General features: G+C 42.4%; 2 protein-coding genes and 4 non-coding genes across 13 annotated transcripts; 5 read left to right on the forward strand and 1 right to left on the reverse strand.

Annotated features, from left to right (window-relative positions):
* Nucleotides 1–15,792: 15,792 nt before the first annotated feature.
* On the forward strand, nt 15,793–22,091 carry EIF4A2 (eukaryotic translation initiation factor 4A2). 3 transcript variants are annotated; one of them, XR_009262074.1, is made up of 12 exons: nt 15,793–15,934; nt 16,737–16,782; nt 16,869–17,001; nt 17,282–17,421; nt 18,220–18,388; nt 18,499–18,608; nt 18,809–18,952; nt 19,253–19,390; nt 19,637–19,726; nt 19,948–20,027; nt 20,465–20,571; nt 21,282–21,421. XR_009262074.1 is itself a non-coding variant. In XM_058730794.1 (11 exons), the coding sequence occupies exons 1-11, from the start codon at nt 15,906–15,908 to the stop codon at nt 21,424–21,426; spliced, it is 1,224 nt and encodes a 407-aa protein (XP_058586777.1). In that variant the 5' UTR covers nt 15,794–15,905; the 3' UTR covers nt 21,427–22,091. The 3 variants fall into 3 exon arrangements, 1 of the variants encoding a protein (XP_058586777.1); XR_009262073.1 differs by having other exon boundaries at nt 20,465–20,575; nt 21,282–21,420; XM_058730794.1 differs by lacking the exon at nt 20,465–20,571 and having other exon boundaries at nt 15,794–15,934; nt 21,282–22,091.
* LOC131513338 (small nucleolar RNA SNORD2) lies at nt 17,112–17,180 on the forward strand. The gene has a single exon (XR_009262554.1). It is a non-coding gene; the product is annotated as a small nucleolar RNA SNORD2 (small nucleolar RNA).
* LOC131513333 (small nucleolar RNA SNORA81) lies at nt 19,002–19,177 on the forward strand. The gene has a single exon (XR_009262549.1). It is a non-coding gene; the product is annotated as a small nucleolar RNA SNORA81 (small nucleolar RNA).
* Nucleotides 19,443–19,574, forward strand: LOC131513305 (small nucleolar RNA SNORA63). The gene has a single exon (XR_009262524.1). It is a non-coding gene; the product is annotated as a small nucleolar RNA SNORA63 (small nucleolar RNA).
* LOC131513315 (small nucleolar RNA SNORA4) lies at nt 19,753–19,892 on the forward strand. Its single transcript, XR_009262532.1, has one exon. It is a non-coding gene; the product is annotated as a small nucleolar RNA SNORA4 (small nucleolar RNA).
* On the reverse strand, nt 21,829–54,734 carry RFC4 (replication factor C subunit 4). Of its 6 annotated transcripts, none has more exons than XM_058730792.1 (12): nt 54,568–54,734; nt 53,517–53,657; nt 36,465–36,601; nt 34,810–34,888; nt 29,932–30,011; nt 27,555–27,674; nt 24,977–25,120; nt 24,665–24,785; nt 23,872–23,997; nt 22,527–22,607; nt 22,329–22,445; nt 21,829–22,237 (listed from the first exon to the last, which is right to left on the reverse strand). In XM_058730792.1, exons 3-12 carry the CDS (start codon nt 36,587–36,589, stop codon nt 22,142–22,144), a joined length of 1,089 nt encoding a protein of 362 aa, XP_058586775.1. In that variant the 5' UTR covers nt 36,590–36,601; nt 53,517–53,657; nt 54,568–54,734; the 3' UTR covers nt 21,829–22,141. The 6 variants fall into 6 exon arrangements, with proteins under 6 accessions (XP_058586775.1, XP_058586774.1, XP_058586771.1 ...); XM_058730791.1 differs by lacking the exon at nt 54,568–54,734 and adding an exon at nt 53,829–54,524; XM_058730788.1 differs by lacking the exon at nt 54,568–54,734 and having other exon boundaries at nt 53,517–53,725.
* Between the last annotated feature and the right edge of the window lie 546 nt (nt 54,735–55,280).

Raw genomic sequence — 55,280 nt, forward strand, 5'->3', positions numbered from 1 at the left:
AATCAGAGTCAGAGGAGGCTGACGGCTGTTGGGAGAAAGGCGGGAAACAGGAATGTACTTGACTTTGAAAGTCGCAGGTCCCAGGGCTCCCATTCAGGTTCCTGAGGACCCTCCAGATAGATCACCATGTAGAATATGGATGGCCTGAGCCTAGGGCTGGTCTTGGGAGGTGGGAGGTCAACCACATGTGCAAAGGAAGGACCTGGGAAGCCACTGTCCTCTGATCTGTACCCCCAGGATGCTGTGAAGGGCCTTTTCATAAAGAGAGGGCCAGGTTCGCTCCTCAGCCTCTGGTTGGTCTCATAAATGGTAGAGAGTAAATACTGCAAATTTATGAGCATCTGGAGACATTGTTGCCATTTTTCTTTAGGCCCCTGTCCCTGAGACCCTGGCCAAATGCTTTTGACCATATGTGGTTCTTCCTCGCTCATTCACATTCAAGGAGATATCGTTCTTGTAGGAAACTCTGGATTTCCTAGTCACTCTAAGGTTTAATTAATGGGCCCATGGGATTTTCTGGTCCTTGGGCTTCTTTTTCCTACTTTACTTCCTAGAAGTTTCTGGTGATTTCAGCCTGATGTGCAACTTGGTCCGTTTTTATTCCTGAGTTTTCTCTGCAGCCACAGGGATCTAATCCAGGGCTGGCAGAGAGCTGGCACTTATTGGGCCCTGTTGCATTTCAGCAGAGTCTGGAGGTGCTCTGGTGCAGAAATGGGCTTGCTCCTCTCTGTTCTGGAGGTTTCTGCCTTTTCAAAGGATTTTCAACTTGTGTTCATGTTTTAGTCTCGCATCCCATGTCCAAAGGAAGCTTCCAATTTCTGAGTCTTTTGGTTGTTCTATGATATAAATGAGTTGTCCATTGGCTTTCCCCACGCCCCATTGAGGACCAAGCTTTCTCTCATCTGCTAATTTTGTCATCATTTCCCCTTTCGCTTTCCAATTTAAGAAGCCTTGTGGGCTGTTGTCTCCACTCCAATTTCCTTGAGGGTTTAATTGTTTTTAGCCAGACTTTTTACCATTATTTTCATTAGCTCTTATCATCTTCCTTGAACCCAAAAGCAAGACTTTAATATATGGAGACAAAAAGTTCTTAAAGGGGCGTATGGGTGTCTCAGTCGGTTAAGCATCCACCTTCAGCTCAGGTCATGGTCTCATGGTTTGAGCCCTGCATTGGGCTCTCTGCTGACAGCTCAGAGCCTGCAGCCTGCTTCTGATTCTGTGTCTCCCTCTCTCTCTCTGCCCCTCCCCTTGGCCTCTCTCTCTCTCAAAAATTAACATTAAAATATTTTTTTTTTAAAGTTCCTCTTAAAGGAGGAGGTCAGGATGGAACAAATGTGGGGCTGTTAATGCCCCTGGGGGCCTAAAGAATCTACCTAGATCCACAAACTGAATTATTCAGAGTTCCCTGGAAAGCTTTGAAACCTCACTTCATGCTTGTTAGCCTAAGGGATTGTCCATGGGAATTCTTATCTCTCTCCACTCAATCAAAGCATTCAGATGCGAGCATTTTGAGATAAATCATTTAATCTCTGTACAATCCAACCCCCCTCCACAGTTTTACCTCTAGGAACCAGGGTCCCTGCAAAGAAGGAAGGTCTCTCAAGTTGGAAAAAGAGGCACCCCAAAAGAAAATTTAGTAATTATGCCTCAATCTGTACCCCTCTGAGAGTCTGTCCCTCAGGGACTCCCAATGTCCCACAAGCATCCTTCTGTCTTATCAGACAGCCTTTGATCTGATTAATCTAAACTCTTACAGAAAGGCACTCCCTGGCTCTACTTAAAAAGAATTTTTTTTAATGTTCATTTATTTTTTAGAGAGATAGACAGAGTGGGAGTGGGTGTAGGGTGAGAGAGAGAGACACAGAATCTGAAGCAGGCTCCAGTCTTTGAGCTGTCAGCACAGAGCCCCATGCAGGGCTTGAACTCACAAACCCCGAAGTCATGACCTGAGCTGATGTCTGCCGCTCAACCGACTGAGCCACCCAGGCACTCTCTACAGAGGATCACTTCCTCTGGATTGTCAGGGAGTTCTGTCTGGAGCGTCTCCTTTGCCTTCTGGAGGCAGTTTGCCGGCTGAGTTTACCGCAGCCCCATCTCCAAGTGCCCAGGTTTTAGGGTGTGTTTAGATGTACGCTTATTAGAATCAACATTTAATTTTACTTGCACAGCCAGCATAAGACAGCTAGACACAGGGATCTGAGGTTTCCTAATCAACTAACACAAGAGACGTCAGGTTATGTAGAAAGATCGGTCATATTAAATCAAGGCTATCAAAATTCAATGCCAATTTAAGTGAATACATTCCATTTTCTACCGCAAACATATCCTGTAGATTAAAGAAACACGGCAAAGTTGTATTTGCTTTGCGATAGTAGGGAGATGAAATGATGAATGAATGAAGGAAACACATGTGAATAGCAGTGGACATCTCAGGAAAATTTTTAGTATTTTTTATTGACCACAAGAGATAGAGCCTTGTAAATTACAATTAAGTAAGTCCTTTTCTCCTCCTATCTGATCCCCTATTCCTGAGATTACCAGATGGTACATACACTTTAATTTTTTTTTTTCACGTTTATTTTATTTTCGAGAAAGTACATGTGTGAGCAGGGGAGGGGCAGAGAGAGAGGGAGAGAATCCCAAGTAGGCCCCATGCTGTCTGCACACAGTCTGATGCAGGGCTCGAACCCACAAACTATGAGATCATGACCTGAGCCAAAATTAAGATCTGGATGCTTAATGGACTGAGCCACCCAGTCGCCTCTATACATATTCTTGATCCCTAGTTTCTTAATTTACTGTGGAGGATAATAAGCCTAGTACTTTGAAAATTTCAAGTACTTGACATAATAGGTTGTGTTCATAATAGGTTGCTTGCCTCAAAGCTTATTTTTTTAAAGTTCTTTTATTTATTTAAGTAATCTCTACACCCTATGTGGGGCTCGAACTCACAGCCCTGAGATCAAGAGTTGCACACTCTTCCGACTGAGCCAGCCAGGAGCCCTGCCCCAAAGTTCATTAAATGACATTAGAACCCCTATAATTTATTTTTATTGAGATCGAGTGTAAGCGTAAAATTTTAAAGTTACTTTTCAAAAGAATTTTAAAGGAAAATAAAAATAAAAGCCTCCAGCAAGGGGACGCTACCCCCTGACTCTTCTCTCCTCAGGGAAGACTAGAAGACCTTCCTAAGGGGTCCCTGGCTGGCTCAGTTGGTGGAGCACGAGGCTCTTGATCTCAGGGTTGTGAGTTTAAGCCCCATGTTGGGTGTAGAGATTACCTAAAGGAAAAAGGAAACCTTCTTAAACAGAAACAGTCTCAGAGAGCACCAGTAAGTTATGTTTCGCCTCAGCCTTTCAACGGGGGTCAGGAAGATAGCAGAATGGCAGTTCTAGGAGGTTTTGGTTTTGTTTTGCTTTTTTTTTTTTTTTTTTTTTTTTTTTTGCCCAAGTTCTATTGATAAAATAGAAAATAGTTTTCACCAAAAACAACTGACAATTAATGTTTATCGGGCTAATCACAGACTTCAGCAGGCTTCTCATTCAGAATTCAGCACTGGAAACCAAGATCTAATTGGCCTCTGCCATAGTCTGGCTGGATTTCGGGAGGCCCCCAGTCTGTTCCAGTGTATCCCCAAGGAGTCAGAATTTTCAGATGGAGTATATTGACATACAGTATTTATTTTGACAGCTATGTCATTACTTTGATCAGCATTAGAAAAATACAACAAATTAAACCTATGATTCACTCAAGTGGAGTAAATACAAGTCAACCTGTAAAAATATCAGGTAAATAATGGTGCTCAGATCGTGCTCAAGCATGGCAACAGTCATGAAGCCTGAAGAATTGAATGGCCGGATTTGTACCAAGGCAACAAGGTCTGTAAACTCCTGCCTCACTTCTATGTCTACTGCACCACGGATTCCGATGTAAAGACTGGATCTAAGGACCACCACCAGCAGCCCGTGCTTCAGATCCAGCCTGCACTTTGGGCAGATTCCCCTTACAGAATTCACAAATAACATTGGCAGAAGTGACAATACCAAAGCAACTAATGGGGCAGCGAACAAGAGGAAATGTTCTGCTGCCCTGAGCTTTGTTTCTTAATGCAGTAGGGTTAGGAAAAACTTCACCTTTTAAATGTCCTTTATTGTTTTTAAGGTATGGCCTGGACTGGAGCGCCTGGGTGGCTCAGTTGGTTAAGCAGCCGACTCGATTTCAGCTCAGGTCATGGTCTCACGGTTGGTGAGTTCAAGCCTGGGTCGGTCTCTGCACTGACAGCACAGAGCCTCCTTGGGATTATCTCTCTCTCCTTCTCTCTCTGCCCCCCCCCTTCCAAACAAATAAATAAACTTAAAAAAAAAAAGTATTATCTGTACCATTAAAAAAGTAAGATTAAGAAATTGCAAGTAGAATTACAATTTGTTTCACACTCCAGACAGTTTTAAAAAGCTCCTTGTTGGGGCCCCTGGGTACTCAGCTGGTTAAGCGTCTGACTTTGGCTCAAGTCATGATCTCATGGTTCATGAGTTTGATCTCCGCTTGGGGCTCTGGAGACTGCTTTGGATTCTGTCTCCCTCTCTCTCTGCCCTTCCCTGCTCTCTCTCTCTCTCTCTCTCTCTCTGTCTCTCAAAAATAAACAAACATTAAAAAAAAAAACGTTTATGTAAATTATCACCACTCCAGGGGATAGAAATTGGCATAGAAGCTGGAGGGAACATGAGGATGTGTCCTTTTTGAATGTGGATAGTTCTCCATACAAGGAGTAATAGACTCTCTAAAAGAAATTAAACAGAATATCAACATTGCAAATCACTGTAGATAAATAGTGTAGAATAGATACTGTTCCTCCGTCTGTGAGTACTACTATTCATTCTTCTAGTTATTCACTCATTCATTCAAAAAATAGTTGAGTGCTTACTATATGTGTAAGGAATTACTGCCAGCAATGAAAAATTCTTCTCCTAATCAGTTCCTTTGACCTACAAATCAAAGAAGCAAAAAAGTCCTTTTGCCATTTTTGGACCAAAATTCACAACTTCTTAGAAGCTCTTCTGGATCACCTCTATTCTATTCTAATGATTTGTTTACTGTCTCCCCTCAATATTTATTGTAAACACTAGTCAACATGTTGATTGGTCATTGTTATAGGCAAAATAATGCCCGCCCCCCCCGCCCCGCCCCGCAAAGATGTCCACATCCTAATGCCCCAAACCAGAGTGATGTGGCCAGAGGCCAAGGAATGTGGGCAGCCTCTAGAGGCTGGAAAAGACAAGAAACAGATTCTTCCCTAGAGTGTCAAGGAGGAGCACAGCTCTGCTGACCTCTTGATTTTAACCTTGTAAGATACATTGCAGTTTTCTGAGCTCTAGAATTAAAAGCTGATGCTTTTTGTTGTGTTTTGTTTTAAGCCATTAAGTTTGCATAATGAGTGACAACAGCAATAGAAACTAATGTAAGCCTCAAAGCATTGGGCTTCATGTTGTGGGAGATGCAAAGATGAAACCCTCCTCTCAAGATGCTTATTTATAGTTTAGAACAGATGAGATGCCTAAGCTAAACTACTAAGCTAGAACATGATGACTATCGTAAAAGAGGTACCACAGAATGGCTATGGGAGTCCAAGGAAGGAAATCGCTTCTTTTTTAGGGTATTTTGGAAGGGCGTGGTGGAAGGAAAGGCTTTTGGGCTGACCCTAAGAGGATGAGTAAATTTTAAGAGATAAAAGGAAAGGGAGCACCTGGGTGGCTCAGTCAGTTAACATCCGACCTTGGCGCAGGTCAGGATCTCGTGGTTTGTGGGTTTGAGCCCCGCGGCAGGCTCCGTGCTGACAGCTCAGAGCCTGGATCCTGCTTCAGATTCTGTATCTCCCTCTCTCCCTGTCCCTCCCCCACTCATGCTCTGTCTCTCTTTCTCTTAAAAATAAAGAAACATTAAAAAAAGAGAGAGAGATAAAAAGGATGGAGAAAGTGGCATAACTCTTACAAATTAAATCACATAATAAATTGTTTAAATCTATTATTAGTCCTTTGATAAAGGAAACACTGCTGTGTTAAAAAACAAAATCAAAAAAAAAAAACAAAAAAACAAACAAACAAACAAAAAAAACAAAACAAAATCATGCCCTAACGCATCTTTTTTTAAAAAGCTGCTTATTGATTCTTGACAGTGAGCATGTGTGAGAGGGGAGGGACAGAGGGTCTGAAACAGGCTGTGGACTCCGTGCTGATGGCAGACAGCCTGACGTGAGGCTCAGACCCACGAACTGCACGATCATGAGCTGGAATGAAGTTGGACGCTTAACCGACTGAACCACCCAGGCGCCCCATAGGTTACACCAGATGTGGTCGGATCTTTGAACCTGACTTCCATCGGTCTTCTAGGGCTGCCATGACAGGATACCGCAGATGGAATGGCTTCAACAACAGAAATTTATTTTCTCACGGTTCAGGAGGCTGGACGCACAAGATCAAAGTGTCCCCAGGTTCGGTTTTTCTCCTGATACCTCTCGCCTGGCCTTGCAGACAGATACCCTCTCACTGTGTGTGCACATGGCCTTTCCTGTGCGCATGCACACCCTTGGTGTCTTCCGCTTCTTAAAAAGCCACCTACAAAGCCACCCGTTCTTTACCAGTTCTTTTGGATTAGAACCCCCACCTTTATGACCTCACTTAAACCTGATCACCTTTTAAAGGCCCTATCTCCTAATCTAGTCACACCAGGGGTTTGGACTCCTTTCTATGAACTTAGGGGAACACAGTTCAGTCCGTATCATACAGAATTATTGTTTTAAAAATTATAGATGTGAGATACACCAATGGTACAAAAAATATAAACCAAACAACAGTATGTCAAGTAGAAAATAAAAAATTTTCTTCTCTCTCATTGCCTCTAGAGGAAATCAGTTTCCTCCTGGAAAAGTCTGATTGAAATAATTATAGCTAAGACACCGGAGAACTTGCTTCCTCTCTCTTTCTCTGCCCAAATGTACTTAAGAAAGGCCATGTGAAGACACAGTGAGGAGGCTGCCCTCTGCCACCCAAGGAGAGAACTCTCACTAGACACAGACCTTGCTGGCACCTTGATCTTGGACTTCTAGACTCTAGAACGGTGAGAAATAAATTTGTTGTCTAAGCCATCAGGCTATGGTGCTTGGTTATGGCAGCCCAAACAGACTAAGATAGCATCGTTCTCTGCATAAAACTATGTGTATATCTATCCATTTTTTAACACAAATAGGATCTTGCTAAACGTAATGTTCTTCAACAAACTTTTTCCGTTTACAACATATATTGACAATCTTTCCATACCGGTACAGGTCTAGTGACCTCATTGTTGTTATTTTCCACTGTCGTTTTATTATTCCAGTATCCAACCTGGAATACCATGATACCTTTAGTGATTATTCTCTTTATTTTTTAGTTTTAATTTTGTTTTGAGGTAATGGTAGATTCACACGTAGTTGCAAGAAATAACACATGTACTCTTTCCTCAGTTTCCTCCGATGGTAAGTAACATCTTGGAAAACTACACAACATTATTACAACCAGGATATTGACAGTGATACAGACAAGGCATGAACACTTCTGTCACCACAAGGATCTCTCTTGTGGCTCTCTCATCGCCACACCCACTTCTCTCCTGCCCCTTCCTTAACCCTGGCAACTACTAACTTGCTCTCCCTTTCTATAATTTTGTCTTTTCGAGAATGTGATATACATGGAATCATACAGTAGGTAACCTTTTACGTTGGGTTTTTTTACTCCGTCTAATAGTCTAGAGATTCATCCAGGTTGTGTGTGTATCAATGAATAGTTCTTCCTTTCTACTACTAAGTAGTATTCCATGGCTAGATGTAGTATAGCTTAACTGTTTACCAATTAAAAGATACCTGAATTGTTTCCAGCTTTTGACTATTGTAAATAAAGTTGCTACGATCATTCATGTACAAGTCTTTGTGTGAACATAAGTCTTCATTTCTCTCTGGTAAATGTCTAGGAGTAACATTTGCTGTGTCATATGATAGTTGCTTCTTTAGTTTTGTAGGAAACTGCCAAATTGTTTTCCAGAGTAGCTGTAGCATTTTACGTTCCCACCAGCAATGTATGAGAGACACGGTTTCTCTGCATCCTTGTCAGATGTTGTCACTGTTTTTATTTTAGCCAATTCTATTAGATGTATAGCGATAAGTCATTGTGGTTTCTATTCGCATTTTTGAAATGGCTAATAATGTTTAACATCTTTGCATGTGCTTATTTGCCATCTATACATCCCCTTCCATGTAATGGCTTTTCGTGTCTATTTCTCATGTTTCAATAGGATTGTTTGATTTTTTTGCTATTGAGTTTTTGAGGTTTTTTAAAATGTTTATTTATTTGGGGGGGGAGGTAGGGAGGAACAGAGAGAGAGAGAGAGGGAGACACAGAATCCGAAGCAGGCTCCAGGCTCTGAGCTGTCAGCACAGAGCCCTATGCGGGACTCGAACCCACGAACCGCAAGATCATGACCTGAATGGAAGTCAGACACTTAACTGACTGAGTCACCTAGGCGCCCTGAGTTTTTGAGTTTTACTATATCTAGACACTAGTACAGTAGGCCCTTGAACAATGCAGGAGTTAGGGGCACTGATCCCCCATGCAGTCAAAAATCCATACATAACTTTTGACTCCCCCCCCCCCCAAAACTTAATTACTAGTGTTGACCAGAAGCCTTACCAATATGGACATAGTCAGTTAACTGGGTGGCTCAGTGGGAAGAACATGTGACTTCTGATCTCAGGGTCATGAGTTTGACCCCCACATTAGGTGTAGAGTTCACTAAAAAAGAAACAAATTTTTAAAAATAGTCAACACATATTTTGTATGTTATATATATAATATACTGTGCTCTTATAGAGTAGGCTAGAAAAAATGTTATTAAGAAAGTCAAATGGTAGCAAAAATGAACTACTGGGACCTCATCAAAATAAAAGGCTTCTGCGCAGCGAAGGAAACAATCAGCAAAGCTAAAAGGCAACCGACAGAATGGGAGAAGATATTTGCAAATGACATATCAGGTAAAGGGTTAGTATCCAAAATCTACAAAGAACTCATCAAACTCTGTGCCTGAAAAACAAATAATCCAGTGAAGAAATGGGCAAAAGACAAGAATAGACACTTCTCCAAAGAAGACATCCAGATGGCCAGCCAACACATGAAAAAATGCTCAACATCACTCATCATCAGGGAAATACAAATCAAAACCACAATGAAATACCACCTCACACCTGTCAGAATGGCTAACATTAACAACTCAGGCAACAACAGATGTTGGCAAGGATGTGGAGAAAGAGGATCTCTTTTGCATGGCTGGTGGCAGTGCAAGCTGGTGCAGCCACTCTGGAAAACAGTATGGAGTTTCCTCAAAAAATTAAAAATAGAACTACCCTACGACCCAGCAATTGCACTACTAGGCATTTATCCACAGGATACAGCTGTGCTGTTTCGAAGGGACACATGCACCCCCATGTTTATAGCAGCACTCCCAACAGTAGCCAAAGTATGGAAGGAGCCCAAATGTCCATCGATGGATGAATGGATAAAGAAGATGTGGTATATATATATACAATGGAGTATTACTCGGCAATCAAAATGAATGAAATCTTGCCATTTGCAACTACGTGGATGGAACTGGAGGGTATTATGCTAAGTGAAATTAATCAGGGAAAGACAAAAATCATATGACTTCACTCATGTGAAGACTTTAAGAGACGAAACAGATGGACCTAAGGGAAGGGAAACAAAAATAATATAAAAACAGGGAGGGGGACAAAACAGAAGAGACTCAAAAATATGGAGAACAAACTGAGGGTTACTGGCGGGGCTGGGGGAGGGGGAGGGGCTAAATGGGGAAGGGGCACTAAGGAATCTACTCCTGAACGTATTGTTGCACTATATGCCAACTAATTTGGATGTACATTTTAAAACCTAAAAAATAAAATTAAAAAAAAAAGAAAGTCAAAATACATTGTATAGAGTGGTACTGCATTTATTGAAAAATATCTGTGTGTAAGTGGATCCAGACAGTTCAAACACGTGTTGCTCAAGGGTCAACCGTACTTTGTCAGATATGTGGTTTCCAAATATTTTCTCCCATGCTGTAGCTTGTCTTTTCATCCCTTTAACAGAGTATTTCAGGGAGCAAAGGGTTTTTTTTCCTTGCATGAGGTCGAGACTGAGCTGCCCGTCTACCGGGCACCGGGGACCAGTAGCTGGGGGGTCGGGCTTCCACCTGGGCCAGGGACGGTCCTTCCTGAACACCTGCCTCCCTGCAGCCCCATCCCGAGTCTGGCTTTGAGTGGGAGCACACGGAGCATGAAATGGAAGAGGTGGGCAGGATGATGGGGCAGAAGACGAAGGAAGAAAAGGAGAGAAGGAAGAAAAAAAGGAGGTGGAGGGGAGAATGTCACCCGAGGAGACCCAGGAACAGATTCTGAAGTTGCCAGAGAAGCTTTGGGTCCCCCCAGGAAGAGAAGCACCAGCTTTTTCTGCAGCTCAAGAAAAAGGAATTTTCCCACGAGGGAGAAACAGGGAGGCCCGGGGAGCAGAGCACCCTGACCACTGCATCAGCTCTGTGTAGGAGCAGAGCTGGACGGTCAGGCCAGAGCTCACCTCCTCAGCCTGGGAAGACACAGCCAGCCGGGCGCCCTCAGGGCAGACGACCGCCAAACAGGTGTTGGGACCCCAAGTACTTACCAGCCAGAGCCGCATGGGCTCAGCGGCTGCTTTTGTAGGGACCCCAGAGCCACGGGCAATTCCGCAGCCCGGGCAGTGCCTATGGGAGTGCTCGTCCCGCACCCGACTCAAGGCCCACGCAGCCCACCCACAGTGCTGGCGAGCAGCTCAGAGCACGTGAGCAGCATGTCCCGCGGGGCGAGGCCGGTCTTGATCCGGCCACCGCCTGATGCCACGCACAGCCGCTTTCAGACCACCCAGACATGGGAGGCAAGAGCAAAAACCCAGGGAACTCACATGTCCGTCTCAAGGTTTCCAGCCAGCCTGCCCTCTTGTCCACCTCTCAGCCTTCTTGTGTCTGCTATATCCACAACGTCCGGGGGTTTTAGTTGTGCTTTGCGGGAGAAATAGGGAAAAGTGTGTCTACTGCATCTTCTTAGAAGAGAAAAGTGGACCTCATTGGTTTTCAATGGCTAAGTAATGTGCATGGCCTACAACTCATTAACCAGTCTCCTTTTGATAGACATTTAGACCGTTCCTAGGTTTTTTGCTATTAAAATAATGACGAAAGGAATAGATGTTCTCCTTCTTTGCGGCGGGGGGCGGGGGAGAACGGGAAATGGGGAGAGGGCAGGGCAGATTCTGGGTTCTTGTGCTATTATACGCAGAGGCTAAAATTCCCAACGGGAATTGTTGGGTCAAGGGACATGTGCATTTTAATTCACCATATTGTCAAAATATCCTCGAAAAATGTTTCACTAAACTCCCACCAACAGAAGAGTATGTGTTTTTCTATTGAGTATTGTCAAATTTTCTAATCTTTGATCACCTGATTGAGAAATGTTCTCTTAAGCTGTTTTTGTGTACTTATTTTCCTTTCTTGGTAGGACTCAAAGTGAGAAGGGTGCCTTTTTCATTTTCTTGTTGTCTGCAAGGACCTGGCCCCAGGCTACATACCATAATAGTTATCTGTTAATAGTTTTAGCACTTCCAATAAAGGATTAGAGCTGGTCATACAGAATTCTGGCCAAGTCTCATGACTTCAAATAACACACAAAACTTCAACAGGCTTTACAAGCAGGTGTTTTTCAAAATGTCTGTAGATGAACCTGAATCAGAATCACTTGGGGGTAATGGGAACTCTAACACCACACATCTCCTGTTATGATGGACTCAAGAGGATGCTTTGCCACCTAGATGTAATATTCTTGCCAAAAAATGGTGACACTGAATCTAGTAAGGAGGGAACAATCAGACACATTCAAAATGTGAGACATTCTAAAACAAAGAAACAAAACCAAACAGGTCTGGAATCTTCAAAAACTGAATGTGCTAGAAGACAGGAAACACAGCCACACTAGATTAATGAGGTCACAAGAAATGCAAGCCAATCCACATACACATATACTATATATATATATACTATATATATATATGTATATATATATAGAATATATATTAGAATTTCTTTTTTTAGGTTCATTTATTTTGAAAGGGAGGCAGTGCGCATTCACGTGTGTGCATGTGCAGGCGTGCAAGAGCGGGGGAGGGGCAGAGAGAGAGAGAGAGAGAGAGAAAGAGAGAGAATATCCAGGCTCCATGCTGTCAGCACAGAGCCTGACTTGGGGCTTGAACTCACGAACCGCGAGATCATAACCTGAGCTGAAATTAAGCGTCAGGTGCTTAACCGACTGAGTCACCCAGGCACCCCTGTGGTAGAATTTCTGATGAGAAAATCCCTTCTCCAAAGGGGGGTACTGTTCTAGATGAAAACAGACTAAAGAGACTGGGTCACTAAATATAATGGTTAACCCTTGATCGATTTCTAGATTTTATTTTTAAGGCTATAAAGTACATTATGGGGACATTTGAGAAATGATGAATATTGATAGCTTTGTAGGTGTTATAGTAATAGCAAACTTGGGGGATACAATATTTCTGTAGTTTTATAGAAGAAGAATATATTTTTAGGATGTAGTGCTGAAGTATTAGGAGTCAAGTGTCACTACTATGCCTAAAACTTCAGAAAGTTCAGAAAAAACTCAAAAGACAACAAATATAGTAAACGGTTAACAGTTGGTAAGTGCGAGAAACATTTGGTGTTCATTACTGTAATCTTGCAACTCTTTAGTTTTCAAGATTTTCAAAATAAAAAGCTGGCCCTACCTCAGATCAGATCTGAATCTTGGTGGGAGGGCAGCACCCATTTGTATCTGCATTTCAAGTAGATCTTCCCATTGATTTTTATGTATACTGCAGTTTTAGATGTACTGATTTGAAGTACAATAATGTGTTTTTATTTTAGTCTTTATGAAGGTAGAGCTAAAAACAACAACAACAACAAACAAAAAAACCCAACCCTCCATATCTTGGTTACACAATAGAATTTAAGGATGTTGGGTTAACAGATTTAAACCCAGTCTTTTTCCACATTCCCTTCTGTGGTCCTCTTAATTTTCTCCATCTCCTTCAACTCTCTTAATCTTTACTTATCTTTATGCACAGTGTTTTCAAAGTTATTGTGAAGATTGTGTCAGTGAGTGCTGCCCTCTAAATTGCTGCAGTGGACACCGCCTATATTCAGGTAGAATCTAGCCTCTTATTTCCTCCAGCAACTGAATAATAAAGAGGTAAGTAGCACCACTGTCCCTATCCAGCTCAAGGCAATTCTTCTTAAACACTTAAATGACCGATGTAGGGACAGCACGTATTATGTGGTGTGTTTACCAAATAATAAATGACATTCACAAGTAATAAACTGGTGAAAGATCCAAAGCATGTGCCTTAACAAACTTACGCATATCAATAGCTTGTCAGGACACTGCTTTAAATGCGTAACTATCACCTAAGATCAACAGATGGACTTGAAATAATGTGGGAACCTCAAAAGAATACCTGGTACTTTCTGTAAGGAGCCATCACCATCAACATAAAGCCTACTGTTTTGAAGGTTCTGTTGTTGTACTGACAAATTCGTACTAACTCCTGGATTTCCTCTGGTCAACAGTGGCTTACAATTGCTAGCTGGATTTAGAATGGTCAGTTGAGGCTACTGAAGAGTATACATGGCCTCACATGATCCGGGGTAGCAAAGAAGCAGGTGCAGTTGACTTTGAGAAGGCTATCTAATTTTAGATCTCAGGTAAGTAGAAAGTTTATCATAACCATAAAAGAATATGCTCTCTGTTGGTATACAAACTTTGTTAATATGTATATTTTGGATCTTTAACTCACTTATTACTTAGTGGTATTTGGTAACCACATGCAAATGTTCCGTAAGCACAGCATTTATTAGAAATACATTGTAACGCTGCAGGCACTGTGGCTTTGGCTTTTGACTGTGGATTTTTACTGGATTTTTGATTGGGATGCTTCCCCCCCCCCCCTTTTTTTTTTACCTTGAAACCTCTTTAGCACTTGTGATCTAAACCAGAATCTAACCTTTATTTATTTTTTTTTTTAAAAGAGATTCTGGAAATCCTCCACAGCATGTAACAGTAGCGCTAAATCTAAAGTAAACACTCAACAATTAGGTGTTAACTGTTGATTGATTTCACCCTGTGATTCATTGGTTTCACCCTAAGGACTCAAGTGAGACTAAATGGTTGGTCATTTTTCTGATTTAGTATTTCCTTGGGTTTCTTATATCCCCGGAGAGTTTTAGTAGGTTTTAGATGAGACAGTAAGGACCTTTGACCCATTCTCAGAAAATGTCTGGCATTACCTCAAATCTGAATTTGATCATTATTACAGGGGGATGGGTAAGGAGCAGCAGCCCTAAACTGGGGCCCAAGTCTACTTTGTCATCTTGGTATTAGCTTTAGTCACAGTTTCTGGCATGCCAGTAATTTTCAAATAAATTTTTTGGAAAAAAATATATTCAGAATTAACTATCATATACAGATAATTAAGAGTCAGTTTTTCTCGTTAGCTGACTTTAGGTGATTGTCTGAATTAATGAGGAAATGTTTCCCTTGACAATATCTTGCAGTGTGGGTAGCATTTTAAAGTTAAATGACTAAATACATTGATTTTTTTTTTTTTTTCAACAGGCCTGGGTTAGGGCCACCGTTGCAAATCTCTGGGGCTTAAAGAATCAAGCAGTTTATTTAAGCAGCAAGGGTTGTACTGCTCTCACTTTCCATTAATTCAACATGCATTAGGTATTAAACAACTAGAGTTCAAAGCCTTTTGAAAAAACAAAAACAAAAAGACCAACATAGACTAGAATCAAAAATCTATCTAGTCCCCAAGGGGCACGGAGCTGTAGCTGCCGGAAGCGTCCATTTACATTCCTGCATCACAGGAAAATTACTCGTTCCTTAGCTGTTAAGCATTTGCAAAAGTTCAGTGATTTTATCGGGCATTCCTCACACGTTAAAATTACTGTTATTTTAAAAAGAGAACGAGAGAAGACCAGAGGCAACATGAGAACAGAGTTGCCTACTCCAGAGACATTTGTAAACGACACTATACAGTTTTTTCCCGCTTGGCACAATGTACTCCGGTGCACCGGGTTTTCTGGGACGAGCTGGGTGGCCGACATCTTCCCTCGCAGTAAGTTTCACACTTTTAAGATCTGAATAGATGTTCAGCGTTCAGCTAGCGGCCAGAAGGCTCTTCACGGTCGAGTTGAACAGCGGCGGGAGGCGGCGGAAGAACCCGAACCCCTCCTCCCCACCCCCCAGGTGCAGAGCGGGACCGTGCCCCAGTCGCGGGCCCCGAGCGCCGGCGGCGGACGGCGAGCTCGGCCCCACTGGCCCGCGGGGAAACGCCGGCTGCCCAGCACGCAACCGCCCCAGGCTTCCGCCTCCCGGTCCCGCTCGGCTCCCCCGGCCGTCTCTGCTTCAGGGACGCGGAAACCCCGTAGGAGCGGGGCGGGCCGGGAGCTTGGTTTGGCCACCCCTTGCTGCAATATTCTTCCGCCGCAAGGCAAAGAGTCCCAACCTTCCCCCAAGGTCCTGGGATTTCCAGCGGCCCTGTAAGATCCAGAAATCACTAAATTTGGATTTTCCCACCCACTTGCTTACGATATTTTCTGAGGTAAGGACCCCAGGATCACAATTTGGTGGATGACCGAAGAGCGACAAGAAAATTCCTCCGCAGAAAACGGGTTCCGGCCACGAGCCTATAAAAAACGGGTGGCGCGGTACCGCTGTCTTTCCAGTCGGGCGCTGAGTGTTTTTTCGGATCATGTCTGGTGGCTCCGCGGATTATAACAGGTATGGCGCTTTCTCGGTGGTGGTAGTTTGTGGTGAAGGTCATATGACGCGAGGGGACAGTGTAATGGACGGCGTGGGGCAGGGAGCTCTGGGTTCATGGGCGTTTCCTTGGGGTGCAGTAACCCCCTGCCCTTCGAGAAGCTTCCATGATGGGTAGGGCCTGGGTTGTGGGGTGACTAGGGTACAAAAACGGAGTGGTGTTGGAGGGTGTCTTCTCTCCTCCCGAAGACGCTTTGAAACCGCGGCCGGTTTCCCTGTCACGGGGCCACGTTTAAAGGGGTGGCGCAGTCCGCAGTCGGTACACTGTAACGGGCCCGAAAGCTTTATTGGCGGCGGATGGCGCGAGTTGTAGTGCTCGACTTTGGGTGGGGTGGGGGGAAGGGTGACAGCGGCGCCCGCTCGCCACCACCACAAGGCGGCTGGGACCGCGCCGGCAACGGGGTCCCTGCGAACCGTTGGCACAGCTCTTGCCAGGCCTCGGCCCGCGTCAATCACCCCGGCTTGCGCAGTGTAAGGGGCGGAGCTCAGCGCGTGGAGCTCTCGCGAGACGGTCTGCCGCCGAGACGGCAGCGCCCGGCGGTCGGGTCTGGGGGGGAAGGGCCGCCGTCCGTGGGGCCTTTCCGGGCGTCCCCTATTCTCGGCTTTCGGACAGGCGCGCACGGGCCCTCTTGTGCTTTAGAGAGTGTACACGTGCAGGGGAGGGTAGCCCGAGGAGGCCGCCTAGAATAGGGCTGTCCCTTGGTGTGCCCCTGAGAAGACGTGGGAAAGGGAAGTTCTCTAACTGCAGTATTCTCGTCGGCAGAGAACATGGAGGCCCAGAGGGAATGGACCCCGATGGTGTCATCGAGGTAAGGAATGTGTGTGGATTTTGAAACGGTGGAAAGGTGAGCCGGTTCATCCCACTTACTCGGTCTTTTTTATATGTAACTTACAGAGCAACTGGAATGAGATTGTTGATAACTTTGACGATATGAATTTAAAGGAGTCTCTTCTTCGGGGCATCTATGCTTACGGTTTTGAGAAGCCTTCAGCTATTCAGCAGAGAGCTATTATTCCTTGTATTAAAGGTAAAAGAACTAGTTAGCACTTGATAGGAATGAATTAACTGTTCTACATAGACCTGGACCATAAAAGGGAAAATAACTTCTGGGGGACTAGCACCTGTTTGTATTCCTTAAAGTGAAATGATGGCAATCATCTTTCGGGACTGACCTGAAATGAAGAGAATGCTCATTGCTGATCACTTGATGATTTGGGCATAATTAATGTTCCAAACGGAATACATGGTGTGAACTAGAAGTGGCGGTTTGATGTGGGATCGGTAAATATGTATCCTACTTTTTTTAGGGTATGATGTGATTGCTCAAGCTCAGTCAGGTACTGGCAAGACAGCCACATTTGCTATTTCCATCCTGCAACAGTTGGAGATTGAGTTCAAGGAGACCCAAGCACTAGTATTGGCCCCCACCAGAGAACTGGCTCAACAGGTATTGATAGTGTAGTTCAAAAAAAACTGCTTGCGTGTTGCATAGGTTTCAGGTTTCACAACTGTGAAGAATTTAAAACTTAGTGTAAATCGGTCCTATTAGAGCCCTCCTTTTAATTGTCCATGCATGCAGGGAGTTGTTGAAAGTTCAACATAGGAACTGGGTGTGCAGGTATGGTTTGCAAGGTTGTGTAAGAGGTTTGAGAAACCAAAGTTTTCTTTCTAGGGTGGACTAGGTCTGTTCCCATTTTGAAGTTTGAATGCAGTTGTGCAACATGAAAACTGCAGTGACATGTTCTTTGACTGTCTCAGTAGTTTGTGATGCATCTGTTGCATGCTATGTTTTCAAAGCTCACTGCTATATTGGCTTTGAAGTAAAACCTTGCTAATAAAACTAGGCTTTATTAAGGTCAAAATGACAAATTCCAGTAGTTGGGGAAAACTTAAGTATCCACATGTTGTCCTAGATGTAATTGCAGAGATCATTCCACTGTTCCACTATTGACCGCTTCCTACACAATGAAAAGCAATGTAGGAAATGATTGAACTCAGATCTTTTAATTAACATAGCTGGTATCTGGGGCAACAAGATTCCAAGTTTGACAAGGCATAAGGAAGACACCTTAAGGGAATTTTATCAGGAAGCTGTTAGATCAGTCTGCATTTTAAGCTTGGAAGTAGTTAAGTGCTGTGCATGCATAGAAGCTATTTGCAGACCAGATATTTGCCATTGTGCTTTGGAATTTTTAGTCCCAGCCTATAATTCTGCTGCATAATAACTAAGGGTATTGGCTTTTAGATCCAAAAGGTAATTCTGGCCCTTGGAGACTATATGGGAGCAACTTGTCATGCCTGCATTGGTGGAACCAATGTTCGGAATGAAATGCAAAAACTGCAGGCTGAAGCACCACACATTGTTGTTGGTACACCAGGAAGAGTGTTTGATATGTTAAACAGAAGATACCTTTGTAAGTATTGTTGATTGAATATAATTTGTTTTTGCTATTACAAATTAAAATTTGCAATCCTATTCTTACCAATCTAGAGCTGATAGTATGTATGGCTTTGTCTTTGTCAGCTCCAAAATGGATCAAAATGTTTGTTTTGGATGAGGCAGATGAAATGTTGAGCCGAGGGTTTAAGGATCAAATCTATGAGATTTTCCAAAAATTAAATACGAGTATTCAGGTGAGCTTTAATTTTACTCCCTCTCCTATAGTAGTTGGGACTTTGGTTAATGCAGGTTGCAGTACAATTGAAATGTTGGTCTTTTCCCTTAAAGCAATTGGTGCAGAACTGTAACACAGTTTCATTGTGAGGCTGGTCTGTTTTTTGAGTATTGTGAAAGTTTGTTATTTGTGCAGTAACATAAGCATGGTCTTTTTAAGGTTGTGTTGCTTTCTGCCACAATGCCAACTGATGTGTTGGAAGTGACCAAAAAATTCATGAGAGATCCAATTCGAATTCTGGTGAAAAAGGAAGAATTGACCCTTGAAGGAATCAAACAGTTTTATATTAATGTTGAAAGAGAGGTAATGTATCTAATTACTAGACATTAAGATGTAGCTTTTTTCTTTTTTAACCTTCTTGTATAAGCACTGTGCTAAAATTACAGAACCTAAGATTGTCTTAGTTTCTGTAGTAATGCTAGCAGAGTACACACAAGAAGAAAAATAACTGCACTAGATTGTAAAGACTGGGGTGGACCTCTTTCTTAATGTCCAGTGTCCTTTGTCTTAAGATTTGGTGCTATATGTATTAGGCCTAACAATGAATTTCTCATGGGAGTTGGAAACTAGATTTTAATAACTGTTAACTTTGAAATATTGTAGGAATGGAAGTTGGATACACTTTGTGACTTGTACGAGACCCTGACGATTACTCAGGCTGTTATTTTTCTTAATACAAGGCGCAAGGTGGACTGGCTCACTGAGAAAATGCATGCCAGGGACTTCACAGTTTCTGCTCTGGTAAGAGGTGTTGTAACCTAGTAGTGATAATTACAGTGTTGTATTTTCATTAAAGCAGGATTTAGACTACAATATAGCTGTTAAGTGCTGTGTTGTCGTTCCCCCTGCTCAAAATAAAGTTGTTTCTTAACTATACCTGTCTGCTATACTCCTGTAGCAGCCAGGGACGCTTGGTCTCATACATGTCAATAAAGTTAAATATTGGTTTGACTGGTGATTCTTGAATTAAGGTTTGTTAATTTGCAGCATGGTGACATGGACCAGAAGGAAAGAGATGTTATCATGAGGGAATTTCGATCAGGGTCAAGCCGCGTTCTGATCACTACTGACTTGTTGGTAAGTCTCTTACTGTTGTGTTTAATCTACCAAAAGTTTGTTTTGGGGGGAAGGTTTTTTAATAACCTTTACCAACTTGGGCTCTTTGGGAGAATAAAGAAAAGACCACACTCCACAGTGGGCTATACCACTTAACATAGTTCACTACTATTTTGTGGCCTACATTACATAGCTGTGTGGGGTTTTTTCTTTGAGTTGAACATTATATTACTGTATTTCAGGCTCGTGGGATTGATGTGCAACAAGTGTCATTGGTTATAAACTATGATCTACCTACCAATCGTGAAAACTATATTCACAGGTGAGTAGGTGGCATCTTGACTGCATTGGGAAAAGGAATTCATGTATGGCTTTTCTACTGACTGATTTATTTGAAAGGTAACTTCAAATCAGGGAAGTAAAAAGACTTAGTAACTTGGTAAGGTGTAACTAAAATTGTACTTGGGAAGATTGGTCATCTTAACAGTGGGAAAACAGTTGTAAATGTTGCCCAAATTGTGGACTTAATACATACAAATCTGGTTGTTTAGATCTGTTGGTGTTAGCTTATTTTTGAGTTTTTAGTGAAGTTTCTGTGTCCATGTGCTTTCTCGATGATTCCTCTGTAGTTGGGATTTTCTTGGTGTTGTCTGGTAGCAATTTGAGCAGTCCCTGGTTTAGTTATAGTGGCTTTATCCCTAAGTAAATTGAACTGTACTTTGTTATATGATGTAAAAAAAGACTTTTTAAAAAATACAGGAGTCGATAGCAGCAGTTGATGACGAGATGGCGCTCAGAAACGGCGTTGACGTAATTTAGGACGTGGAATCATAAGCGAAACAGCACACTGTTTGAATAAAGAGCGAGTCGGTATTTATATTTGTTTTTCTTTTGTCATGATTATTTGATATTTTTAAGTTGCTCCAGCCAAGGCATTTTGTATGTTAGTCTAGTAGGTGGTTTGTGTTGTCTGGTTTCTATCAGGAAGGTAGAAAGCTGTTTTGGAGGTAAACACGTTTTGAGTAATTTGAGTTACAACGTGTGAAACTGAGCAAAAAAGCAGTGATAAGTTTGGGTTACCATACCAAATGCTTGTTTTCCCACTGGAAAAAGTTGTGAGTTTTAGGCAGTAGTTAACCTTGCAGCATTTGTATTTACAGTTTACAGTTCCAGAGGTGCGTCGAAATGGATTACATAACTGTTCTTTTTGTTTTATCCCTGGTGTTTACATCTGTCCCAGGCTGACATCTGCTCTTGGCTGGCCCACTTTGGTATGGGCTTTAATTTCACTACCCCAAACACAATACTGTCATCTGCTTTAAAAGTAGTGCTCAAGACACCTGATAAAATCTCATTTTGCAGCCAGACAAGCCTTGAATCCTTTTGGCACTAACTGCAAAGGAAGATTTTTTTCTCTAGATATTGATTAGCAGCTAGTGCTCCAATTAGAAGCACGAACTGTAACCTTGTTAAGTAAACAGCAGCTGATGGTTAACAAGTGGATCATCATGTTCAGTAGTTCATTTGAATTTGAGAAGAAACATTCTAATTGCTGATTTTTTTTTTTCTTACACAGAATTGGCAGAGGGGGTCGATTTGGGAGGAAAGGTGTGGCTATAAACTTTGTTACTGAAGAAGACAAGAGGATTCTTCGTGACATTGAGACTTTCTACAATACTACAGTGGAGGAAATGCCAATGAATGTGGCTGACCTTATTTAATTCCTGGGATGAGATAGTTTTGAATGCAGTGCTCGCTGTTGCTGAATAGGCGATCACAACGTGCATTGTGCTTCTTTCTTTGGGAATATTTGAATCTTGTCTCAATGCTCATAACGGATCAGAAATACAGATTTTGATAGCAAAGCGACTTTAGTCGTGAGCTCTTGTGAGGAGAAAGGCATTGGCTTTATCCTCTTTAGAGTTAGACTGTTGGGGTTGGGTATAAAAGATGGGGTCTGTAAAATCTTTCTTTCTTAGAAATTTATTTCCTAGTTCTGTAGAAATGGTTGTATTAGATGTTCTCTATCATTTAATAATATACTTGTGGACTAAAAGATATAAGTGCTGTATAAAATCAGCCAATTATGTTAAACTAGCATATCTGCCTTTATTGTGTTTGTCATTAGCCTGAATAGAAAGGCCTTTAAAATTGATTTTTTTTTTTTTTTTTTTTTTTTTAGAAAGCATTTGAATGCATTTTGTTTGGTATTGTATTTATTCAATAAAGTATTTAATTAGTGCTAAGTGTGAACTGGACCCTGTTGCTAAGCCCCAGCAAGCAATCATATCCTAGGTAGGGTTAAACCCCCCAGTAATTAAAATTGCCATATTGCACATGTCTTAATGAAGTTTGAATGTTAAATAAATTGTATATTCACTTTAAAGGTGTTTTGGTTATTTTATTTGTGTAAGTTTTAAACATCTTACGAACATTTCAGCAATTCTGAGTTAACTGCTGCATCACAGTAGCACAGAGGCTGATCAGTTGTAGATGTTCATCAGCACCATCTGCTAAGCACTTGTCTACTTCCTACAAGAAAGTTAAAAGAAAATTAAAGGTTAGTAAAATTTCCCTTGGAGTTCCACATTTTGCTGAAGTGTGCAAACAGGTGCCTACTTACAGCAAGTTTTTCTGTCATGATGGATTTCTGTTTGTCGGAAAGGTTCTCGTTTTCTACAACCACATCATGAAGTTGATTTACAAGCTGAGTGGCCGCATGGCCCTCATCTATTAAATTCTGCAACAGGAAAGTACAGCATTTGGGGTGATTCTTTTAAGTTTTCCCTTCCCCATAGTTAGGAGTGAAGTGATGACTTACTTTTACCACACCTTCTAGTTTGTCAAAAGAGCCACTCTGACATGCAGCAAATAATCCATCGATGGTCTCAGCTGGTATTACCTAAAAAGGTCAGAAGATTTGGTTTCTGGGTCTGAACATGCCTGAACCCACTTTTCTCTCAGGCCTGGGTAGGGTAGTTCATTGTATGCAAAAAGACGTCCCGTGGCATGGGATGTAGAGCTGTTAACCTTAACTAAACCCATGCAGAGCTGGAAAGCCCCTTTTTGGCTTCTATCCTGAACTCCTGATACATGATCCAGAAAGCTAGGGAGCTGAGTTTTCCATATGGCCCTGGCCTTTTACCCTGTGTTGGACCACCTTAAATTAGTCCGGTCACTATTCTATATCCACGGTGATGCATTTTGCTTTCAAAAATCCCTTAATGTCTGTGAAGTCTACAAAATTTCCTTTGCTCCTGATAGCTTCAAGTTTGAGCCCATGATGAAACAAGAATAGCTGATCTGGGCAGTGGGTGAACAGCTAAAAATTGTCCCTACTGGCTGCTGTCATACCCCAGTGGCTCAAATGAGCCAAGTAGTTTAAAAAAGACTTTAAAGGAGAGTGCCCCCACCCCTTTCCAAACAAAGATGCCACTAATAAGAGACTGCTCTCAGAAGGCCCAAAGTACCCAGAAAATTAAAGGCAACTAATGCCATCAATTTCATTACGGCACTGAAAAATACCTTTGGGAACTTAAGTTTTAAAAGTAGTAGCAGTAATCCTAGTAGAGGTGAACCCTGACAAATGATTTCTCTAAGTAGGATATTGCCCCTCTATATATGTATGACCTTTTGGCCAGAAGAGATTTGTCAGAACAGGGATAGCTGTTAAATCTATTTTAATGCCACATCCCTGAAGTGTTGTGATGCTTCCAGGTTGTTCCCTTATTACACGGTTTCTAGCACAGTACTTGGCACATGCTATAACCTAATAACCCCAAGACTCCTATTAAAAATCCCTATTGTGATGTTAAGAAGGTAGGAGGCTGTTGGGAGGTTGATTAGGTCCTGAGGGTGAAACCCCCATGAATGGGATTAGTGCCCTTATAAAAGACCTTTCTGCCAGGGGAGGATGCAGTGAGTCTAGTCCACAAACTAGAGTCTAGGCACTAAGAAGTTAGTTCTCACCAGATACTCAATACATAATATTTGACCTCAGACTGCCCGGCCTCCAGAATTGTGAAATTCTGTTTATAAGCCACTCAGCCTATGCGATTTTGTTAAAGCTGCCCAAATGGAATAAACCAGCACATACTAAGCATTCTGTATATATTTGATGAAAATTTTCTAAAAGCCACAAAGCCAACTAAAAATTTCAATCTTACCCCAGCAATGTCTGTGATCACGTTCTCTGTGATCTCCTTTCCACCTGTTAATCGAGTAGCACTTTGAAGAAATGTAATAGCTTTTCTTAAGTCTCCTTCTGACACTTTAACAAGATAAGCTATTCCCTAGGAAAAAAAAAAAAATTTTTTTTTTTTTTTTTACCAGTGATGGACAGCCAATTATGACTTTTGGCTTTAATAAAGGAAAGTGGAAAAACACTGTTTTAGCCTAGAGTTAATGGGGAAAAATGTATTTTCATTTTTAGGGGAATATTATCAGTCCTATAAAATGGCAGAATTCATGAAGGACAGCATCAGTTCAATAGAAGGATCTTTTGCCTCTGAAAGAAATTTGCAGAGACAGAGATGTTCCACACTTCGAACCCTATTTTCTATTTAATACATGAAGCAAAAACAATTCAAATTATGGTTAAATTCTGTTAAAATGAATTAGGACTATATAGTCTCTTTCTGTACCTGAATTTCATCACCAAATTTGCTCCTGAAGTGAAACATTAGCTAGGACACTAAAATCTTGTCATTATGCAGAGATTTTTTGCAGAATTTGTGTCAGGTGTATGAAATCTGCCCCAGTTCTGGGTCTCTGAAATATAATAAACTTCTCATAGTAACAAGAATGCTGAAGCTATAATTCCTCGACATTCCAACTGTCACTCTTTTAGCTTAACTTTGCCTAAAGGTATCAGAAATTAAAGCAACACATTTGATGCTTTCAGGACCTTTTTACATGAATTCATCAAAGGAATTAGTAATTGCAATAATTAGGAATTACCTCATTGCTAATTTTGACATGTTCTTTATCAGCAATGTCTAGTAATCGCTGCTGTTGAATTTTATCTGACAGTGGTTTGAAGCGGAATTTAGAACATCTAGAGGTCAGAGGTTCAATTATTCTGTAAAATATTGGGGAAAAGAAAGTCAGTGTCTAAAGAATTTCCCCCCAAAGACCTTTTTATCAAGAACAAATCAAGATGTGATAGAGGAGAAATTACTGTAGCCTTGAAACATTTAAAGTTTTTTTCTCCCTAATTGGAGTTATCAAAATAAGGCTGCCTAGCATCTATCTTCAGGGCAATACACATACCGACTGACATAGTTACAGATGAGACAGAATCGGGTGGTTTTAGACTCCTTCTCCATAGTACGTCGTAAAGCTGCCTGAGCAGCCGAGGTCATAGAATCTGCTTCATCCAGAATCACAATCTTAAAAGGTGGACATGGCTTCCCACTGATTCAGAGAAACAGGAGTTATAATTCACATATCACCACCACAATCTACTTTTAGGATATTCTCATGGTCCCCCAAAAAAACCCCATGCCCGCTAGGAGTCACTTCTCCCAACTCTCCCAGCCATAGGCAATCATGGATCTCTACTTTCTCTCTCCACAGATGTGCATATTCTAGACATTTCATATAAATGGAATAATATGTTGTCTTTTGTGATTGGCTTCTTTCACTTAGCATGCTTTCAAGGTTCATTCATTTTGTTGCGTCATTACTTCATTCCTTTTTATGGCTAAATAATATGGCAAAGGGATATACCACAGTTTATTCGGTCATTCATAAGTTAATGGATATTTGGATTTTTCCATGTTTTGACTATTGTAAATAATACTGCTATGAACATTTTTGTACATGTTTTGAACAGACCTATTTTTTCATTTCTTGTGGCTATATACCTAGGATTGGAATTGCTGGGTCATCTGGTAAATCTATGTTTAACTTTTAAAGGACCCGCCAAAGTACTTTCAAAATGTTTGTACCATTTTACATTATAGTCAGCAAAGTATAAGGGTTCCAATTTCTTAACATTCTTACCAATATGAATTATTTTCTTTTTGATAACAACCATCCAAGTATGTGTAAAGTGGTATCTCATCATGGTTTCCATTTGCATTTCTCTGTGGCTAATGATGTTGATGAGCATGTTTTCACATGCTTACTGGCCATTTGTATAGTAGTCCCCCCTTATCCACAGGGAGTACATTCCAAGACCCTGCTGGATGCCTGAAGCCCAGGATAGTACACCAAACGGCATATCAATAAATATATATACCATGTATTTTCCTATTGAACATACCCCCTATATACTTACCTATGAAAAAGTTCAATTTATAAATCAGGCATAGGAAAAGATGAACAATAATGTAATTAATAATGAAATAGAACAATTACAATTATAGTGTAATAAAATTTATGTGAACATGGTCTCAGAATGAGACTTATGAGACTGTACTAACCCTTCTTGTGATCATGTGAGATAGTAAAATGCCTATGTGATGAGATGAAGTGATGTCAGGCTACTAATGACCTTCTGAGGATTATGTCAGAAGGTAGATCATTTGTTTCTGTACTTCAGCTGAGTGCAGGCAAATGAAACCACAGAAACAATATATAATGGCGGGGCGGGGGGAGAACTACTGTATCTTCTTTGGTGTAAGGTCTATTCAGTTCCTTTGCCTTTTAAACTGGGTTTTCTTTTTATCATTAAAATGTAAGAGTTCTTTATATATTTTTGATCTAAGTCCCTTATCAAATACAGGATTTATATGCATTGTCAGGCCAAGGTAGATATCAAAAATCACTTTCTACAAATTCTTAAATATGCTCAGATACAAATTTAAATATATACCAGCTTCCAAAAATTTTATCTTGGTACTTTGCCATCTAAGCAGTATAAGTAGCTGACTAAACATCACTGTTTAACTCAGGGCAGTCCTATTTAAATTATTAATAATACCTCCTCTTTTAGTCTAAAAGTGTCTGAGTTTGGACAAGAACTTATATGGTCACCCTAAGTATGAAATATACACTGAAGCTTAAGATACCTGAATTTTTTTTCAAATAACACAATAACAAAAATCTGGATTTTTTATTATGAGTGTACCACCAAACTATCAAATTTGATTAATACTCCTTAGACAAAACATCAGTTAAAAACTCTTGACAGTAAACAATTTAAAATTAGTTATTATAATAGAAAGGTCACTTGGTGGGTTTAAATAATTTAGATAATTGGGCACCTGGCTGGCTCAGTCAGCAGAGAATATAACTCAATCTTGGAGTTGTAAGTTCGAGCCCTACAGGGTGTAGAGATTACTTAAAAAAATAAAATCTTAAAAAAAAGATATGATCCAAGGAGTTGGACAGGGGTGCCTGGGTGGCTCAGTCGGTTAAGCTTCCGACTTCAGCTCAGGTCATGATCTCATGGTCCTTGAGTTGGAACCCCGCATTGGGCTTTGTGCTGACAGCTCAGAGCCTGGAGCCTGCTTCGGATTCTGTGTCTCCTTCTCTCTCTGCCCCTCCCCCACTTGTGCTCTGTCTCTCTCAAAAATAAACATTAAAAAAAATTAAAAAAGAAGGGGCACCTGGGTGGCTCAGTCGGTTAGGCATCCGACTTCAGCTCAGGTCATGATCTCACAGTCCGTGAGTTCCAGCCCCACGTCGGGCTCTGTGCTGACAGCTCGGAGCCTGGCGCCTGCTTCAGATTCTGTGTCTCCCTCTCTCTGACCCTCCCCTTTCATGTTCTGTCTCTGTCTCAAAAATAAACATAAGAAAAATTTTAAAAAAAATTAAAAAAGAAAAAGGAGTTGGACATTTGGCAGAGAAGTATTTTACATGCAATGACATGGGATGAAGAAGGGAAAGTGAGCTTACTTACTCTGAACGACTTCCTGACACAGTTAATTGAGCAAAATTCTTCACTTTTTCTCTAACAACCTGTATTCCACGTTCATCAGATGCATTTAATTCAAGAACTCTCAATCGAAACAACTCAGGCCTATGTCAAAATGAAACAAATATGAAACATCATACAGCATATAAATAACCAAGGTTTAAACTACATTTTAAAAATGGCACATTTTGAAGTAGTTTAAAATCCACCTAGTAAACACTATAGATAGAAGGCAATCACTTTTATATTTTTTCTTTTGCATGGACATAGGTTTTTTTTCCATGCAGTTTAAAAAGCAGATGGGGAAAAAAAAAAGATGGTATCACATAATTTATAACATTTTAAATCAATTTTTCACTTAGGATTATATCATGAACATCTTGCCATATTATCAGAACCACCGTAAATATCATTTAAAAAAATTTTTTTTAACGTTTATTCATCTTTTGAGACAGAGAATAGAGCGCGAGCTGGGGAGGGGCAGAGAGAGAGGGAGATAGAATTCAAAGCAGGCTCCAGGCTCTGAGCTCTCAGCACAGAGCCCAACGTGGGGCTCGAACTAACCGACCGCGAGATCATGACCTGAGGAAGTCGGACGCTTAACTGACTGAGCCACCCAGGCGCCCCATAAATACCATTTTAAAAGCTTTATGATGTTCTATCCTATGACTACCATTTGCTTAATTTAATTTATTGTTGGACATCTAGATAGTTTTAAATATGTTCAATTTTAAATACTGCTGCAATAGAGCATATTTTCGATTATTTCCATAAGGTGGCTTTCTATCAGGGCTATTACTGAATTAATACATGAAGTTTTTCTTAAGTGAGTTTTTAAAAAAATTCTTAAAGGTAGTTCACCAGGGGTGCCTGGGTGACTTAGTCGGTTAAGTGTCCAACTTCAGCTCAGGTCATGATCTCATGGTTTGGTTCGTGAGTTTGAGCCCCGCACTGGGCTTCTGCTGTCAGCACAGAAGCGCACTTCAGATCCTCTGTCCCCTGCCCCTCCCCTGCTCACGTGTGCTCTCAAATTCTCTCTCTCAAAAATAAATATTAAAAAAAAAGTAGCTCACCATAGGACCATCTGAGAAATCAGAAGAAAATTAAAAGAACAATTAAAACACCCTGCCACACCAGTGTTTTGAAAATGGGTTCCCCTTTTTCATTATATATATTTTTTAATTAAAAAAGAGTTGGGATTTAGTCTTCTCTTTATTTTTCCTAAACAGCATGAGATCCTAGGCATTTTTCTTTGGGCATAAACACACAAAGCTCTGTGTATATATTTTCTATTTTAAAACTACATATACTATGAAATGTGGAATTCATAATTAAAGTTCTTTTAGTTCTATAAGAACATTATTTTTAAGAGGATATTTTAAAAGTTATATAATTTGGATTGACCTCTCAAAAAACTAATAAAGTACTTAAGTTCATTATGACTACATTGCTAAGGCTGGTTCAGTTTGGACTGGAGTTGTGGAATAATCCAAATAACTTTTATAATTTCCTTGAGAAACAAAAGTTGCTGTCAAATAAATAAAATATTAGGTTCACAGCAGCTTCCCCATTTTTCTTCCTTCACATTTCACATAGTTCCTTCACATTAGTTCACATAGAACTAATTATCTCTACATATTTGGTGCTTTCAGAGGCATCTGATTATTTTTACGTGTAGGATTTCAGATGTACCCTCTGACCTTATGCTTGATACAAAAACTGTGGAGAAATCCAAGGGCTGCTCTAAAATGGTTGGCTAAGCCAAGACAGTCAATCCAGAAAGAAGAATCTAAGAAATTGGCTCACAGATTTCCTGGTGTTCCTGGACTCCTACTGCATCAACTACCACATACTGTGCTCACTCAAGATACTTGAGGGCAAGGAGCTGGCCTAGTTACTCCAGAGGCAACGCTGGAAAGGCCTGAGCCAGAAGAAACTCTGGAAGGGGTGGTGTGGGTCAGTAGCATCAGACACAGCAGATTCTATCACACAAGGACATAGATGCGAACACACCATTAACAGACTGAGGTGAGTATTGGCATGATTGAAGAAAGATAGGATAGGTCCTCTGGGCTCCAAAAATCATAATGAAAAAGTTCAAGTGATGAAAAATCATGACGCTACGGTGTTGTAGTACATTCCAGCATCTGAATAAGGTTCAAAATGAAGATTACAAAAGATGTAGCCAAGCTTATTTATTGGAGGGGAAGAAATTGAAATGGGCCTGCTGAATTAATAAAAAAATACAGAAATAAAAACAAAGCCAATAACCATGCAGAGAAACCAAATATAAATTTTTAGAGAAAGAAAAGCAGAGATTTTTGGTGTCAAGGCCTTTTTAAACAGAGAGATTTGAACTTACCCAAAAAGCTCTCTAGCTGCTGCCAGAATAGTGGATGTTTTTCCAGTTCCAGGTGGCCCATAAAACAAGAGATTAGGGAGCTGTAGAAGTTAAATTTCATTTTTTAAAAACTGTATTCTGGCACAAATAGATGAAAATGATGACTGAAAATGTCTATGGAACAGTGCAATGACTTCCCTAATAGTGCACATATCTGAATACAAATATTTCTTCATATAACCAGTATCACAGTATTAGCAGTTGTAAATCCTGCTTTTTCTTTTTTCAGGTAATACTGTACTTTCTTCCAAAATGTCTAATATCTTAAGCTGAATCCATATTTATGACTGCTCTATTCCCAATATACTTAAGTGAAGCTTTCAAAGCTGGAATTAGGAACTTTTTTTTTTTTTTTTTAAAGATTACATTTCTTAAGTAATCTCTACACTCAGTGTGGGGCTTAAACTCACAACCAACCCTGAGATCAAGAGTCTCACACTCCACCAACTGAGCCAGCTAGGCACCCCAAAACTGGAATCTCAGGCTTCTTTCAGTGCCCTATCCCACCCCTTTGCTCAGGATTGGGCAAGATTTTATATTTTATAAACATGTCAGTTGCTTCAAAGAGGAAATGGACCAAAGGAGAACCTGGATTTGGCTAATACTGAGGAAAAAGGAATGAAAAAGACCCATCAGGGCTCTCGATAATGTTCCAAGAGTAGGAGAAAAAAAAAAAAAAAACATTTATTAAGTGCTAGGTAGTACTCTATACCATGATTATATACTGTGTAGGGATGCCCAATATATCAGGGAGAATTAATTAGAGGAAGAAAGGATTAAACTAAATCACTAGTTATCTTTTTGTATACCTTAAATCTTGTTAGCTTGGCTCATATCAAGCACACAATCTGTGGTACAGACTGATAAATCTACAAAAATCTAATGAGCTGTTACAAAACTGCATTCTTCAGTGCGTCCTTTCACATACAGAAATCACCGCACATAGGAAACTAGGCAGCACAGTTCATGTGTTTCCACTCTTGTCTAACCCTCGGCCTTCCCATCCATTCTTCACCCAAATCAGATGCCACTCTGCTTGCCACTTAAAAACTATTCACTGACTTCACACTCTACTTAGAAAAACAAAACCAGACAAAAATCAACCTATACCTACAAGGACATCCATGATCTGCTCACCAACTCTCTCACCTTCTAGGCTCCAACTTACAGTGAATTCTAACAACTAAGCACTTTATGGCCTATGCTTCCCCCATGAGCTAGGTAGGGTCTGTTTTTTTCTGCTTAGCCAACTCTTACTGCATTACAAGTCAGAAGCCTTCCCTGACCACCCAGTCTAAAGTGGAACTCTTGTGTTACTCTCTCATCAGTCTTTGCACTTAACGCACTTTGTAATTATTTATTTATATACAGTAACTTACAATTGTTACTTAGTGATTGGGTTTGATTGTAAAATACCGGTCTACCTCACTAGATGGTAAGCGTAAGAAGGTCAAGAACTTTGTTTGTTCTCTTCATATCTGTGTTCTCAGCATCTTGTACTGTACTCAACATGTGTCAAATAAATAAACCGATGTACAAATGTATAGACTGAAGACTGCTACTATCACGTTAGTAACATAGCTTAAGACACAAGCTATGAGTTTCACTACTTAAAAACAAACACCAAAAACCTTCTAAGCATTTTAACCGGTTTTGGAATCAGGAAAATACTAGCCTCATAGAACAAATTTGGTAGTTTTCCTTCCTCTTCTACTTTTTTGACTAGTTTGGGAAGAATAGATATTACCTCTTCTTTAAATGTTTAGTTGAATTCACCTATGAAGTCATCTGGTCCTGGACTTTTGTCTGCTGGGAGTTTTGGGATTACCAATTCAACTTCATTACTAGTAACTGGTTTATTCAGATTTTCTATTTCTTCCTGATTCAGTTTTGGAAGATTATATGTTTTTAGAATTTATCTATTTCTTCTAGGTTGTCCAATCTGTTGGTATATACTTTTCCATCATGTTCTCTTATAATTCTTTGTATTTCTGTGGTGTCATTTGGTATCTCTATTCTTTCATTTCTGATTTTGAGTCTGGTCTTTTTCTTGAGGAGTCTGGCTAAAGGTCTATCAATTTTGTTTATCTTTTCAAAGAACCAGCTCTTGGTTTCACTGATCTTTTCTACTGTTTTTGTTTGTTTAGTCTCTATTTTACTTATTTCCACTCTAATCCTTATTATTGCGCTCCTTCTAGTAGCTCTGGGCTAGTCAACTTGGGTACGTCAATTTTATTAAAAAAATATTCCTGGGCTTCTTCGTCTTTAAGATTATAACTATTTTTTTTTAAATGTTTATTTTTGAGAGAGAGTGCATGCGCTCATGCAAGAGAATCTCAAGCAGACTCCGTGCTGTCAGTGCAGAGCCTGACACAAGACTCAATCCTATGAACCATGAGATCATGACCTGAGCAGAAATCAAGAGTTGGATGCTCAACCAACTGAGCCACCCAGGTGCCCCTTTAAGGTCATTACTATTATTTTGATTCATGCATGCTTCAATATTTATAGTAATTCATCCATGTAACTATCACATACAATAACTTAAATTCTTTGAAACATGGCAAACTTATTAAGCCTTACATTACATAACAGTGATATATATGGTGCGTTCAAGAACTGTATGTGGAATATTAGGGCTTAAAATTGATTTCTGGAGGTGCCTGGGCGGCATAGTCGGTTAAGCAACTGACTCTTGATTTCGGCTCAGGTCACGATCTCACAGTTTCTGAGTCTGAGCTTTACATGGGGCTCTGTGCTAACGGTGTGGATCCTGCTTGTGATTATCTCTCTCCCTCTATCTCTCTGCCCCTCTCCTGCGTACTCTCTCTCAAAATAAATACATAAACTGAAAAAAAAAAAAAAGTCTGAAAAACATCTATTATAATTCTACTTTAATAACTTTTAATCTAAATGAAGGAACGAGTACTCACTTCAGCAGCACATACACTAAAGTAAATGAAGATATGGATTGTTTTTCTTTACTCTATAGAATTTAAAAATTATTTCATCTTGGGACACCTGGGTGGTTCAGTGTTAAGTGTCTGGCTTGAGTTCAGGTCATAATCTCATGGTCCGTGAGTTCGAGCCCCACATTGGGCTTGTGCTGATAGCTCAGTCTGGAGACTGCTTCGAATTCTGTATCTCCCTCTCTTTCCCTTCCCACTTGCACTCTCTCTCAAAAATAAACAAACATAAAAGCATTTATTAAAAAAATATTTCATCTTTAAGTTTTCTAAAACTTGGTCTGAAAACAAACATAAAATATTAAACAAAGGTTTAAAAAAGAAACTTAATTCAGCCTTATAAGATAGATGGTATAAAGTCAACAACTGGATCATAATCCCACTACATATGCCTAAAGAGTTGAGAATACTACCAATTAAAATATATCTTGTCCTGCAGTCTGTGTAGTTATTACTATACAATTAAAATTGTATACACCAGGGGCATCTGAGTGGCTTAGTCAGTTCAGCATCCGACTTCAGCTTAGGCCATGATCTCACAGTGTGCAGGTTCAAGCCCAGAGCCTGGGACCTGCTTTGGATTCTGTGTCTCCCTCTCTCTCTGCCCCTCCCCCACTCACTCTCTGTCTCTCAAAAATGAATAAACGTTAAAAAAAATTTTTTTAATTAAAAAGAAACTGTATACACCAAAATTAAAAGGCAAAGACATTTGTGTCAAGATCAAATCAAAACAAAAACTGGCAAAGATTTTAAATAGTTTGAGAAATAGAACTACTTTCAAAATATGTACTACTGTAGTATAATTCCAGGAAGAGAATAATGGCAGCAAAAGCCAAAAGAACCTCTAATCCAAAGTAGCCAGGCAGAGAGGAAGGAAGCAACTCTTCCTTGGGAAAAAAAGTAAAAACCACATCCCACTTTCATCTGCAACTTTTCCCCTTCTTTTACTGAGTTCTTAAAGCACTTCATAATACAACTTTAAACTGCTAATTCTTCTTACAGAGTCATCTTGCCCCTGAATAACCTAAGATGCAAGTCATTCAAAGGTTTTTTGGGGTTTTTTTTGTTTTTTAAGAAAGGCAGACTGCCAATTGCAGCACCTCATTTGGATGTGTCTGGAGTCTTGGAAACTTGACTACCCTATATTCTCCTACAAATGGACCTTGAGAGCTTGTTTGGAGGTTTCGGCAGGGGAGCGCAGCTCTCGTACACCCTTGACCAAAGAACGGTCCTCCTCTATCGGGGAAGGTTGTCCTCTTCAACCGAGCACCCAGCTTCGGGAGGGACACACATGGAGCGGTGAGGGAGGAAGGGGACACCCGCCTAGCCAGCCAGATCAGCCGAATCAACCCTGGCCATCAATGGGGTGACAGATGTTACAGCCAGATCACCCTCACATCCATAAAGAGTTCTTTTAAATCTCACATACCACAGCAGGAGACACAATGCTATAAGCAGAAATACTCATGTTTTTTATGTTGTACTTCAAACCAAATCCTAACATTAGGTGAGCAATTAGTTTCAAAGAATCTCTAACTCTTCTTCAGAGCACAATTATCTATAATTCTCTTATTTATTTGGCTTGCAGATTTATTCTGTCACTCTCCACCAAAATAAAAGCTCATGAGCCAAAGAACCCAGCGTGTCTCGTTCAATGGTCTCCACTTGAGTATTACATAACAATGCCACAGGACAGAATGGGAGATGCTCAATCAATATTTGAACCAATCATCCACTGTACAAATAGTTATCAAGGGCATACTGTATGTACAGCTAGTATTTTAGGGGAGCAGGCAATTACAAAAGGAAGGAAGAGGGTAAGTAAATTAAATGTGCAATCTCCCAATGACGTGACACATCATTTGCTACTCACATCAGCTCCTTCTAAAGACTTTTTCAGTACTGCAACCACTTCTTCCTGGAAAGCGACTTCATCCACACATTTTGGGCGACTGGAAAAAAACCCCAGAGATTATTTAGTATAATAGCTACAGTAGTGTCTTAAGTGTTCCTTTTGCTAAAATACCAATGATAATTCTTATATATTGGTGATAAAATGGGAAACTTTCATAACTGGAAGTAGGTGGAAGCCCCATTTGTATTTACCTTAAGCTAATATATACTGAAGGAGTGAAATCACTTTTCCTTTTACATGCATTGCTTGCATCTAGAGTACTTACAACAATTAAGTAAAAATAGTTTGCTTTATTACACCACAAATGTCCACTGGTTAAAAATTTAAAGTAAACAGTGGCCTAGAACATAATGTATTTTGATAAGATCATGCACTTAAGCTGAAAAGAGAGACCTACTTAGTAACCCAGAATAAGCAACTATTTTGGTTAATATAGTTAATACACAGTTAACATAGTTAATTGGTTAATACCAATTTCATCCATCACCTAACTATGCAGAAAATGCATACCTATTCACTTGACTGAGGGCTAACAAAATAACAAGTTTAACCAAAATGAAGTATAACAACATGTAATTTTCATCTTACATCAGTAGTGATTTTAAGAGAAACTGGAACAAAGTTATACTCCTAACCCTAAGATTAGGTACTGCACTTAGTTAGTTGGCTAAAAGCTCTTACTTGATTTATACATTTCTAATAAATGAGGTCAATGCTGGGTGGGAATTTTATGTCAGATAATGCTTTCTAGGGAAACCAGTGTATGTTATACACCAGGGTTTCATATGCAAATACCTGCAGGGGCCAGGGAGAAAGCAAGAGTAAAGAAGGCAGAGTGTAAGGCAACAGAAAACAGAAGAACGATGGTGAATTGAAGAACATATGACCTTGCCAGAACGAGAAGCAGTACTCAGGTCTCATGGTGTCAAGGGAGAATCTGCATCTAGTGCTGTCTAATCCCCTGAGAAGCTGAAAACCTAGGTTCCCCACCCCCCCCCCGGTATATTTTTTAAATTAAAAATCTAGATTTGAATGTGAAATCTCCCATTTTAAAAACCATCATTGGTAGCAAATAAAACACAGGAGGATCTTATTTGACCTATAAGTAATCCACAAACTTTTGGTAATAATTGAGGCTATTATTATAACACCAAGGGTTAAAACAACTTGTCATAATATCACTTAGCTGATTTAAATTTAAGCGCCACCTCAAGCGTTTTTGCCAAAACGCATAAGCAAAAACTCAACAATGTCCACCTATCAGCAATGAAAGGGGGAACAGATTATTTGGATTTAAATGGAACTCCTGACAAGACCTTATGGTCACCTTCTAGAAACTGTTTTCTTCTGCTGTATCTCAATCCCTAAACCACAGACCTGAGTTATACAGAAGACCTTAGTTCATCTATAAAGTAATTAAACTAGATCATTCTACAGTAGTTTCAGCTGCAAGGCTCTATGACTTACCTAATTGGGTGATTCTTAAGGACATCTAAACAAAGCAAATCATCCCTCTCCCCGTAAGTTAAAAAAAAAAAAAAAAAAAAAAGTGATCAAAACTGGTTAGAGACGTAATATATTAACTATTTCAACAAAACCACAAGCATTCTTACTATTTTTCCACCCACGGAACAGGTTTGGCTTTCTTGTTCTCTCCACTGCTTCCAGCTGTGGCAGCTACTCGATCCTTCAGTGGTGGTTTAGTACTGACAGATGTGCCTTTTAGAAAAGCCTGCATGGTTACTTCACCCTGACCAGGTGCAAGACAGAAAAGGAAAAGCTCTTTTGAAATCATTATGAGGACATACGGCGTGAAAGCACCCTTAACCTTGTGCAAAATATTCCAATAATTACTTACCAAATAAAGGACATCACCTCATGACCTAGCATCTTCTAAATGTACTGTACTGAGAACTAAAGGGACCATAAAACTGGCCGAAGAGCTTAGGACACTTAGAATTTATTTATAATGAGAGAGTTACAGAACAAAGATAAATTTATGAATGAAAAATTTTGAATTCTACACTTTTTGACAAATATGATGTCATTAATGGCCAAACTATGCATGGGCCTCTACAGTCCCTTCCATTTCAGTCAGGGGCCTAGCTTTAGCTCAGACCCAGGGACGGACTTAGCAATGAGGAGTTGGGACCACAAATGAGAACTTGCATTTCTTTTCTTGGGCCTAGAGCTCTACTCAAAGATCTGTTTTAGTGGCAGAGCCAACGACTACCGCTGACTCTGAAGAGGCTGTTTTGTGGGGAGGGTTGGGTCTGGGAATTTGTTGTTAAAATGGAAACAGTTCTTTTGCTTAATAACATGCTCATCTGAAGAAATCAAAACAAAGTGGGAAAGCATGAATTGTTCTAAAAAGTCATGCAAAAATCTCACCCAGAAGATAACCACTATTAACATTCAGATATACTTTCTTACAGGCAGCAGAAGGCTGTTTTAGGGATAAGAGAGCATTGTTAGCTTGCCCGAAAATTCTGTTTTTTTCACTGCTCTTGCTCAGGGCCTAGAGCAGTAACTAGTACATGATAGATGCTCCATAGTATTTGGTGACTGAATTACCATTTATGAGACTCAGCTTCCCCTTCTGTAAAAGGAGCTAAGGCCTACTCCATAAGGCAGTTAATAAAAGAATAAAAGGTAAATAAAAGAATTGTGCCAGCCCTCATGCCCTGTTGGTGGGAATTATATTGGTGCAGACACTATGAAAACCCGTATGGAGTTTCCTCAAAGTATTAGAAAACAGAGGTATCATATGATCCAGCAATTCCACTATTGGGTATTCAAAAAGATCTATGCGCCCCTATGTTCAATGCAGCATTATTTATAACAGCCAAGATATGGAACAATTCGTGTTCATCAGTGGATAAATGGATAAAGATGATGTGATACACACATGATGTTACTCAGCCATAAACAAGAAAAAAAATCTTGCCATTTGTGGCAACACGGACAGACCTTGCAGATGTTCTACTAACCAAAGACAAAAGAAAGCCAAATACTGCATGATTTCACTTACATGAGGAATCTAAACAAAACAAAACAAAACAAAACAAAACAAAACCCAGACTCAGCGAACAGACTGGTGCTTGTCAGAAGGGAGGGGGCAGAATGAATGAAGGGGATTAAGAAGCACAAACTGGGGCGCCTGGGTGGCGCAGTCGGTTAAGCGTCCGACTTCAGCCAGGTCACGATCTCGCGGTCCGTGAGTTCGAGCCCCGCGTCAGGCTCTGGGCTGATGGCTCGGAGCCTGGAGCCTGTTTCCGATTCTGTGTCTCCCTCTCTCTCTGCCCCTCCCCCGTTCATGCTCTGTCTCTCTCTGTCCCAAAAATAAAAAAAATAAAAAATGTTGAAAAAAAAAATTAAAAAAAAAAGAAGCACAAACTTCCAGTTATAAAATAAACTGAACCACGGGATGTAACCTACAGCACAGGGAATGTAGTCAATAGTTTCGCAATGTATACAAACGTTTAAGCACTGTGGTACACCTGAAACTAATATCGTATGTCAATTTAATGTTTTTTTTTTTTTTAAAGAAATACACAGAAAAAGCATACTTCTGTGTACACATACCTCTATGCTTGGCATATGAGTAAATACTCGGTAAAAAAATGATTAAAACCTGTAAACAGCCTAGCTTTTTAGCGTTACTGGATTATTCCCTCCATCCCTGCCACAGGTTGCAGCAATTACTAAACACTATTGCAAGCCAAAGCAGGGCTCTGAAAGATGCTGTACTGAGCTACCATTCTGCGAATGGGAGCGACGGGGGAAGACATCACAGGGGCATCAAGGGCGCAAGAGGTGAGGAGAGCGAAGGCCACCCTTGCAATTTCTCCGGCCGGTCGCCCGTTATCCCTGGCTCGCCTGCTCCTGGGCACTGCCTGGGCCTCTCAGCCGCTCGTCTCCGGAGCGAGGATACCGCAGGGTCGTCCCCGGGGCTCCCGGGGATAGGGAAGGGGCGAGGTGGCCGCGAAATTCTAGCTCCGTTCCCCAATGTGAGACCATCAGGCCTCGGAGGCCTGGAGCCGCCAGACCGGGTGACACTTACAGTAGCCGCCGTCAGGACAGTCGCCCGGGTTCCCGCCACGGAACAGCCGGCGAAGGGCAGGGCGGGAATACGCGGGCACGGAGTGCGTCACTTCCGGCTCGCCGAGCGCGCTCCGCGTCCAGGGGGCTCTTAACTTCTACCCCGTTTTATTTGCACAGGTGACACGCTTTGGGGGTCGCACAGACTGGGGCAAGAGTGACAAAGAGGTGTAGATTAAGTTCCACGCTGTCCCCGTGCATTCCTCGGACTGGAGGCTGCAGGGCAAGGGAAACACTGAGACCCAGGCGGGAAGAGCCGCGGGCACGACGGCCCCGGCATGCTCTGCGAAAGTGGGCGGGGTGGGGTCTGCGACGGCTCCCACGAGGGGCCGGACGGGGCGTGGACCTGCCCAGAGCCTGCGGTCTGCGGAGGGCCTCGGGAGTCCTGTTTTCCTCTACCGCACCGTGGACTTGATCGGTAGTCCTGGGGCGTCTCACTGACGTTTCTGCCTGGACACAATTTGGCCTGCAACCTACTTCACCCCAAGGAAAGAGGGGGATTGGGGAGGGTGGAGTCGGTCCCTGGCCAGAAGAGGGCACCCTGATTATCCTGCCCTGTAACTCCACCTTGGTGGTTGCCTGGCAAACTTTGTGCTTAAAAGGGAGACAGCGGGACGCCTGGGCGGTCAGTCCGTTAAGCCTCCGGGACTCTCGGTTTCAGCTCAAATCATGATCTCAGTTCGTGAGAACTGTCGAGCCCCACATTGGGCTGCAAGCTGAGTGTGTAGCCTGCTTGGGATTTTCTCTCTCCTCTCTCTCTCTCAAAATAAATAAACTTTAAAAAAAATAAAGGGGGAGGGGCGCTTGGGTGGCTCAGTCGCTTAAGCATGTACTTAGATTCAGGTCATGATCTCACCATTCCTGGGTTCGGACCCAGAGTGGGTCTCTATGCTGACAGCCCAGAACCTGGGGCCTGCTTCAGTTTCGGTGTGTCCCTCTCTCTCTGCCCCTTCCCCGCTTGCACTCTGTCTCTCTCTCTCTCTCAAAAATAAACATTAAAAAGAAAAAAAAATTGAAATAAAGGGAGAGACATCAGAAGTCTGAAGTCGAGGTCTTTGCCCTTTTGAATGCATGTGGCTCATACCTCTATTAGTAACTGGCTGTTGGTGAGAGGGAGCACTTTTCCATGCAGCTGCTGTGATCATCTTCTAATCCCAGAGCCCTGCCCAGAAATCTGGTGGTGCAGATGCTCAATGAAAATCAGAAGATTGATAATAATGTTTAACCCTACCATGACACATGCCCTATGGGCCCTAGGCAAGTCTTTATCTTTACTCATTTCTTAGTTCTGAATTTTTCCTACATCTTACTGAAATCTGACCCCTTTTATTTTTTAAAAAAAATTTTTTTAACGTTTATTTATTTTTGACAGAGAGACAGAGCATGAATGGGGGAGGGTCAGAGAGAGAGGGAGACACAGAATCTGAAGCAGGCTCCAGGCTCTGAGCTGTCAGCACAGAGCCCGACGCGGGGCTTGAACTCACCGACCGTGAGATCATGACCTGAGCCGAAGTTGGACGCCTAACCGACCAGGCCACCCAGGCGCCCCAATCTGACCCCTTTTAAATGCAACCTTTGCTGTAGGGCTTTCCCCTAACTCATAAGGTTGATCTGGGTCTTCTCTAAATGAATGAGTATAAATTTTGTTTGATACAAGCTCAACATATTCATTGTTAATTTTATGCGTTTATTCATTTGTATTTTAACTAGTGCTTACAAAGTGCCTAGACACTTCTAGGTGGTGGGGGTACATCAGGAAACAAGGTAGAAGGTCTTTGCCTTCAAGTAGCTTTACAGCCTAGGAGGGTGACATGTGATGTGTGTGATGTGTGTTAGGGAGAGGAAGCATGGGGCTCTGAGTACATATATCCCATGCCTAACCTAATCAAGGGGCTAACCAGATTAAGTATCCTTTATACTACTTTCTAACTCTCACAGGGCCTGGTACACTTCTTGGAGAGTATAAAAAACACACAGGTAACCTCTCTGGTCACTGGTTTACAATGTCAGGACCCATGAAAATGTATACTTAATGTATGTACATTTTATCGTATGTAAATTATACCTCTATAATAAAGTTGCTAAAGATCTGTAAAGGTAGGTGGTATTCAGTTGCTACCTGAACAAACACCACAACCACACAGAGGGAGATATACCCCCATTTTATAGATAAGAAAACCAAGGCTTAGACGGATAAGGTTAACAGCAAATAAGCAAGAAAGCCAGAATCCACATCTAGGACTGTCTGACTTCAGAGTTAAGACTTATAATTAGTTACTGGGCAGGGTCAGGGCTGACACAGAGATGCCATTATCATAAGTAGAAAAGAGAGACCTGAATGATAGCATGCTTGGGCAATTGGTTTTAAAAAATGTGCCACATTCCTCTGGTATATTCAACCCCTTAATGGAGTGAAAAACTTGGTGATTAGAGGCTGGGCCAGATTTCAACCTCACTTGCCTTCTTAGACAACCATTTCATTCCTGAACACAGCTATAGGTAGCATCCTAACCTAGGTATTTCATAATCTTTTTTTTTTTTTAAGAATAGACGGATTTTTTCAAGTTTATTTATTTATTTATTTTGAGAGAGAGCATGTTCAGGAGGGGCAGAGAGGGAGGGGGAGAGAGAGAATCCCAAGCAGGCTCTACACTGTCAGTGCAGAGCCCAACATGGGGCTTGAACCCACCAACTGTGAAATCATGACCTGAGCCAAAACCGAGTCAGACGCTTAACTGACTGAGCCACCCAGGTGCCCCTAGCATTTCATAATTTTATGTGGCCGCCATGCACTGTCTCTGTCACCAGAACAAGAAGAGTCTTTATATAATTACATACTACTTTGTTTGTAGTATACCTGGGTGTTCATGTGATTAAGCCAGTTAATAAATTTATAATAGCTTTTGTTTTTTTAAAAATAGCCATTCATTTACCATTATGGTATTATGTGGAGATTTGTGAAGTTTTTAATGTTAAAAGAGGGCTTTTTAAAAAATGTTTAGTTATGTTTGAGATAGACAGTGCAAATGGGGGAGGGCAGAGAGAGAGACACACACACAGAATCCAAAGTGGGCTCCGGGTTCAGCACAGAGCCCAACATGGGGCTCAAACTAATGAGCCATGAGATCATGACTTGAGCCAAAGTCGGAGGCTCAACCGACTGAGCCACTCAGGCTCCCCAAAAGAGGGCTTTTAAAAGTTGAGTACAACTCTACTTAGTGTGTTGCCTTTTGAAACAGACAAGGATTATGTTTTATGGGCCCTCTAGAAAAAGATGACTGGGGTGGAAAATAAAAGAAGATTGCTGTTAAGAATGAAAAGGATTAAATAGTGAATGACAGTGTCAATTTTGAAAACAGGAAATGTAGGTGTAGTGGGTGCTCTGGTGTGCTACCTTTTAGGGCTGAGACCCTCACTTCCCCAGCGGTTGGGACTGTCGAGAGCTGACAGCTCTCAGCTGAGTCCTTTCTAGAAATTGTGCTCAGCCACCAGAGCCACTGCAGCCAAAATCACATTTCCTTGGGGGTAGCCCACCTTCAAGGACTAGTCTAGGAGGAGGAGAGAAACTTAACCTCTTTGCCTTGGGGTGGCACAGCTCATGGACTGTCTCAGCTCCAGATCTCTATTGCACTTGCACCACAGTATTTTTGCCCAGTCCTGCTTCCCTGAGCCCTCTCAGGTATTTTCCCAAGAGTACCAACCAATAAAAAACCTCCATTCAGATCTCAGAATCTGTTTCCTGTAAATTCAACTTATGATGGCGCGTATAAGAAGTAGTCCTAGAAAAAGACTCTAAGATGTAATTTTGTAGTTGGGTCACTTGCCAGCCTGCTGGTAATGAGAACCCATCCTTGGTGATAATGGAGTACCGATAGCCCCTGGAATGCTATGGCAATTGTTAAAACTTTCACCAGTGGCAAACTGGAATGGGATGCCTTTGGAAACGAGTACACTGACAGATGCAATATCTTAGGGATTTTAGGAAATAGTAATTATATGAATTTTGGAATTGGATGGCCATTTGGGGGAAGGGAGGGCTTATTAATTAAAACAAGACAAAGGCTGAGGGTGATTCATTGCTAGTACCAGACCAGGTGTGAAAGCCAGAGGGTCTAATCGGCAACATATAAAGCGATCACATATCCTACAGCCAGAGGGCAAAAAATAAAATTAAAATCTGTGGCGGGGTATCTGGGTGGCTCACGTGGTTAAGGGGTTAAGTGTCTGAATCTTGATTTCAGCTCAGGCCATGATCTCATGATTTGTGAGGTGGAACCCTGAGTTGGGCTCTATACTTACAACGCAGAGCCTGCTGGGGATTCTCTCTCTCTGCCCCTCCCCCTCACTTGGGCTCGCGCTCTCTCTCTCTCTCTCTCTCTCTCTCTCTCTCTCTCTCTCTCTCTCTCTCATACACACACACACACACACACACAAGTTCTGTGGGCCAGACCCCAAAACTAAATTATAGGAGTAGGAGTTCCAGAGGAGGTTAAGTTTTCAACTCCATCTAGTCTCCCACATCAAGGTCAAGGTCCTGATTGGGAAAAAATGGGATGCTGAGACTTGAAATGGGGTCATCTGGGTTGATGCATTTGAAAGTCTTAAATTTCCATATTCCCTTGAATGCTGTTGATAACAAAGGTAGCGCATTCTTCAGTTAAAGGCTGAAGCTTGATGACATAGAGGTTTCTGCCTTGTAACACAACACATATCTTCCCTTACCCCTCAATGGTCTACCCCACTCTTCACTCCTGACCACCAGAGCTATAGCCAGGATGAAGAATGCTGGGTCAGCTAATGGTAGAAAAGGACTACCTACTGAAAAAGCTGGCTGGATGGGTGACACAATCCAGCTGAGCAAGCAGGAGAGACTATATGGGGCTGCACTGGATGGAAAAGGGAGAAAAACCTGTGGCATAGTATTTAATAGCTAGGCAAAGAATCCAGGTGACAGCATTTGGTTGTCCCTTGGAAACTTGGAAAAAGCAATCACTCACACTAGGTAGGAATGCTGGCCTGCAGTGGCAAGCAGTGGGGGAAGAAGTCAAGACACTTGATTGGGATATACTATGGAAGGCCAAAAAGCGATTAGCCTCCTCTGTTCTCAGGATAAAGTGTTCTTCAAAGTGACAAGGGATGTGCTGATTGAGGGGGCTTCAGTATTGTTAAGAAGCTTGATGGTGGACTGTCCCCTGTAGGCCAAGATCACTGGTAGGAAATGTGGGGACAGAACAGGGTTTTCTGATAGCAATGGGGACAACAGAATTCCAAAATAGAAGCCAGATGGCAATACTTAACTCTCAAAAGCAAGTTATCATGAGTGACAATGTCAGAGGCAGTCAGAGAGGTCTGAGTCACAGAGAGCTGGGGAGGTGGTTAATACAGCATAGCATCCTGAGAGACGTGATAGATGAATAGCAGATGAGAGTACTGCTCAACCTATAGAACCAAAATAAATCCAACGTATGATCAGGAGGCGAACCACAGTCATGACCATCAAAAGTCTTGGTCACTTTCTCTGTTTTCCAACCTGACCAGTTTTCCAACCTAAATCCCACTTACTGACAGCAGCTCACAAAAGAGGACCCTGCAAACACGATGGCAACAATATAATGATTTCCTTAGCCCTTCTCCAAACCCATCTACTCATATACCTACCCTGAAAGAAATAGGAATACAAAGACTTTCAGGTCTACTGGATGCATGGTCTGAGTTGAGAGATCCAGGAACCCAAACCATCCTTGTAATTCCCCTGTTGGAGTAGGGTGCATAAGGGGTAGCGTAATAAATGGAGTTCTTACCCAGGTCTGGTTCATGGTAGGTCCACCCACTCCACACACTCATCTGCTGGTAATTTCCCTGGTTCCCCAAACAATGGAATGACCATGCTTAGGAATTGGCAGAACCCACACTGGCTCCTTGGACTGTGGTGTAAGGGCTATCATAGTGGAGAATGCCAAGTAGAACCCCGGGAAACAAGTGTACCCTTCCCAGCCAAGACAGTAAATCAAAACCCATACCATATGAAGGGATACGGCAAATACTAGTGCTACCCTTAAATACGTGAAGTAGGCAGGAATGGTCCTTATCATAGGCCTTTTCCATTCATGAGTATGTCCCCCACAAACACTGAATGTATCCTGGAGGATAACGGTGGGTTACCATAAACTCAACCAAGTAGTAGCCTCCCATTGCAGCTTTGAGCCAGATAGGGTATCTTTGCTAGATCAGATTTAAATGGCCTTGGATACATAGTAAACAGCCATCAATCTCATACATGTATTCTTTTCAATCCTCATTAGGAAGGATGATCAGAGGAGTTCACATTCACATGGCACAGGACATGGTATAAATTCAGTGTTGCCTTTGATATATGTTAAGTCTGCCCTCTTGCATAATATAGCCTTAAGGACCTGGACCACCTGGACATTCTGCAAAGACCACATTCATCTATTAATGATCAGATGAGCAAGAAGTGGCCAATATACTGGAGGACTGGGTAAGACCTGTGCAAGCCAGAGGACAGAAAAAAAAGCTAAATGAAGATTCAGGGGGTCACCCCATGGGCAAAGTTCTTAGGGATCCAGAGGTTTGGTGCAAGCTGGGCCATATTCTCCCATCTCCATCAAATTAGGACAAATTAGTATCTCACATCTCATGCAACTAAAAAGAAAGCACAATGCCTGGCAGTCCTCTTGGTTTCTGGAGGCAGCATATTCCATATTTAGAAATAACTGCTCCCATTTACTCAGTGACAAGGAAACTTGCCAGCAGGAAAGGGTTTTGCAGCAGATCCAGGCTGAGGTGCAAGCATCCCTGCCGCCGGGGCAGTACAATCAGTGGGCTATAAGCCACATAGACCCTGTGGTGTCCGAATTATCTGTGGTGAGAAAATATGTCATGTGGAGAAGAACAGAATGACAACGTAAAGCCCCAGGGTCCTGATACAAGCCTGTGCCATCTGCAGCAGAGAATCGTTTGGAAAAGAGATTCCCATGTGCTAGTGAGCCATGGTATAGATTAAGCACCTAGCCATGGGACATGAAATGACCAAGTATCCAGATTTATCTATCAGGAGCTGCATTCTGTCAAATTCACCTAGGTTGGGAGGAAGCAGCAGCGTTCCATCACAAGCTGGAAGTGGTAAGTCTGGGAACAGCCATGTGCGGCACCAGACAATACAGGAAGCCTGCATGAGCAAGTGACCCAGGCTCCCATGTCACCTACCATTCTGTACCGGTGCCTCTCAGCTCACATTTCTGGCTGTGTATTAGTTTTCTATTGCTGCGTTAACAGTATTACCACAAACTTAGCAGCTTAAGACAATACATATTTATTATTTCACAGTTTTTGTGGGTCAACATTTGGGCCATGACTTACCTGGGTCCTATTTTCAGGTTTTCACAAAGCTGCAATCAAGGCATTGTCTGGGGCTGTGATCATTACCTGAGCACCAACTGAGGAGAGATTCGCTTCCAGCCCCGTGTGGTTATTGTCAGAGTCCTTGCAGACTGCCACACGCAGGGGTTTAGCTTCTAATTGGCTGTTACCCAGAGGCCCCCTTCAGCTCCCTGTCACATGTTCCTTCCCATGTGGCAGCTCATAACATGACCACTTGCTTCTTCACAGCAAACAAGGCACAGGGAGTGTCCTTGCAAGATGGGTGTTACAACCTTCTATAGTGTATTAAGTACACATGCTCATGTACTTCCCAACATCTTTGTCATATTCCCATTGATTAGAAGCAAGTCGCTGGACTTGCCTACACTGAAGGGAAGGGGATTACCCAAGACAGTGAACGCCTGGAGGTCATCTTAGCATCAGCCCTCTACAGACTACCTGGAAGGCTCCTATTTCTAGCTGACAGAGGAGGGAAAAGGCTAAGCTTGGTTCATGGACAGGTCAGTTGGTATGTGGGTGCGAGAGAAAAATGGGCAGCTACTGTAGTGCATCCTCACCTAGGAGAACCTCAGGGACTGCAGTGAAAATCCCCTCCTCACGCTGGTATCAGGCAGTGCATCAAGGCATCTGCTTTGTGAAGAGAGAGAAATGGCCTGAGGCAAGGATGCACAGAGGCTTGTGGGTAGTGGTGAATAGCTTGGCCAGTTGGTCAGGGACTTGAAAAGAGAAAACATTGGAAGATTGGGGATGAAGGTGCGTGGGAAAGAGGCATGTGGTTAGTGGACCCAGAGCATGGAGTGGGCATGGAGTGTGAACATCTTCATAACCTACGTTAATGCCCAGCAGAAAGCATCTCCCATAGGACAGGCACAAATCAACCAAACAGAATGACTCTTCCAGTTGTCCTCAGCCACCCTCTTCCCTCGGCTAGTCTAGTGTTGGCACAATAAAGTCATGAAAAGAGTAGCCACGGTGGCAGAGATGGCGGCCACAGGGGCTATTCTAGCTACTGCACTGCTGAAAGTTCAAACTGCCACAGACAGGCCAGTGGTGGGCACTCCTCTCCCTTTGAGGCTCCATCTTTCAAGACGACTTCCCAACCTTCTTCCCACAAAGAAAGAAAACATCACTTGCTGCCACCAAAAAGAAGAAATTTCTACTCTTTGCATTGTCCTAAAATCCTTACTTCTTAGAGTAATATTTCTCAGAGGCTATAGCTTCAGAATCACTTGAGGGGCTTGTCGCAAGCGCAGATTTCCACCCAACCTAGTGAGTCAGAATCTCTAATTTGGTGCCCAAGTATCCGTATTTGTAGAATATGGCCTTTGACTACACTTCAATATTCTAACTGGCCTTTGACTACACTTCAATATTCTAACTACATTATTCCAGTTATGGGAAGGGGAAAGAAAATATAAACTTAGGGGTGTCCAAAGTGAAACATATATGGAACTGATACAACTCAGCACCCAAAACACAAATAATCCAATAAAAAAAATGGGCAGAAGACATTAACAGACGTTTCTCCACAGAAGACATACAGATGGCCAATGGACATAGGAAAGGATGTCCAACATCACTCATCATTAGGGAAAAGTAAATCAAAACTACAATGAGAGATCACTTCACATCTGTCAGAATGGCTCAAATCAAAAACACAAGAAACAAGTGTTGGCAAGGACGTGGAGAGAAAGGAACACTTGTGCACTGTTGGTGGGAATGCAAACTGGTGTGGCCACTATATAAAACAGGATGGAAGTTCCTCAAAAAATTAAAAATAGAAGGACCCCACAATCCAGTAATTGCACTGCTGGGTATTTGCCCCCCAAATGCAAAATCGCTAATTCAAAGGGATACGTGCATCCCTACATTTCTTGCAGCATTATTTAGAAACAGCCAAACTATGGAAGCAGTCCAAGTGTCCATCAACAGATGAATGGATAAAGAAGAGGTGGTTTATGTGTATACAGTGGAATATTATTCAGCTATAAAAAAAGAATGAAATCTAGGGGCGTCTGGGTGGCTCAGTCAGTTAAGCATCCGACTTTGGCTCAGGTCACGATCAAGGTTCATGAGTTTGAGTCCCACATCAGGCTCTGTGCTGAAGGCTTGGAGCCTGGAGCCTGCTTCAGATTCTGTATCTCCCTCTCTCTCTGCCCTCCCCCACTCATGCTCTGTCTCTCTCTCTCAAAAATAAATAAACATTTTTTTTAAAAAAAAGAATGAAATCTTACCATTTACAACAACATGGATAGAGCTAGAGAGTATAATGCTAAGTGAGGCAAGTCAGAAAAAGACAAATACCACATGATCTCACTCATATGTGGAATTTAAGAAATTAAACAAAGAAAAAAGAGAGAGAGAGAGAGAGAGAGAGACAACCAAGAAACAGATTCTTTAACAAACCTATGGTTTACCAGAGGGGAGGCTGGTGGGGGGATGGGTGAAATAGTTGATGGGGATTAAAGACTACAGTTATCATGATGAAAACAATAAATTAAAAATTTTTTAATTAAAAAAAGCACAAAGTGAAAAATCACTTTATCTCATCAGTAGGACAAACCCGTTATTCAGTTACCAACCCAGAAATACATTTATAGGGTGTCTGTGAGCCTGGCACTGTGCTCTAGGTTGTGATGGGGATTAAAAGCATAAAGTTTAGAGAAGGAAAAAGCCTACACACATAAAACATCAGAACCGAAAGACAGGTCCAGAGGTAGTCTGGCCCCTTCTTTTATAGTCTGGCAAACAAGGGGTCAGTTCCACCCAACTCTTTCGCAGCAGAGCCAGATGTCCTGAGTGTGGCTCACCAAACAGGGTCTGATGGAATGCCACTGAGAATGACGCCAACAGTGAGGGCTCTAGGAACTCAGAGGGGCCTCGGTGCACTGTGTGCGGGAGTGGGAGCTGGGCTGTGGGCTGGTCCCTGAGAGGACAGGAGACTCCTGGACAGAACGCAGACTCAGGGGCATCAGGCAATGGGGGAGGGAGAGGGAGGTTCAAGGATCAGGAATACCAGGATCTTATGTCTGCCTAGCACTTTACAAAGCTCTGACACATGCGACATTATCACCCCAGTTCATTCCTGTACCACTGTTACCCCCCCGGGATTGCTGGGCATAACTTTGTACACTCTGGGCAAGGCATACAGGGACACCCAGTGACAAGGACACTGGCAGCCGCTGAGGGATGTGGAGACAGGGCCTCTGGAGACAGCCAGGAGGAAGGTGCCTTGGGCCCAGAGGGAGTTATGGACGCAGATGGGGCTTGGGTGGGGAAGTGCAGTGTAGCCTGATGGGTGTGACACAGCAGCATGACAAATCAAGGAAGGAGGCAGGCACTGTGGTTTGGGACAACTCTTCACTTGTGGCCTGACCACCTACGACTCAGGAGGTCTCAAGAAACTGGAGGAAAGCTTAGGCCCATCAAGGAAAGGCTATGGCAGCAGACAGCTTAGTAGGGGCAGCACGGTGTGCAGGATAGGAGGCAAAGAGCCAGTTCTGGCACAGTCTGAGCATGAGGCCAGGAAGTGAAGGCCACAGGCCCACTGCAGCAGCTGGGTAAATTGTGCCAGCTGCATGGGGAATGAAGAGTGGACCCAGGAACCTCTGAAAATCATTGAGCTACCTCTAAATGAGCAAGTTCAGTGGTGATTTGGAGCCCTGCTTGAAAGATTCATGGGTGGAGTGGAAGGACACGAGAAGGAGGAGGGAGGTATCCTCAAATATTAGGCTGAGGACAAAGCATAAGAGACTCTTAAAAACTGAGAACTGAGGGTTGATGGGGGGTGGGAGGGAGGGAAGGGTGGGTGATGGGTATTGAGGAGGGCACCTTTTGGGATGAGCACTGGGTGTTGTATGGAAACCAATTTGACAATAAACTTCATATATTGAAAAAAAAATTAGGCTGAGGAGTTGGGCTTTTCTGCAGGTGCAGGCAGTGGGGAGCCACTGGAGGCCGAGACCTGGTGTTACTCTCGTAGCTGGGACAACACCTGAACGAGACGTGTGTTTCCCCACCAGCTTCTATAGTTTGGGCTCATTTCCATTCTCTTTTGGTGTACACGGGGAAGAATGGAGAATGGTGGGCTCATTGCCATTCCTTACTTCCGTAGGAACAGAGCTAGCTGGGTGGACCCAGAATCAAGGCACACAGGGAACATAGCATGGTAGGTGGATAAGTGGGAGAGGACGCCAGGGCCAAATGAGTCAGAACTACAGAAACATTTTCTGGATATATGAGAGGAAAAAAAAGATGACAACAAACATTTATATACACATAAATAGATACAGTGCTTTATGTGTGTGGTGGCCTTATTCCTTTAATACTTGCTTACTTAAATTTGTGTGTGTGTAAATTAAAATTGGCTTCATTCTGAGTGATTTTTTTTTCTTTCAGCGTGAAACAAGCTTTGTCATGAAACATTGCAAAAATTGCATGCTCGGGTAAATATTATTTTTTCTTTGAAAGAAATATTAACCATTTTGAGACTTCACACTGATTATTGTTTTTCTTAGCTTTTTAGTTTTTATATGAAAGATACCAGTTCTCTCTTGGTGCTTATTAGTAACTCTGATTCCTCTTGGTCTTAGATTGGTTTGGAAGGAAATACACACTTCAGAGATATACTAGTCTAAGTGTGCAAGTTTAAACTCTAGTTCACAGAGAAAAACTTTGCAAAAGGTCCTGATTCAGCCTGACAGCCTAGACTAATCCTGAGACGACTCCTTTTTTGAGACCTAGGTGGCTAGTGGGGCAGATGAGGCAGAAATCAGCCCCATGGTTAAACATCCACCAGGTAACAGCACCAGGCAGGTGGCATAGCACTGTGGTTAAGCGAAAACATTTGAGGTTCCAGGCTCAAACTCAGCTCTGGACCAAGTTACTTACCCTCAATGTGGCTTAAGTTCTTAATGTTGTCTTTTATAACACAGAGGTGACACCTTACAGTCTCTCTGTGAAGAATGAATGAGATGGAACTCCTAGCCCAGTGCCTGGCTTGGGTACTTTCACTCATGTTACCACAACAGTACTATCCAATGTTCCTCCAAAGGAACAGGACAAATCCCCCTGGCTCAGGCCTTCAGGCAAGGAACAAGAAGCTTTTTTAAGGCAGCTCCAGCTCCCCAGTTAAAATAACTCTGTTTGTATGCCACAGAGTGTCCTAAAATGTTCACAAAGTTTATGTTTCTTTAGATTGGGATGAGAGCAAAATCTGGAAGGAACAAAACAAAAATAGAGTTTGGCCATTTAAAATCGGTGCAGAAAGAGCTGCCAGGGCATTGGCAGGATCCAGAGTGGTTCCGATCCGCCATCTAGTGGACAAGAAGGGAAAGGAGAAATTTAGAGCAAAATAATTGAACCCAGGATTTTGTCAATGTCTGTACTTAACCAAAAAAGTGTTTTCTGATTAGTATAAACTCTGTACTGAATTTGCTTATTAATAGATGAACTTAACTTTTTTTTAAAGTAAAACAACTCAGTATTTTAAACATTAAACACTAAAACTAAGTTCGCTAAAGCATTTTTATTTACAAACTAAGTTGTGAAGATTGTGGGAGAATGATCTTGAGTTCCTACCACCATGATTTTTTTCTGGTCCATCTTTCCCATTTATATTATCCATTTCTATACAGTACTCTTTGCATTTATTTTGTCACACAGACTAGGAGTAGCTAGAGCCTATGAGGGTTGTCTTCCCCCCAATACTGACTGAAATCAGTGGGGAAATAAGTCATTCCATTAATTTTTCAAGAATGTACAGCAACTTAAAGTGCTGATATAGCCAAGCTGAACATCTGTTAAAGTCTACATGCTTAAATTAGTCTTTTGCTAATTTATGCATGCACATATTTCCTCTGGTTTTATTTCTAAGGTCATTTCCTTATGTGTCTATGAGGATTTCCATTTTTATCTAGGATGAAGACATTGGCAGCCAAACTGCCCCAAAACGATAGTGACAGAGCATACCTGAGGTGGCGTTTCTTTACTCTTGTCACTACTAACGATAATAACAGCAGGTGCTGGGGCGCCTGGGTGGCTCAGTCAGTTAAGCGCCCTACTCATGGTTGTGAGTTTGAGCCCTGAGTCAGGCTCTGCACTGACAGCTGCAGAGCCTGCTTGGGATTCTCTGTCTTCCTCTTTCTCTGCCCCTCCCCCACTCGCTCTTTCTCTCTCTCTCAAGATGAACATTTAAAAAATAATAATAGCAGGTGTTATTTGAGCTTCCATGATGTACCAGACATGTGTATGTTCCTGATGTACATAGTGCTAATCCTCTAACTCTCCAAAATGGGTATTATCTTCAGTTTAGATGACAAACTGATACTTGTGACCCACTGGGCAAATCTTGACTGTGCTAAATAATCACTGACTGGCTGACCCTCCAAGGCATTTTCCTCCCCTGGAAAATGGAAAGCTTTGACTATGGCCTGTTTTCTAAGACTGTGCCTCCCTCTGCTGGGAGGTGCGGGGCTTCCAAAGTGAAAAAGATTTTGTCCTTGCCACCAAGTAGGCCGGGGTCTCATGGAAAAGGATGCCCTAAGGGCACGCACAGAGTGGGGTGGTAGTGTATCTTAGAACAGATGCCCTGGAAGGGACATGATGGCAGGCACCTGTGTGACCTCCCACAAAACACCTTTTTGCACTCTGTCCTTGCCTTCTTTCTCTGTTCTACCTTTCCCATGCCCCTACCATTCTCCTTCTGCTTATTCTTTTCTTTCTTCCTCTGCCATGCCCTATAATGGTGCTTTTCTAACTGTGGGTTTTGATCCATTAGTAGGTAAAAATATCCGTTCAGTGGGTGTAGACCAGCCTTAAAAAAAAATGAAATTACACAATTCAAACTATTAAAGGGCATCACTCATGCTGAAGGTAATGTGCTTTTTCATTTAAATTTATTCATTTTTTAATTTTAATGCCAGTGTAGTCGACATACAGTGCTTTATTAGTTTAAGGTGTACAATATAGTGATCCAACGGTTCCATACATTATTCAGTGCTCATCAAGACAAGCATACTCCTAATCTGAGGGTAATGTCTGATGTAAAACTTGTTTTAATAGGTGTATCTGTGTTTGTGAATACGCTGTCAAGATGTAAACTTTGTATCTTAAGACATTAGGAAAACACTGCCCTAGACTAGAGTGGGGACCCCATCCCTTACCTGTGGAATTGCCAGCAAGAAGGCCACATGGACAGTCCCCAGCAGGGAGGTGCTACCCGGGTCCTGAAGCGCTGGGATAATCCTTTCTCCTTCCAGGCTCCGGCAGATCCTTCCTGGAGGCAGGGAATGGCCCAGGTGGCCCTGAAATAATGCAGTCAACATGTGGCCAAGTGTGTGAGAGATCTTCCGTGCCAGTCTGAGCGTCCCTTCCCCACCCCCCCCCCCCCCCCCACCCCCGGCCCAGGGCCCCAAGGAGGGAGAGGAAAGCAGGCACCAGTGCCTGGTCATCATTTTACCCCAGGTACCACTTACCTGTGGAGCGGCTGGAACTGGCTGGTCTCCCAGTTCCTGCGTTGTCCTCCAGCCCTGCCAGCCCCAGGCCCTGGGTGCTCCATGGCTGCCGAAGGCCTCAGAGCCTGGCCTCACCCCCGACCTCCCAGAGGGTGGCTCTGCGGTCCCCGGCCACTACCCCTAACCAACTCCCCCAACCCCCCATCACCGCCAGCCCGGCTTTGTCTGGGGCACTGAGGCCACGGCCCCTGGAGACGCAGCCCTTTCGTTCACAGGCGGCAGTGACAACATTTGGGTGTGAAAGAGGAAAGAACAAAGAGCGAATCTGTTAGCCGTTGCTCCTCTGACTTTCTTCTTGGAATTTTAGGCCAACAAACACAACTAAGGAGAGCGCTGCGGTGCCCGCTGCCTTGCTCGGCCCTGCGGGGGACGCGACTAGTTTCCGGGCGAAAGCAGAGCAGGCGAGGGAAGGATGCCTGCGCACCCCCTCCCCCGAGAACTGACACTGGTTCTAGAACACCGCTGCTCCCCCGCTCGGCCGGGCCTCCCCACGCCGCCTCCATTCCGGGCCCGGCCTGCTGCGGACGCCGAGGGCCCGGCCCACCCTCCAGCGGGAAAGCAGCCAGGGGGCCGCCTCGGACCCTGCGGATCTGCCACTGGGGGTGGGGGTGGGGTGAGATAGGACCGCCTTCCAGAAGCCTGAGGAAGGGCCCACGGCCTGCCCGCGGGGGCCACCCTCCCGGCGAGGGCCGCTGAGAACCTGGGAGCTGTTTCACACGCGTCAGCGTTAGCCCTGGGGACTCGGCTCAGACGCCCGCGAACCTCGGGGCTGCTCCACACGCGCCTGCGCGAACGCCTGGACTCCGTGCAGTAGCCTTCGGGCTGTTCAGGCGCCAGCGCGAGCTGAGGGACTCCGCGCAGACGCCCGCGAATCTCGGGGCTGTTCCACACGCGCGCCTGCGCGAGCGCCCGACTCGGTACTGACGCCCGCGGGGCCCGGCAGGAATCCGAGCCGGCTTCGGGCACCCGCGTGTGCGCGGGGTCTCTACTGGAGTCCGTGCCAATGACTGGTGCTGCGCTGGTCCCTGATCGCCGAGGCCGTTTACTTTCAGGGAGGGTTCGGTCCATGTTGACTTACATGTAGACAGAGATTTACGTGTAGACTTTTTAGTTTTAGAATTAATTTTAGAGTTATTTGCTTCTTCGTTTTAGCAGGTATTGTAATTTTCATTTATGTTGAGCTAGTTTTCAAGTTATTTAATTTTGTAGTTTTCAGTTTGTTTTCGAAGCTTGTTTCCAGTTACTTATCTTCAGGTATTTTTGAATTAGCTTTTAGAATTATTTACTTAATATTTAGTTTTAGACTCAGTGTTTAGTTCTTCATAGTTTCTCTTTTCAGTTATTGTAATCGTGAGCTTTTTTAGTTTTTTTCAGTGTGACTTTTTTTTGGTAGTTTTTAGCTCTATATTTTTA

The sequence above is a fragment of the Neofelis nebulosa genome, chromosome 5, assembly GCF_028018385.1.
Source record: "Neofelis nebulosa isolate mNeoNeb1 chromosome 5, mNeoNeb1.pri, whole genome shotgun sequence".
NCBI classification, from domain to species: Eukaryota; Metazoa; Chordata; class Mammalia; order Carnivora; family Felidae; genus Neofelis; species Neofelis nebulosa.

What these genes read in the sequence shown, in the direction of transcription:
- EIF4A2 (XM_058730794.1), top strand. Translation starts at nt 15,906, where the DNA reads ATGTCTGGTGGCTCCGCGGATTATAACAG. An exon ending in ACCCCGATGGTGTCATCGAG is followed by an intron (nt 16,783 to 16,868) that starts GTAAGGAATGTG and finishes TGTAACTTACAG; the next exon opens with AGCAACTGGAATGAGATTGT. An exon ending in ACTTCACAGTTTCTGCTCTG is followed by an intron (nt 19,391 to 19,636) that starts GTAAGAGGTGTT and finishes GTTAATTTGCAG; the next exon opens with CATGGTGACATGGACCAGAA.
- RFC4 (XM_058730788.1), bottom strand. Translation starts at nt 53,678, where the DNA reads ATGTTGACTGCATTATTTCAGGGCCACCTGGGCCATTCCCTGCCTCCA. An exon ending in GCAGCTAGAGAGCTTTTTGG is followed by an intron (nt 27,675 to 29,931) that starts GTAAGTTCAAAT and finishes ATTTTGACATAG; the next exon opens with GCCTGAGTTGTTTCGATTGA. An exon ending in TGATCACAGACATTGCTGGG is followed by an intron (nt 22,608 to 23,871) that starts GTAAGATTGAAA and finishes TGACCTTTTTAG; the next exon opens with GTAATACCAGCTGAGACCAT.